Consider the following 66,029-nt stretch of genomic DNA (forward strand, 5'->3'; position numbering starts at 1 on the left):
CGGTGCGGCGCGTCCTGGCAGCGCGCCCGGCGCCCCCCGGCTCCCCGCCGCGCCCGGCCCGCGCTCCGCGCCCCCTCCCCGACGCCTCCCTAACGCAGTGTGGCGTGGCGTGGCGCGTGTCGGGGCGCCTGCGGGCCGCGCAAGGGCTCAGGTGGCGCTTTGGGGTTTGCTTGGGGGCTGTGTCTTTGGGGGGAAAGTGAAGCTATTTATTTGGATTTGGATTTGGGTTTTGGTTTTGGTCTTTGCTCTCGAGAAGGAAAATACTCGAGTTACTCTTCCTTGCTCTTGGGGATGGGGGCATTGCTCTGATAATAGAGACACGGACCATAGGGTCTAGTCGGAGAGATTAGAGTTAAATTTGGTAACTTCTTCGGAAGTGAGAGTGAACTAAGGAGGTCAGAGGTTCGTTTAAGAAGGGAAGCGGCTTTCCTCCCCCTGACACAATCCCCTCGCCCACAGGCCAGTGAAATGAAGGAATAACAACACATTTCACTCTTTCCACAAAGATGATTTGAGCACTTGCCAAACTGCTGGGCAGGAGGCACAAGTTTTTGTGTGTGTTTCCTTTCGTTTTGTTTTGCCACTTTCCCACCGTGTGACCTTGGGCAAATTACTTAACCTCTCTAAATAAAGTTGGAGATCTTTCCCAACCCAGGCACCCCTGGGGGAAGAATGGGGAATCAGAACTAAAGGTGCTGGGTGGATCCTCAGGAGGTGTTCATGAGTCATTTTGATTATTCCTTGGTGGATTAAACACCGTGGGCAGAGGCATGGTCAGCCTTGGCTGCAGGTATTGAATGATGAGAGGAAACTCTGAAGGACTCTGGCTAACTTCTGACAGGCCAACCAGGGAAGCAGGTTTATAGGCTTAGGGTAGGCTCAGCATTTAGCTGTGAAGCCTCCCATCTGGAGGGAAGGTTCAGGCTGCTGGGAACTGGAGCCTACTTTTCTGACCCCTGGGGGGAGGAGGGATGAATCTGGAAGGGGGAGAGGAGGAAAGAAAAGGCCTTTTCCTTGTTGTGAGCTTTGAGAAGCAGCAACAGCAGCCATCTTGCCCCACTGTAGCGAGAAAATGGATTTAGGGGTGAGCTTCCCCTCCCAGGAGAGCCTGCAGGGACTGTGAACTCTCTTCAAAGAAGGGGATCCTCAACTGGCTTCCTTCCTCCTCTTCCTGATGGGTTCCTTCCTAGTCCAGAACAGGAAGGCAGGTCAGCCACTTGCTCTCTGAGTCACAAGCTTTCTCAGAGCCATGTGGGACAACCCACCTGTCCTCTAGATATGAAGGCTACCAGGCTAGGACATCCATCACCCCACTAATCCCCGGGAGTAGACAGGTTTTACCTTCCTTACTGCTGCAGAAGTTCTCTTCTAAAGCAGAAGGCCAGGCAAAAGATCAGAGGCTAGGCTTCAAGGTGTGGGGTTTTCTCTGGGGACTGGATGGGCATGAGCTTGACTGTGAAATGGGCACAGCCTCCCTCACTGGAAAGGGTAATGGTTCCAGGTACCCATCTGAGCACTCACTCTACAGAATACGTTTTCCGCCCTTGCTGCTTCTGGGCCGCTCAGGGTACAGGCCTAAGTGACAGCCAAAAGGTTTATCCTGGGCTCTAGATGGCTGGTGGCAAAAGCCCAGCAGAGATTAGGCCTGGTTTAGGTGACCCTAAAATACACCCTCCCACCCGCCCACTCCCACCAATCAGGACCTGATCTCATTGCATTCTCCCTGTTTCCGGTTCTGTTATTCCAAACAGTTCTGAGAGCAAGGACTGTATCCCATCCATCTTCATATCACAAATGCCCCGATGGTGATGGTACTTGCCCACCATACATTTATTCATCAAAGACTTCTTAGACACCTGTCAAGTGCTGGGTACTGAGACTAGTGATGAGCAAGGCTCTGAGTGACAAACATGTCTTTCTTGCCTTCACGGAACTTATATTCTAGTGGGAGAATCAGACCAAAAAAATAACTTAAAAATTATGAATCATGATAAAGGATAAAAAGGCACAAGGGGGGAGCAACGGAGAAAAATGGAGTCGGATCTGCTTTAGGTAAAATAGAGGTCTCCGGTGAGGTGACGTTTAAGCTAAATCTTGTTTTTTCTTTATGAAGCTCCACCCTGCATATAAACCTCATAATGGCCTATCTTTTCTTTACGATGCACAGTTTCTATTTTTATTTTTTTTAATTCCAGTGTAGTTCACATACAGTGCTATGTTAGTTTCAGGGGTACACTATAGTGATCCAACCGTTCCATACATCACTCCATGCTCATCATGACAAGTGCACTCCTAACCCCTTCACCTGTTTCATCCACCCCCCCACCCACCTCCCCACTGGGAACCATCTGTTCTCTATAGTTAAGAGTCTGTTTGTTTGTTTGTTTGAAGATTTTACTTTTAAGTAATCTTGACACCTAATGGGGCAGAGGGTTTGTTTTTTTTTCCAACTTACAACTCCGAGCTCCAGAGTCACATGCTCCACTGGACTGAGCCAGCCGGGCACCCCGAGTCTTGTTTTTTTGGTTTGTCTCTCTCCCTTTTTTCCCCCCTTTGTTCATTTGGTTTTTGTTTTTTTGTTTTTTTGTTTGTTTGTTTGTTTCTTAAATTCCAATATGAGTGCAATCGTATGGTATTTGTGTTTTTCTGGTTTATTTCACTTAGCATTATACTCCTTAGATCCATCCATGTTGTTAACAAGTGGCAAAATTCCATTCTTTTTTAATGGCTGAATAATATTCCATTGTGTGTGTGTGTGTGTATGTTTATATATACACAGATATATACACATATATATGTATGTATGTGTATGTATATGCATGTATATGTATATATATATCTATCACATTTTCTTTATCCATTTATCTATCAATGGACACCTGGACTGTTAAGCTACATCTTTAAGGGTAAGAAGGCGTGTGCTTGGTTGAATGAATAAATGAATGAGGCAGTGACTTTGGATTAATTAGCTCACCTCTCCAGGCCAGTTTCTTCATCTGAGAAAGCTAGAGATTGGTCTGAATGATCAGGGCTCATCCTAACAGAGACAGGAAAAGGTAAAAACCTTTGGCAAAAGGGGAAGTGAGGTAGGAGAAGGAGAGAAGAGGGTGTGGTGGTCAGGCAGGAGTGGTAAACATTTCTACAGGGCATTCACAGGCCCAGCAGGAAAGGACCACAAAAGCAGGGCTGAGTCGCCCTTGCATGTTTCCTCCATGGAAACCATCAGGGAGAGCCTGTCTCCCATTCCCAGGACTCTTGCTCTGGAGAAAAACTTTGTCATTCCTGTCCCAACCTTGCCTGAAAAGAGTAGGAGGAGGTGGCATTAACAGCCGGCAAAGAGAGTGAATCAAAATAAAACCCAGATGACTCAAATAGAAGCAGGCAGGCAGGAAAATTGATTAGACACACGTGACAGACAGTGCAGGGTCTGGGTGCCACCTTAGCCCTCAGGTTCTAAACCTTAGAAAATTAGGGTTTGCTGCAGAACCATCCAGGGACTGGTCTGCCATCAAATCAGAGGTTTGGGCAGTGATGGAAAGACTCATTCCTCTGGGGGCACCTGCCTGGCTCAGTTGGAGCATGTGACTCTCGATCTCTGGGGGGTTGTGGGTTCAAGCCCCATGCTGTGGGGGGAGATTACTTTAAATTTAAAAAAGAAAAAAAAGACTCATTCCTTCAACAAATTCCCAAATTCCTGTGGCAGTAACACACGTCCTGTAATCAAATTAAGCAAGACTTGAGTGGAAATAGTTGTGTGTGTGTTGTTTTTTTTTTTTTTAATGGCTTCATATTCTCCAAGACCATGTTCATGTCTGCTCTTTCCCAGACAGAACTTTTTTAAAGAATTTTTAAAATTATTATATTGAATTTTTGAATACTTAATATTTGTCGCTATTCATTAGACCGTGAGCCCCATCAGGAGATGGGGCTCCTTATTTGCTTCCTTCACTGTTGCATCCCAGTGCCTTGAACAGTGCCTGGCACATAATAATAGCTGTTGATCAATTAACTAGTGCATGGTAAGTCACTGTGCTAAGAACTTTATATGAGCTACCTTTCACTGGGATCTCTATCTTACAAATGACAAAACTGAGGGGTGCCTGCGTGGCTTGAGCGTCCAACTTTGACTCAGGTCATGATCTTGCAGTTCGTGGGTCCCAGCCCTACGATCGGCTTGCTGCTCTTAATGTATAGTCTGCTTTGGATCTTCTGTCCCCCTTTCTGTCCCTCCCCTGCTCACACTCTCTCAAGACAAAAAAAGAAAAAGAAAAAGAAAAATGACAAAACTGAGGCTCAGGGAAGTTGAAGAATTTGCCCACGGCCATACTCAAAAGACTGTACAATATTTTGAAGGGCAAAGCTCAGAAAATAACAGGGAGAGGTTATTCATACAGAGTCATTTCTTCATTCTCTTTCCCTCAGGATGGTGACAGGCTGCCCCCTGCATCCCGAGCTCAGTCCGGGTGCCAGAGCAGAGATGTACTTTCAGCTGAGGTCCTTTGCACGTGGAGGAGAGCTCAGCTCAGGAACTTAGGGCCTAGGGACTCCTGGGAGAGGGAACAGCTCTGGCTGTGCTGCCCAGGATCAGCTGACAGCGCCCGGGTAATTCAGATGTAGGGCTTACTCAGCAGCCCTGTGGCCTTTCTGGCCACCAGGCACCTCTAACACCCTTCCCCCAACCCTGGTTCCCAAAAATCTTCTGGCTCAGTGGGAAGACGGGTAAGTACGAGGAGACGGTTCAAACTCCCAATTGGGAGGAAAGTTGATTTTAGGAGAAAATGCCACCCCTGACCCCCAAATTAAGACTTTGACCACCGTCAAAAGGTCAACAGCGCACCTCATTATTGAATCAAGGCAACGCGGCTTTGCTGTTTAATTCCAAGAACGCTTCATCCAGGGATCTCCCTGCTCGCACGGTGTAAGCTCGCTTGGAGCAGAGGCGCCACTGCACCCCACATGGTTTGCAGCCGCCCAGTGGGACAAGCACCGCCTTAGCCCACGTGACTTGCGGCAAGGTTCTTAGCCCCTCCCCTGTGCTTGTTTCTTCATCTATAAAATGGGACTAAGTTGGTACCTTGGTTACAGTGTTGATGAGGATTACTTCTACCACCCTACATGAGATGCTTATTATAAGCCTGGCACTGGGTAAGTGCATGAAACAGACACCACATAACGACTACTGACTAATCTTGTTCCCATTCCTCCAGCTAATTCAAGGCTAAGAGGCTAGCCTGAAGTCATCCAGCAAATGAGGAGGGGGAAGAACTGGGAGCCCAGGTATCCTGAGGCCCTCCTTTCTCAGGTTTCTGGATACTGCTAGGTGATGCCATTTCCGGCAACTCCCCGAACTGTACTGACAAGTATTTATTGAAGGTCCGCTATATGTCAGGCACTGCTCTAGGCTGGGGATACAGTGGTAAGGAAGATAGCCAAGGTCACTGCATCAGGGAGCTTACATTATAATCGGGAAAACCGGCAATAAAACATTTAAAATAGACTTTTAAAATAGTGCTGTGAAGGAAATGCATGGCACATTACAAATATGGACAGCACAGGGGCGCCTGGGTGGCGCAGTCGGTTAAGCGTCCGACTTCAGCCAGGTCACGATCTCGCGGTCCGTGAGTTCGAGCCCCGCGTCGGGCTCTGGGCTGATGGCTCGGAGCCTGGAGCCTATTTCCGATTCTGTGTCTCCCTCTCTCTCTGCCCCTCCCCCGTTCATGCTCTGTCTCTCTCTGTCCCAAAAATAAATAAATGTTGAAAAAAAAATTAAAAAAAATAAAAAAACAAATATGGACAGCACAGACCCTTGTTTTGTATCGCTAAGGCACTGACAGCATCTGTCTAGGGCAAATGTGAGACAAGCTTGGGTGTTGTATCTGAGACGCCTGGCTTTGAATTCGAGCTCCACGTGGTCTGATGAATGTCTTCCTGCGCCTCTTTTCTCATTAGGAAAATGAGAACAGTGATTGCTAAAGTTGGTGTGAAAATTGATACAACGGGACACATAACATTTTCTCAGTGTTTAGTGTTTTTCACCTCCGGCAGGTCGGAGCTGGAACCCTTAGTGAGGCCAGGTGGAACCGTAGCCTCGTACTGTGTGCGCTTCTTGAGTGTTTGTCGGGGAGGGGTATGTGGGAACGGGGAATTACCTGGAGAACTCCTGAAAAGGAAGAAAAAAATTCCTGGGAGAAGCAGCCCCTCCCTGCGCCACGAACCGGTATCATTCTTTTTCTCTCGGTGCATGTTCCCTGGAGAAATGTCCTTGGTTGACTGCCATTGCCCAGGATTTAATGTCTTAGAAGAATTAGAAGTTACCCTTTATAACCCAGTAATCTCCAAAGTTGGGCATAGAAATAAAATATTAGAACTTCTATTTATGTATTTTTCATATAATCGCTTTTTAATATCTATTTTTGTGTCTTATGTTACACAATATAGGGGTACAGTAGTACAGGTATATAATTTATAAACACATGGGGGTATGCATGATCAAAACTTTCTGACGGGGGTGCAATCAGAAAAGTGGAAGGCCACATGGAGGCTAAGGGAGGAAAATTATGGTCAGCCCTCAGTTCACTTGCCCAACATAAACCCAGAAAGTAGCCTGCAGGCATCACTACGCTAATAAGCAACAGTGAAGAACGTACCTAATCTCTTAAATCCCAAGTTAGTGTTCTTCCCTCTACGAATTTCGGGGGGGGGGGGGGGCGGGATGTGGAAGTAGAAATTAAATACACACTGCAAGCCATGTAAAAAGCCAATTTTGGAGGAGCCATTAAACCAACCAGATTCGCCTGAAAAATATGCACAAGACAGAGACCATCTCCTGCGGGCTCAGAAGCACTCAGAACAAAAACCTCCTCCCCACCGCTTTGTAGGCCAGTTATTTTCACTCATTTCCCATCACACTACGCAGTGTCTGTTTTTAAGACCGATGTGTCCTTCCTTTCCCCAACTCACACGCACATCACCACCACACGTTCCAGCTTCTTTCAAACCATTCATTTCGCCTCCAAGGTGACACCATGTGGAACCAAAAATGAAGCAGCAAAATGTTGAAAATAAAAATAAAGCGGACTTTATTTAGAAGATAAAGATGGTGGTATCAGTTTTGGTTAATAAAGTTGGGCTCAAGTGTTTTAACAGGTCTTTAATGCCATCACAGACTGGCATGCCAAGGGCATTCTGAATGCCAATTACAGACTGAAGTTGTTTCAAAACCGAGATGCTATCAAAAGCTGATGGAGTTGAGATTTCTCATAGAAGTCGGACTAACACACTTCTTAAATATCAGAGGGACTAGATTACTTGGTTCTGAGAGTGAAAACACTGCACTGAGCATTTCCCCTCCCTTTCTCCACAAGTCCCTAAGGCAAGATTACAGTTGCCTCTGACAGTCCGAAGTTCAACATTTCAACAGAGGGGAGCTGAGGGGAACCAGGAAAATGAAAAGCAAAATTAATAAATGTAATCGTAATTGATACAGGCAGCTGCCACTTACGGCAAACCAAAGCCTAGTCCGATGCCCATTTGCTTCACATTTGCACTGACATCTTCCCAAGCAGACGGTAACTACATTCTTGGAGGAATGTGCCAAGACTAGGGTGGGGAAGGCCCGGACAGTGAGTGGACTGAATGCACCTTGCACCCAGTTACCTTAGGTGGTACAATCGATTCAGGGTAAGAGCCCAGACTCTGGAAAACCCACTAGCCAAAAGTAACTACGAAAGAGGATTAAATGCATAACCAGTGTAGAACGCCTGCAAGGCACCAAGACCACAGTCCAACCAGCCCATTTTCCTCCTCTCCATCACTGAATGGATCTGGGAGAAAGCGTTAATAACAGCACTTGTCAACTGCTTCCCTGGAACAAAACATGACAAAACACACGGAAGGTTTTGTTTCCATTATGGTTCTCGGTGTACTTTATTCTCCTGCTGTCTAGCTAAGCAGCCCACACAGGACAGAAATGGGTAGCACTGAGGAATGATCAGATTTTTTTTTCTCCCCAACATTCCTGCCCCCTCCCTAAGCCCTGACCAACCCCTATCTATCAGGAATGGTTAGTGTATCACCCTCTCCTCAAGGGACAACTAACATTTAAACGGGATTAGAGGGTCAGGTCTCTTCTTAGTAGGGCTTAGCAGGTGGTACAAACTCTTTATTCACAACGGAGTCTTTCCTTCAAACACCTGTTTTTTGTGTTTTGTGTGTGTGTGTGTGTGTGTTTTTTTTTTTTTTTTTTTTTGTACACTGGTTCATAGATCGGCACTTGACTTTGAACCTGGCACCAAAAGGCACAATATCTGATACCCTGTACAAGAGCGATTAGAGATGCTGCCATATGGATGAGCAAAACCGAGCCAATCCCACTTATGAACGGAAGGCTTGGATGGGGAGGGGAAAATGGCAAAGAGAAAAATGTAAGCCCACATTTCTTTTGCTAGAATGGAAATAAAGTGGGAATTTAAGGTCTTGTTTTTTAATCCTCCAAACACCAGGAAGCAGTTAAAGATCTTCCTTGGTGTTTTTGAAAGCAGCATATTCAAAATGCCAGCAAAAAACTACTAGTAACTGCAAAAACCAAAAGGGGGTCAAAGCTCACCGACATCCCTCCTTATTGCTGAAAGATTCTAAACCCAAAATTCCGGGTGCCCTGTTCCCTTGTAAAAGGGAAAATAGCGAAGTCTGCTTTATGGTTCTCATAGCACATCACACTTTTAAAAAAATATTAAAGTGTGTGACCAGGGGAATGTCTGACACCATTTTATTAATCTTCAACTTCAGTGGAAAAATAAAACCTTTTTCAAGTGCCATTTTCATCACAAGAGTCCTAGTATATATATATGTATGTATATATATATACTTTTGTTTTTTAAGTTTTATTTTGTTGATTAGTTGGTTTTGAAGTGCAGCAAGAGACCAATACCGCATTGTAGTCAATCAAATAAAAGAGAACAGAAGGCCAAGCAGTTTCCAAATGGTTATTTTATCAGATTGTTTGAACATTAAATTTATCCTCATTTGCAATCCAAAATAGTTACCTGAAGTTTGCTCTGTGTGTGTGTGTGTGTGTGTGTGCGTGCGCTTGCGTTTACTTTTATTGTGTATTTGTTTTTAAACTCTTTGGCACAATTTTCTGGGGGTGTTCAGACTGCCACCATACATGTCAGGAGAGACCTTTTCTTTTGTGCTGCTACTTCTGAGCATCTAAATTTTGGTTTGTTTGGGTTGTGGCTTTCTTTTGTTTTGAAGTCTGCATTCTTTATTTGTAACAATTGTATTTTAATTTTTTCTAGATCCTCTAACTCCAGAGTTTTCTTTTTCTCCCCCCCTCCCCCCCACTTCTACATTCACAGTTGAACCATATTATTAGGAAAGGCGCCTTGATGAAAAGATCAGGATACGGGAGCTCTGACCATTCGTCAGTGTTTTCCCTAGAAGGTAATTAAAAAAAACAAAACAAAAAACAAAACCTAAAGAGCGTCTTTCCTTTTTTTTTCTTTTTTTCTTTTTTTTTTTTTTTTTTTTTTACACATCTCTTGTGCTGCATCAGTAGACAGGACTTCGGTTAGTTTTATGAAATGCAACATCTAACCCCTTTTTTTCTGGGAAAAAGAAACTGCAATGACTTGAAGTTGAGAATGTGGATACCGCCTCACTCACACACACTCATTCTCAGACCGTAAAGAATCCCTCACCCTCCTTTTAGCCGGCACGCGTACAGTACCGTGTGGCAATGGTACACCAAAGGTGGGCTTGAGACCCAGGCTCCATCTTTCTTGTCAGTAGCAAAGGCCAGACTGCCTTTTACAACAAAGCACCACAGCTGAACCCAGTCCCTCCTCCTCTCCCAAACCAGTCACTCCACTCGGCACCGGCCAAAAGACAGAAAAGCTAGTTCTAGCCTGTCCTGGGAAGAGAGAACTTCCTTTTTTTTTTTTTTTTTCCTAAGCAATTACATCCATCGTTTTTCTCTTTTCCAAGATGGCCGACGTTATGGTTTTCTACGAAGTCAGTGCTTACTTAGCTCACTAACAGCGCTGCTGTTGGCGGCTGCGGCTGCTGCTGTGGCAGAATTTTCAATGTGGTGTGTTTTCAAGCCTCACTCACTCATCCTCTCATTCCCAAACATTCAGCATCCGTGCACACTCCTCACTTCCGGGTTTTTCAAAAGATTGGAGATTTCCAGTGGGGGTCTCAGGTTATCATCCCAATGGTAACAGATCTAAAAACAGACGGAAAACAAGTCAACTTTGAGATCACATACAGTTGGAAGAGTCAAACGCTTCTGATTCCCACAATTAAGTGCTCACCAGCCTGAAATGAATTGGTCTAGTTTGTCCTAATAAAAGGACTAATTGTTTTTCTTGTCTTCCTATGTGCCAGCTACCTGCTCTCATTAGCACCTATATTAAGAGGGTAGGAGGGAAGCTAACAAGATAAAACTCAAAATAGCCAATTTTATCGAGATCTTTGGAGTAAGACAATGAGTATGTGGAGAGTTGAAAAAATAAAGACTACATCTGAAAGCAAGGGTCAGGGGTGCCTGGGTGTCTGACTCTTGATTTCAGCTCAGGTCACGATATCACAGTTAGGGAGCCCCTTCTATGCTGACAATGCGGTGCCTGCTTGGGATTCTCTCTCCCTGCCTCTCCCCTCCCCTCTCAAAAATAAATAAAAAATTAAAAAAAAAAAAACAAAAAAGCAAGCGTCACACAACTCTTGACTTTGGATATCTTCTGCAGAGCTATGCAATGTCTAAAAGCGCTGCAGTAAAAAAAAAAAGTATAGAGAGGAGGAAGGGAATAACGAAAGAAAAGAAAAATCTGGGAAAATGCCATTACCGATGACTTTATTAGGACCCAAAATCATGTGGGGCCTTCACTGAATTCCAGTTACATAAGTTCTGCTCTTCATCACCACAAGGAATCAAGTATTTGGCTCAAGGAAAGATTGAGGATGCCCGACCCTTCCACTAGTACAAGTCTGAGGAACAAAGGCTTGGCTCAAAAGCACTTATATGGGAAGGGATACAAAACAAAATGCCATGAGACAGGCAGCCCTTGTCGGAACAGTCTGAAGAAACTGTGCCTCCTCCCCAAGAGAGTAGAAGGAAGAGGGCAATGGGAGATGAGCTCTTACCAAGCTTGGTTCTTCAGTTTTCTCAGTTCTTTTGTTGCCCATGTAGCAAGGGTTTTTGCTTTGTTAGTCTTCGATCTCCGTCCTTCAGTTAACAGTTCATGGATCATTGGCCTAGCTTCTACTAATTTCAGTACGTCCTTCCCAAATGCTGTACACAAGTCCCTGTGCAGAACAAACACACCTGACAATGAGCTCCTTGGCCCGACACTGCTATCATATCATTTTGAGCCTTCCAAACCAGTGCTAAGCTAGTTGTGGGTTTCTTCATATTTACCTGCTTTTTAACGTTTATTTATTTTGAGAGAGAGAGAGTGAACGCGAGCAGGGGAGAGGCAGAGAGAGGGAGACAGAATCCCAAACAGGCTCCAAGCTGCCAGCAGAGAGCCTGACGCAGGGGTCAAACTCCCGAACCGTGAGGTCACGACCTGAGCCGAAATCAAGAGTCGGACACTCAACCAACTGAGCCTCCCAGGTGCCCCTGTATTCACTTATTTTTTAAAGCTGGAAGAAATTTTAGGGATAAGTTGAGCACCTACCCTCAACAGATGCACAAAATGAACTCTAAAGAGAGAGGATGACTACTGCAGGTTCCACAACTAACTCATGGTTCTCTCTTCTAATGATGCCTCAGAAACTCTCACCAGAGGAGGCTAAACATAGGCAATCTGTCGACCAGCCTCAGAATATGGGATGGACACAGATCTGATGCTGCTCCTATACCTCTGAGAACTCACTTCATAGTTTAGCGAAAAGAAATTAGAAACCTGGAGTCTGGAATAAGACCCAAGCTAAGGTCTGTAGTAAATTCTCACCTGTGAGAACTCCTAACAGGACACCATGGGTTCTATTAAAGAAATACCAGGACGCCTGGGTGGCTCAGTAGGTTAAGCGTCCCACTCTTGATTTCAGCTCTGATCACGATCTCCTGGTTCATGGGATTGAGCCCCATGTTGGGCTCTATGCTGACAGGGCAGCGCCTGCTCAGGACTGTTTCTCTCTGCTCCTTCTCCCTCCCTCTCAAAATAAACAGACATTAAAAAAAGAAGTATCCATGTCAAAGAAGTACACAATCACCATCCAGGCTACCCTCAAAATTCTTTACCACATGTCTTCGGATTTTCCAAAAGTTCTATTTAGCTACTGGAAATAGGATATAACCTACCCTATCAGTCCAGCAGCACAAGCTACTACTCCATCTGTATGATCCTCATCTCCAGCAATGTGGTCAATGAAAGACAGAATAAATTCTACTCTGGGTTGTACCAGCATCACATCCGCTATAAAAGAAAGAGAAAGTCTGATGAAACTGTCCCACCGTGGCAGGACTGTACCCCCCATTTCAAAGTTTCCAAATACACTATCCCCCTCACAAGGCTGGCTTCAGGTGGGAGAATTAGCTGCATATAGTTATACTGAACTGTCCTTTCGCAGATTAAGATGTCATTCTTCACATCCACACAAGAGGCAGACAGTCCTTTTATTACAAGCAGAAATAATACAGAAGAAACTAATGGGACCTTTCCTCTAAGCCCATGGTATCAAAAGAGGTAAAGGACAAATACTTCCCTAGTCAGTAACAGAAATATCAGGTGACAGAGGAAATCTGATCTCCCAGTCCTTTAATTCAATTGAACTAGGGGTGTGTGTGTGCTCACAGCTGCCACTCGGGGTTGGTGTAGATGCCAACCAGCACCACAGCCTTGCTGGATCCCATCCCTTACAATGCCCAAGAAAGGGGAGACAAAGCAGCAGAGGAAGAGGGAACAGAAATACGAAAGGCCATATTCTCTCCCAAAGCAACTCTCTTCATCAGGGCGCTTCCTTCTCCCCTTCCTTTCCATTCACAAGTTGACAGAACTAGAGGCACAGCCCCTTTGGCTAAGTGAACTCTGGACTGAGTCAAATGGGTTGTATACTCAACGGTGCACGTTCTCCTGGTCTCCCTTCAGTCCCTGGACAATTCCGGTATAGGCTTCCAAGCAGCCTTCCCTTAGCTCATTCAGGTAATCCACCATGTCATAGTCTGACTGTAAGAGACAAAACAGAACGTCCATCATTCCAAGACCCTTTAGTTGTACAACTGTCAAAAATCCCCCTCATCCAATCAGGGCTGGACTTAAAGATAGCTTTAAGCCTACCTTGTCCACCTGGGCTTGGGAGGCCTGCTGAAGAGTATTCAAGACGACCTCTAGATATTTTTTAAACTCTCCACCAATAGCAAGGGCAATATCACCAAACACTGACAGAATCTGTGGCTTCACAGACCTGTGGACATTTTCATTCTGATAGAGAAACGCAAATGAATAAAAGTCACGTGTCCCGTCCAAAGGCTGTAACAAACAACTACTAATATGATGTGTACAGACCACATAATCTCTGAAAAGAGGGATTATGTATGCCCTTTACTGGCTTCCCTGCACCACCCCCACCCCTCCCCCCATTCCATGAAGCGAGCACATGCATTCCTTTAACTTTACAACCTTACTTTATAGAATGACTTTGTGAAAACGAACAATTCCTTTCTTCATAAGCCTATAGCCAACATTCCAGCAACTTAAAGAGTTCCCTCTCACTGAGTTTTTAACCATGTTTCCAACTGATGATTTCTTCAGATGAGAGTAGACTGGCTTGTGCGTGCAGACACTCACCCCCAGGTTCTCCAGGAGGAGCTGCATCACCTCATCACAGAAAGGTAAGATGTTGGACTGCAGGGCACGGCATAAGTCTCCCACTAAGCCCACAGCTGCCAAACAAACCTGCAAAGAATCCAGGAAATGATCTTCCGAGCAGAAAAGGCCAACTGCGGTGTAAGGCATTATTTTTACTTAGCTGCTGCTCCTTTTATCACCTGAGCCTAGAGTGCAAGAAGAAAACATCCTCCCCTCTCTGCGATCAGTTCATTTTAACAACCAGTACCTCAGGAAAAAAACTAAGGCCGTCCAAGGTTATCATTAAGAAAGGACAGAAATGACAGTATTCCCCAGGAACGATGGTGGCAAGAGCCAGGTGGTTAAAAAAAAAAAGAAAAGGAAAAAACCCGGCTCTTAGGGCGTCATGCTGGTGCAGCTAAGATCTTGGTTTTTTTCACGGACTACTTATGGGGAGTTGCCCTGAGTTCAGACACTCAGGGCAACAGAATAAGTAGTTCACACCCAGGGCCAATGCACTGAGACTGTCTGGACTTTGTACCACAATGACTGTCCAGTATAAGCGAGAATATAAACGTGTTCTATTGAAAAGCATGGACTACCTGGTACTCAGCATAGTTTTTCAATCCAATGCCCAGGAAGGGTTTAAAGGCCTCCATGTACTTTAGGAACTCACCACCCAACACTGCAAAGAAGCAAACTGTTAGCACCACAGGATATCACAGAAGTGAGCAAAAATAACCATCCTGGCTCTCCCAAAATGTATTCGCTCCACACAACAGGTTGGGTGGAGCGTGCATTAATTACCAATTCTCCAATGAAGATGTTAAGGCTGTCTCAGACAAGTCAAATTCCTAAGTGCTGGAAGGGCCTAACTCTTATGCCCCAAAGATAATGCCCAATCTCCACGGAGCGGGATTTCACTTTGGCTGAAAAAAACCCAAGTGGTTTTTTGCACGGAACGTCACGGTTAATTTTGAATTGGATGAGCTAACAATGCTGCCTCTTGGCCACCTCTTCACCTGGTTATAACATGTCTTCTCTGGCAGCCAGGTTTAAAACAGGGTCCATCCCTGGGCAATCCCATCAAGGACTTATTTAACAAGCCAGTCAGGGAAAGCAGACTAGGCTTCTTTCCGAATTCACCACTCCGGGAGCCATAATGAACTGCCGGGTCCTGTCAGGGTGGTTACATGTGGCCAGATCAGTTGAACATATGCTTCTTATGCTAGAAATAGGTCTGCTCCTCGGAGAAGTAGTCCTCTGGTAATGGCCTTGGTAATACACTTTACAGGCCATCCCTGAAGAAGCATTCCAGGTTTCTGAAGTGTTCTTTAATGTGCTTTTAAATGGCCCTTCGAAGAGTCTTAAGCAGACGTGGCTCCCCCGAAGCAATTTTGTATAGTCAGACATATAACAACCAGAAAACCAATTAATTCCTAGAACTCTCAATGTTTTACTCCATCCCATACGAGGGACCATGCATGATGTGTCAACCTGGAGTCTGAAGCATTACAACTTGAACCAGAAGGTAGCAAGTTCCAGCAAAGAAAACAGAAACCTTTCCTTCCTCCATCCTTGAAAGGAACCAAACTTCAATAAAGCAAGTAGACTTTCAGGGTTAAAAGGAACCTGACGAACATGGGGTAGATGATAATAGTTTCTTCCCCAGAACAGTTGCCAATCTGAGATGCAAACTGGCCACCCATTTATTTCAGTGAGAGTGGCAAAGCAGTTATACACAAAGTTATGCTTATATTCAACCCAACTTTGCACTCCAGTCATGCCCCAGTAAATGAGAAAACAGGACTATGCTTTCTCTGGTCAAAAATTTCCCATGGCCATTGAAACTCCCATACCCTAAAGACACTCCCTGCCCAATTTTGGCTCACTGACCTTCCACCAGTGTGCTAACTGCCATTAGGGCATCCTCTTGCACTCCCCCAGACCCAGCTGTGCTTTGGAACATCCTTAACAGGGAGGCCATGACCACATCAGAGATCTGCAAAGCATCTTGATGTTGTACTTTCCGGAGAACATTCTATGAAATGAACAAGAAAGAGTTCAGGATCTGTTGATTCTAAACCTTCCAATCAGAACACTAAACATACCTTCCTAAAAAAAAAAAAATCAATTAAATCCCTTGACTTTCTAGCTTTTTTTTTGGAAATGCCAAATACACTTTTTGTAATCAAAAGCTTTCACAGTGTAAATCACCTGCAACAAAACATGCATTTTAAGATCCCTTCTATTCCCCAAATCAGAATGAACACAAGATAATCTTCCATGGTACATAAACTCATTTCTTCTGCATTTCATTTATGTCTGATAAACCCATCAGTAGCCTCCATATTCCAATCTTCCTGGAATGGCACTTGAATTTACTTCAGCTTTAAAGAAGAACAGGTTATATTATAGTTCCTACTCATCAAACAAAAAAGCAATCCTTCCTATATCCTAACCTATTTACGGATGATAGGAAAGAAATAGCTTTGATAAAATAAAGCCAACTGAATTATCCTAATTCAATATTCCTCAAACCTCCCTCCTTAGCCTTTAATTTGTTTCAACTAATGTTACCAGATCATTCCTGCATTTGTCGGATAACTAAACAAAGACCTTAACAGTCAAGCTTAAAAAAAAAAAAATTAAGTTTGGCTAAGAAAGAAAAGAGAGTTCATAGGGAAGATGACCTAGTTAGCATCACTCAATACTAAAACCTAGTACCTATGTAAGCATTAGACAATTTCCAGGGTTTTCCTACCTTTGGTTAAAAAAGGGAATAGCACCTCAGCCACTCCATGAGCCCAGTCATGAATGGGTGACGTTTGATTTAAAGATTCCTGGTCTCCCCTCAAAAGACTACTCTGAATAACAGGTACTATAAATGACATAAATTATAATAAAGCTTCCAATAGGAACTGTTGTTTCAAAAGACGATGGCAGAAAAACTCAAGGCTTCATTTTTTTAGCTGAGTGAACCACAGCTGGGAGCCAAATCTGGCTGGGCTACATTTGGACAACCCAATAAAAAACCCAAGACTGGAAGCTGCCAACACAACATAGCTGTACAACATCATAAAACGAGCAGTTTCCTCCCCTAAACTGGGCAAAAGACAAATTCTGTCTTTACGGACAGAGAAGAAAAGAGAACACTTTCTGATCGGCCTCAGAACTGGTAAGCGATAAAGCACCACTGTACCTGAAGAGTTGCGCAGAGCAAAGACTGAAGGTCATTGAACTGGATCCTATCCGATGTGCTCTGGATATGTGACTACAAAGAAAAGAAGATCATCATATTCTGAATAAACACCTTCTAAAAGAGCGCTGAACTTCCTCAATGCTTCCATTTTTGCTGGGTTTAGCAAGACCATTAAATAATCTTTACTGATTCTAACGTAGGAAATAAAAAACTCACAGATGTATATGATGTGATGTGTCTAAGTAACTGGGATGAGCAATGCAGATTTAAAGAGGCAACGTTTTTTGTATAAGCCTTACATCGTTCTGAGAAAATATATATTTACACGTAAATATAAACACCAAGAAGAGAGGACGGGGCTCCCACTTCCGACCAAGCCAGGAAAGCCCAGTCTCACCTCCATCTGGAGCACCTGCTGCAGTCGCTCCATGATAACCAGAGTAGTCTTCTGAACCGCAGGGTAACAATCCTTGGCACTGTTTTTCACAATTTCCATCAGAGATTCATATGCAGAACTCCTCAGGTTGTTCTGGTGTCCATCAGGTCTGTAAGGAAGACACAACAACAATCTTAAAGTCTCACCTGAGAAAAAGAATAGAGTTGTTATGACATAGACCTTGTTGCAAAGAAAATAAGGATCCTATGGGGCGCCTGGGGGGTGGCTCAGTCAGTTAAGCATCTGACTTCAGCTCAGGTCATGATCTCATGGTTCGTGAGTCTGAGCCCAGAGCTGTCAGCACAGAGCCTGGAGCCTGCTTCAGATTCTGTTTCCCTCTCTGCCCCTCCCCCACTTACACTGTCTCAAAAATAACGTTAAGAAAAAAACAAAAAGGGAAGAAAATAAGGATCCTAGAACTGGTACGGTTGCAAACGTGGTTTGAGTTTGACAACACAATACAACCAGGAAATAAATTTTCAACTGTGAAGCCAATGGCTATCTTCATTATGGGTCTCCAGAGCTGGTTAAACTTTAGAATAACTCTTTGGAAATGGGCTGACATTATAGGGAAACAAATTAGTTTAAAATGCTCAAGGGTGCCTGGGTGGCTCAGCCAGTTAAGCATCCAACTTTGGCTCAGGTCGTGATCTCGCCGTTTGTGGGTTTGAGCCCCGTGAGCTGTGCTGTCTGTGCTGACAGCTTAGAGCCTGGTTTAGATTCTGTGTCTCCCCCTCTCTCTCTCAAAAATAAACATTAAAAGAAAAAAAACAAGAATTTAGGTTTATGGGGGGAGGGGATAAAAATAAAATGCAGACGAAAGCATGTGGACAAATGAAGACGTTGCCTGAATAGCTAAGAAAAAGATAATTTTCTTCATTCATCTGTGAAAGATGGTATTATATATACTCTTGATCAGAGAAGTAAAGATAAACTAAGGAAGCATGGAAGAGTTTAAACCCAGCCTTCTTCCTAATGGTTTCTTTTGAGCATGGCTTTAGGTATAGCTCACATACAACCAAAATTAAAGGTCGTTCCAACTTATAACCCCTTAGAACTACATTTCACGGGCGCATGGCTGGCTCAGGTGGTGGAGCATGTCACTCTTGTTCTTGGGGTTGTTAAGTTCGAGCTGCATATTGGGGGTAGAGATTACTTAAAAACAAATCTTTATTTTTTAAAATATTTTCTTTTAATTTTTAATGTTCGTTTACTCTTGAGAGAGACAGAGCACAAGTGGGGGAGGGGCAGAGAGAGGAGACACAGAATCTGAAGCAGGCTCTGGGCTCCGAACTGTCAGCACAGAGCCTGACATGGGGCTCGAACCCATGAACCACAAGATCATGACCTGAGCTGAAGTCGGACACTTAACCGACTAAGCCACCCAGACGCCCCTAAAAATAAAGCTTTAAAAAATTTTTTTCAAAAGCTCACTTCTAAAACAACTGCATTTTAATGCCAAGTTCTTCACCGATTTTCAAAAGTAGTAATTAATGATCTGGTGTGGCGATTAAATCCATAATAAGAGCTAGGATTTCCTTTATACCATAATCAAAGACTCCTGTTACGAGTAGACACTGAAAAACGAAGGGACCTCTCTAGACCAATTCCTCTTTATATGAGACTATTTTCTGACTTCACTTGTAACCTCAACATTCTGAGGTAGACATAGTCTGTATTTTCTTCTTTTTTTAAATGTTTATTTTTGAGAGAGAGAGGGAAACAGAGTGTGAGTGGGGGAGGGGCACAGAGCCCAATGCGGGGCTCAAACCCACAAACTGTGAGATCGTGACCTGAGTCGAAGTCAGACATTTAACCGACTGAGCCACCAGGGCGCCCATGTATTTTCTTCTCTTATTTTTTAGCCCCAACATGGGGCTCAAACTCATGACCCTGAAATCAAGAGTTGCATGCTCTCACGACGGAGCCAGCCAGGTGTCCCTTTCTCTTATTTAAACAAACTGTACCAGAAGACTCTTTTAATGCTTCCTGTTACTATGTTCCCATGATTAGGTTATACAGAGGCGCCCCCCACCACACACAAGGCAAAAGGATTTGGATGCAAAGATACCACCCACTTCTGTATATATCAGTCACCTGTCTGTAGTTTCTAGAAGCTTCTGAACTATGAGTTCAAAAGAAGAAGATAAGCAATAGGTAGCTGGTTCTTCCTGATCATCAGCCACATCTGCAGCTTCATAAGCAGCTTCAGCCAGACTGGAGAAAGCCTTAAACAGAGACAGAGTCAACATTAGTCCTGAAAAGAACCCTTCCCCAGGACAACCTCATTTCTCCTTAACATACTATGGGCAGTGTTCGTTTCCAACTGACCTAAGAATAAATCAATGCTAGTGAGTCCTCAACTTTTCCTGTCAAAGTCCTAAGACAATCACTTAACAAGTGATTGTCCTTAAAATTAAATATTTATGTATTTGTTTATTTATATCGTTTGCCCCACCCCAAACTCTCTCAGCAGCAGAGTTCTTTCATCTACCACAAATACCTGCCACTACGTCATTTCTTTTTCCACTTACAGAAAGGCTTTTTAGCCCCACTCCTTCCTTGTCTGAACTTCCTCCCCCACACCCCCAAAGGTCCCTAATGAACTACCTTCAGCCTGCACTGACTCAGCAGTTGGGCCGCCTACCTTCCTTCTCTTTTGCCCCCTTCTCAGCAATGGTACTTTTTGTAGCTAGCAACTCTCTACCTTAATCAAAATTTCTTGTTCCCCAAGCAACTGAAGAAAGAAAACCAGGTCCAGATAGTTTTCCCACCGGGTTAGCATGACTGTTCTAAATGGTTTGGGAACCAGTTCACCATGAGTCAACAGCTCCCACTGGCTCATGCAATTGGCATCCCCCACATTTTAATTGAAGAAATGAGAAAGGAGATGCTATTCAGAAAAGGCCTTCCAGTGAGGTAGACCCATTTCTCTCCCACACCTCCTACCTCCTTGCCCATGGCTCAGCCCAGCTCCGTATCTCCGTGGAAAGAAGAGCCCTTACCCAGCACACATTTGAAGCCACTCTGGGTTCAGCACTGAGGCCCTCAATCAGACACTGTAGCAGGGGAGTTAAGTAGACATCATTGATGGCAGCTTCAGGGAGCAGTTCACAAATTCGGCCCACAGTCCACGCGGTTGTATCTCGAACAACTACACTGGGGTCTTTCATTAATTCTATTAGGGTGGGCATAGCCTGCAAATATAGCAATTAGCAAAGCGAAGCAAAGATTAAGATTCATGTCGACTGACACCTCAGAGGAGGGAATGCCGATGGTTGGGATTTTTCCTTAAAAATTTTTTTCAGTACTCTCTACACCCAACATGGGATTCCAACTCACGACTCCAAGACCAAGAGTCACACGGTCTTCTGACTGAGCTACCCAGTGCCCCCTGATGGTTGGGTTTTAACCCAAAGCATCAAGACAGTGTGTCATTTTAGAAGATACGTCTGTCCTGTATCCAACAGTATGATAAAAACAAAAGGAAAAGTGAAACAGTCCTCTCTTCACCAAATCCCAGCAGAGAGTTTTATTAGAAGTTTAGCAAGAAAAAGCTTCCAGCAGACTTCCGCCGAATCTCTCAGGTGGTGCACCTCCGTGCAGTGGCGATGGCGTGTGGCTCCACTGGGAGAGGCCGAGTTCCACCGCACTGCACTCCGTTCCAATGGGCTCTCGCAGTGCTTTGTAATAGTAAAATAAACACCCTGTTTCCACAAGACTTTTCGTTACACAGCTATCATTGTGTCCCAAGGACAGAATCATCACATAAAAATTACGGGGAAGGTTTATGACACAGCAGGTAAGTGAAAACACAAGTCCTGAGACTGCTGCACAAGAAGATGCCCATCCTGTCGCACACACATGTGCACACAGAAGACAGCGACACAGATCAACGCTAAGAGTTAAGAATGTTATCCTTCAGCACGTGATTAAAGGGGACTTTTTCTGCCTTTCTGTCAAGTCCTGAGTTTTGTTAACAATCCAGAAATTACCTTTGTGGAGGACTACGTACAGTTTTGTTTTTAAAATAAAGGCACACTCTCAAGTAAAAAGCTCAAGGAATAAATATCCCATTTAAAAGCCCCCAGCCTCACCTGTATAACTAGTGGTTTGAGCTGATTGGGCTCTGGTCCTTCCAAGATACAGCCAAAAGCCATTACTGCTGCATCCCGGTACCGCCAATCTGGGTTCTTGATGTGTTCTTTAATGAAGGGGAGGACATGTGGGACGATGTCATCTTCACAACAGGTGGCCAGAAGCATGAGGCACACGCCTGCTGCTTTGCAGGGGTTCCAGTCGTCGTCGTCGTCATTTTCGTCCTGATGAAGAGAATGTGGCACTAGTTCAGTTTTTGTTCAAAGAATCACTTCAACTCAAAAAAAAAAAAAAAAAAAATCACTACCTCCAAAGGTCTTCTGACTACTCCCAGATGTCACTGGAACTTAAGTTTTGCGGATGTAAATAAAATATAAAACCTTTACACGTACGAACGTATATATACGTATATACAATATTAAAGTTTACTTATTTATTCTGAGAGAGCACACAGGCACATGAGCAGGGGAGGAACAGAGCGAGAATCCCCCACAGGCTCCATGCTGTCGGCGTGGAGCCCAACGCAGAGCTCGATCTCATGAGCCAGGAGATCGTGACTGGAGCCAAAATCAAGAGTTGGACACTCAACCAACTGAGCCACCCCATTAAAACCTTTATGTTTGAATCTCTTCCATAAAGACTCATCGCAGCATAGCCTGTGATGCAGACAGAGGGAAGTCCCACTTCATACTACACAAGGACACAGACGACTCCCGCTACATGCAACAAGAAGGATGAAACTGGGACACACAGCAAGTGAAAGGCAGAGCAAGAGTATATGCCGTATTATTCTAGTTATATAAAGGCCAAAATCAGTCAAAACTAATTTACGGTAGTAAAGGTGAGGGAGTGAATGACTCGGAAGAAGCCGTGAGGCGGCTTCTGGTGTGCTAATAATTATTACAGTCCAATGAAAAGTTAAACCAAAACCAACGTCAAAACCAAGATTCCATTAGCATTTCTCCGGAAACTAGAATTCACGGTCTAGCTTCCTTACTGTGGCTACTCACACCACACAATCAATTTAAGGTAGGCTGCCTTAGGCACCTTCGGGATATTACACACCTAAAGAATGATTTGTTCCCAAATGCGAAAAACACAACAAAAATATACAAAAGCGAAGACACTAAGGTCAAAAGATAAAAAGTGGCTGTAAAACTCAAAGATGAGATGAAAATTTGAGAGAGAACCCAGTCCACTTCAAACCAAATACGTCTCTACTTATCTTTTGAGATTGTTGTATTGAAAGTCATGTACTTTCCTAAAACCAAGTAACCTCCGTTTCCAAGGAAATTCTGCAGTGCTCAAAGTGACAACAAGGTTTCCTCAGAGCACTCCCAGCCCTCTGGTAATATTTTACATGTATCAGGAGGGAGGAGATACACAATCTTTCCAAACACCACACCAAGAAAAACTGTCATGCCCCAAATCAAAAGGGAACGATGCCAAGATACACTTCTTATAAAATAAACTTCTATATATATCCATTACGCCCCCATCTTTATGAAGTCATTACTTTTCCTTTGTCCTGAATCTTATGGATGTTAACAATCATGAAGGATCAGAAATTTCTTCCACGGGTTGACGTCCTTCACCGGGATGTGAATAATTCTTATCCAACCTCACCAACATTTGAAAAGCGTACACACGTACTGTGAACTCATGAAAACAATCCAGATGTTAGCAGATAAATTAAGTGGCCTAAACTAGTACATCTCGGGGCGCCTGGGTGGCTCAGTCGGTTAAGGGGCCGACTTCGGCTCAGGTCACGATCTCACACTCTGTGAGTTCGAGCCCCGCGTCGGGCTCTGTGCTGACAGCTCAGAGCCTGGAGCCTGTTTCAGATTCTGTGTCTCCCTCTCTCTGACCCTCCCCCATTCATGCTCTGTCTCCCTCTGTCTCAAAAATAAATAAACGTTAAAAAAAAAAAAAAAACAAAAAACTAGTACATCTCTCTCGCTAACCTTCACTGCAACTTTCATAGTGTAGGTCCCCCCCGCACGCCTTTGGACAGGGCTCAAATCAGAGCGGCAGCGGATGTAGCTCGTCTGCCATCAAGACCAAAACGGTCAGACCCAGTCCTCCCTCACAAACAACTCAGAGTCCAGAGGATCTTAGAGATCTGTTTGGCTGTTCCCGAGTCAAGCGGAACAGAACACCAACCGGCTGAAGAGTTGCCGAGTTCCCTCACGGAAACTGTTCCGCAGCAAATCAATCCTCAACAAGGTTTCACGGCTTCCCCGGCTAGATCTGTGAGGTAACTCACCTGTTTGGTTAGTGTCTGTGTGAGGATGGGAACCAGGTACTGGAGTGCTCCCTTGGCATAAAACTTGCTGGTGTGCTCAGGAGGTCGTCCTTGTTCGGCTGCCTGAGGAAAAACATAAAAGCAAATTCTGGACGGCGGCAAACAGGCGGGTACTAGAGGCATACAATAAGAGGTGCCCAGGGGTCTGTACAGAAATACACCTAGCAAATGTAACATTTGCTGTGATCTCTGGAGGCGCTCACTTTTTGGTCTACTTCAATGGGATTCTTTTAGGCCATACATATAAATCCACCTTAAAGGGCCAAGGCAATCGTAAGAACTACATTCCTTTTTCACAAGCTCAATTCATATTAACAAGATGTCATCTAACTAACCTTTGGATCAAGAGATGTACTAAGTTTATGTAATGATGCCAAAAATAAAACTGTTTCTTAGTGTGCAAGACAGTGAAGGCTGGAAACAAAGCTTGAGTTCAAAGACTGCAAAGTGCAGAACTAACCCCTCTGTCTAGATCAAATTCCTTCACCAGAGTTAGTAAACTAGCAATTATGCATCCCGTGCTTGCATAAGGACTTCCAAAAGGAAATAATTCGGCGTCAGACATCACCTCATTAAATGGTGACTGCCAGCTGCCCCCTTGTGTTCACGGTACTAATACCAACATTTATAATAAATCGTGTCTGGCTGATCGGTAAAAGCATGACATGCCTCACTAAGGGTCTGTCTCCCTCCTGAGAAGCTTTGGCTAGCAGAGAAAGCAAAATCTCTACAAATGGAGACGCCCTCTAAGCCGAGTCAAAACAAGGCCTTCCCAGAGGAGACTAATGCCCATAAAGGAGCTATGTCCCAGAGCCCAAAGGGAAACAGCCCTCTCCCCCTGGCACCGACTTTCTCCCAGGCTCACCTCAGAAGCCTCAATGGCCAAGTCCATTTCCTCATCACACACATTGGACCAGAATTCTATCCCTTGTAGGGCCACCTCATCAATGTCACTTTTCATTGCTTCAATCGTGATCTTAAGAGGAAAAAAAAAAAATGACACCGCAGACCCCGATAAGTGCTAGTTCAAGTTAGACCCCTGCTTCTAACCACAGACACTAAAGTGTCAAAAACGTAGATTTATGAACGCTACGTCTGGAAGGAAAGGTAGAAACAGGAAACTGATTTAAAAATACACTCTTTACCAGCACAAAGATAGTACAAGTCTGCTTAGTACATTAGTGATGAGCGTCAACATTAACACTCAGGACTCCAGGAGTTTTCTTGATTTCAGAATATTAAGTAAAAAAATTACAGAAATAACAAGACAGCAAAAACGATGGGCTCTGCAACTAGCTACATGCTGAAATACATAGAACAGAAATACTTACAGCAAAAAGAGCAGGACCCATATACGTCTCCATGTACTGATAATATAAGGACATTATCTTTACCAGATTTTGTAAGGCAGCCACTCGTACCTTTTAAGAAGAAAAGATTACTTTGCTATTTAGCTTAACAATGTAGTCTGACAAAGATACAGAACTACTTCACACAAATGGGACAGTAACCTAAAGGGTCAGTTGAGGTACATTTGGTACCTTTGGGTAATGTCATCATTTCCCAAAAATCAATCTCTTCCCTTAGTTTTTTTCACTAGCCCTATTTATTTTTCCTCTTTCTTTCAACTTTAAAGGTGCCTGTGGAACCTATGGTGGGACTAAAGTCACAAATGCCACTGAGACTGGATGTTACTCCCACCTGTCTCGAGGGTCAAGGTTTAGGTTACAGCAACAGCAAAAGCTGTTTCAATGGCTACAATGAAAAACAATCTCTTGTGTAATTACAGCAATTAAGTAGCAAGGGGGACCAAAAACCATTTCTTCCTTAAACCTTTTATAAGACCATAGCAACTTACATTACGTTAACTTTCCAAGTACTGTTTTTCCCTCTTTTACTAAAAACAATGTTAGATGTTAGCCAAACCTTATTTCTGAAATCACCTGATTCCCAACATCTATTTATTTTTTATTTTTTAATGTTTATTCATTTATTTTGAGAGGGAGAGAGAGAGTACAAGCAGGGGAGGGGCAGAGAGAGAATCCCAAGCAGGTTCCGTGCTGTCAGCACAGAGCCTGACGTGGGGCTCAAACTCACGATCCATGAGATCATGACCTGAGCTGAAACCAAGAGTCAGACGCTTAACCAACTGAGTCACCCAGGTTCCCCTGATTCCCAACATTTCAAACTACTATGCTAGAGATGGCACTTCCTAGGAAAGATGGAAGACAGATATTATCTGACCTCATACTTACCCTTGTATCTGGACACTGTGTGGCTTCACAGACCACCTGCATAATAAAGTGCCTCTCGGACTGTAGGAAGAATAAAAAGAAGAGAATAAGATTCTTCACATATATGAAGATCCTAGACTACCTCTTCAGGGAAAACCTAGCACTCCCATAACCCTGGACCAATTGAGCAGCTTTGCCCTGACATAGTAATGGCACTGTGAAAGCTATAAAAGAGTTTGCCCCCGGTGTCTATTATATGACCTGCCCTCTAAAGAGGTCCCTAATCTTTTAATCCCCAAAATGACCTTCACTAACAAGACTCCAAGGAGGAAGTAGAAAGGAAAATGTAGGTCACAGAGTTTAAATAAAAATGGTTACAAACAGGGGCGCCTGGGTGGCGCAGTCGGTTAAGCGTCCGACTTCAGCCAGGTCACGATCTCGCAGTCCGTGAGTTCGAGCCCCGCGTCAGGCTCTGGGCTGATGGCTCAGAGCCTGGAGCCTGTTTCCGATTCTGTGTCTCCCTCTCTCTCTGCCCCTCCCCCGTTCATGCTCTGTCTCTCTCTGTCCCAAAAATAAATAAACGTTGAAAAAAAAAAATTTTAAAAATAAAAAAAAATGGTTACAAACAAAAATCCCTACATTAGGAAAATCCATTTCTTTATATTTAAAATTTGAGAATTCAAAACATCTGCTTTACTTAGGGGACAAATTTGTTTTCCGGGAGGTGGCAAATCCCCATCAAATGTGGTAAGATACCGGAGAACAGAGCAATGAACTTATTTGCTACTATGCTAAGTCTTCTGAAATGTGAAAGGAAAAAGCCTATTTTCTAAACAATTAGAATTACAATTTGCTTTGTCTTCTTGGACCTCCCTACTTTGTCCACAAGACCAAGAAATGGCAAAAAGCACAGCTGAAGTGTCAACACACACAGATACAAAAAAACTTCCAGATCATATAATCCAGCAATTCCACTTGAGTATATATGTCCCAGAGAACTGAAACCAGGGCCTCAAAGACCTAGCTGTATACCCATGCCCATAGCAGCAGTATTCACAACAGCCAGAAGATGAAAGGAAGCAACCCAAATGTCCACCGACAGATGAATAAACAAAACATGATGTATACCCACAACAGAATATTATTCAGCCTGAGAAAGGAAATTCCGACACATGCTACAACACGTATGAACCCAAGACATCATGTTAAATGAAATAAGCCGGTCACCAAAAGGCAAATCAAATACTGTATGATTGATGACACTTAAATAAGGTATCTAGTGTAATCAAATTCATAGAAACAGAAAGTGAAAGAGTGGTTGCCAGGGCCTGGGAAGGGGAAAACGGAGAGTTGTTTAATGCATACAGTTGCAGTTTTGCAAGATGAAAAAGTTCTGGAGACTGGTTGCAAAACAACGGGAATATGTTTAACACTACTGAATTGTACACTTACAATGGTTAAGATGTAAATGTTAGGTTACTATAGATTTTAACAGAACTTAAGTAATAGGGGGAAATACTTTCAGGCAAGATAAACTTTCTTTATACATTAATTTTCAAAAGCACCCTTCTAAGGAGGTGTGAAATAGTTCAACTTCTATAATTTTTTTTTCAAGTACATTCTATGGCCAACATGGGGCTCAAGCATGTGACCTCAAGATCAAGAGTTACATGCTCTACCAGCTGAGCCAGCCAGTTACCCTCCAACCCCCTGCTTTCTTTACAGAGGAAGAGAGAGAGCGAGAGAATTTTAAACAGGCTCCACGCTCAGCACAGAGACGCCGCAGGACTCTATCCTACGACCTGGGATCATGACCAGAGCTGAAATTAAGTCAGATGCTCAACCCACTGAGCCACCCAGGTGCCCCCCGCCCTTTTGAAGTAAGCTCTACAACTTCTGTCGTATTTTTAAAATCTCAGAGCACATCCACATTTTGATCTGCAGAAGGAAAAACCTAAGCTTAGAAACACTTCAGATCACATTTTCCCCAAAGCCTCATGAAAAAAGGCAAACACCTACTCCAAGACCATTTCTTACATAACACAAATCTTGAATGGAAATGAGTGCACCTAGTAGTGCACTAAATCACAAAACTTAAAACAAAATAAAACAAAACAAAACAAAAAGCCCTTTCATTTAATTGTTACTCCGCACCTTCTAAACCTTTTTGTCGAAAGAGACTCACCTCTTTGTCAAAGTTTGCTTTGGTGAACTCCAATGAGTTCAGGAGTGCATTAGTAGCCGCCAGCTTCACATTATTACTGGGCTCCTCTTTCCTCATCCCCTGGATTATGGCAGTCAGAATCTCATTGGATTTATCCTGTAGCTGCTCTGGGTCCTGAAACGAGCAGAGAAGCGCAGTGAGTAAAATAATGAGCTCATGACTAATCAGCAGTCCTTTTAACTGTGAAATCACTCGAGTGAGTATCATGACTTTCTCTGATCTCTTTCCACACATTTCCATTTAGGGACAAATCACCTGCAAAATACCCCAAGGTCTAGTGGTCCAAAATCAATCTGAAACAAGTTAAACTCATCAACTTCATCTGATTTCTTAGCACGATGACTCTGGACATGAGGTAATGCTGACTTTTTCTTCCCCCTCTTGTGAAAGGGAAATGGCAGGCTGGTGTTTTTTCTAGTCTATCTGTACTGACTGAAGTAAAGCTTCTGAGGACCAAGGATCAATACCTAGGCACACCATCTAGGCAGTCTAAGTCCAGGTAAAGTGCTGTGGACGTCTTTGCTTCATCAAGTCTGTATATGAAAACAGACACCAAGGGTGGTAACCTCAGCAGCAGCCAGAGTCCCAGGAGGGCTGCATTTCACAAACTATGCTGTGCCTATGGTGGCTAAGCCAACTACAGCAAGGGTTGGCAAACTGTTTCTGTAAAAAAAAATAAATAAATGAAGAAAAACAACAAAGCATCCTTGGTACACTGAGGATCTTGAGAAAGGGATCCAGGTCAGGGATGTTCTAAGGCAGAGAATATCCTCCTTTAAGAGTCTAGAATCTATGCCTCTCCAAGCATACAGATTTCTACTTTTGAGTTTGCGACCCTCAAGTCTCTTTACCTTAGGGCATGATTAGCAGTATGAGGATAAGCCAGCTATCCAAATATAGAAGTCTAGATTACAAAAAAGCAGTCCTACTTGCAAAAACACTCTGTAGTAGCTTGGTTTCCTCCATCGTATGATAAAGAACAATCGTAGTACCATGCATGGGACAACCAGGGGGAATCAGAGCTATGTATGTTAGATACAGAAGGCAGTACTTACTATATCTTGGCAAATGTAACCAATAGCTTCCAATGTCGACTCTTTCATGTGCTCTGTGCTGTTGGGGTTTGTGACATTGGCCACCAGCTGAGGAATGAGCTCTGGCCACTGGTTCACTGGGATCTCCGCACAAGCAATACCAGCCACACATTGTGAGGCAGAACTAGGCCGGTAAGTTTCTGTGCCCAAAGTCTGCAAAACCTGCACACACACAAAACAAGATGAAAGATATCAATTTCTAATAATATCTGAACACATTTTGCCTACCGCCAAACCTCTTATATCAGTCTCAATTTTCTGCAACATGCGAAAGTAGAAAAGGCCTAAATGGTGTAGTCAGCTGTCAAAAAACAAAAACAAAACCAGCCTCGGTACTAATACCTGCATAATCAACATTATCCTAGACCCTAGAAACAAAACTAACCGCCCCCTGCTTCTAAATGGAATTCTCCAAAGCCAGACACCTCATGTCAACGTTCAATGCAACGTAAGAAAACAGTCAGAAGGGAGACAACGTTAGAAGGCAAGGGATGACAAAATTCACCTTCCAGGCTCCTTGTTGGTGGTACAATGGGAGGATGCTCATGGCCTTATTTTGTGGACAGAAAATGGGGGGTTTTAGAATGAGGCTAACTCTGGGGCATTCAAGTGGGTCTGATTCATGGTCTAGCCTGATTCAGGGAAGAGATCTTCCCACTCATGAAACATGGAACATAGCCTCTTCCCTCTGGTCACTGGCAATTTAGCACCCGGGATGACTTTCATAGAAAGGCCTTGGTCAGGGAACATCACTAAGCGCAGACACAAAGTTAATGATGTTACCAACACCTAAGAATGAATCCTTCTTTAACTTCCAATCTAGAAGGATTTGTTTTGTTTGCCCAAGAATCAGAGAACTCTTCTCTCTGCTTTCAACAGATACCAAGAACTAGTTAGATACGCCAATTAAAAGGAGATCTGCTTGGGCGCCTGGGTGGCGCAGTCGGTTAAGCGTCCGACTTCAGCCAGGTCACGATCTCGCGGTCCGTGAGTTCGAGCCCCGCGTCAGGCTCTGGGCTGATGGCTCAGAACCTGGAGCCTGTTTCCGATTCTGTGTCTCCCTCTCTCTCTGCCCCTCCCCCGTTCATGCTCTGTCTCTCTCTGTCCCAAAAATAAATAAACGTTGAAAAAAAAAATTTTTAAAAGGAGATCTGCTTATCATTAAACTGGTCTTCTTTGAAATGATAATCATACAAGGATTTATGTAAAGGGTAAAGGCACAGGTACAGATAAAGGATGAAGCCACAACTGACCCAGAGTTAATCATTACCACAATCAGCTAATTCAGTCAATGAACTCACTAAGTATCACCAGTGCACTCAAAAGGCAAACAGTTAACTGTTCCTGGCATGAACACAGGACAAAGACTAGCTGCCAGATATTCAGGCCAGCTCTGCTGACTGGGTCAGGTCACTTAGTATCCTGCTTTGTAGCTAATAATAATGAACTCCCCATCCTTCCCCTATACAGTATATCATCCCCTATCCCCACTGCCAACAGCTCTGCCCAGTAACAAACTGTTCTGATTGATTCTAAAGGAAGGCTTTGCTCTCTAGGGTTACCAGAGCTAGAATGGTACACCGACAAACTGCACACTGAAGACATGGAGTGGGCAAGTGGGGATGAGATGACCAGTCCAAAACAGCAGGGGCCGAACAGGTATCAACCCAAGTCCGACTAAGAGTTCCAGTTCAAGGTGCCTTTCCACTATGCCACACCGTCTCCTAGTACAGATGCAGAGAACACCGAATCCCATTGTAACTTTATCTTTTCTCCTTTAAATTGCTTCTGGAAAACTCTTCATTAATATTACTTGAGGTGATTTAGGGGTCACAAATGTCTAACTCCTAAGTACAGAAAAAAATTTTTTTTTTTGACCTGGGGTAATCCTAATGATTATATTCATTATCAGAAATAAGAAGAATAATGAAGTAGCTCTCAACTGTGTCCAAGACCCACATTTCAAAAAAGAAATAACCATCAACACTGAGAAAGTACTAATTACCAGAGGTACTACGAAAGGGAAAAAAGGCCATATCAGCTGGTCTTTTTTTTCCATGCAGAAGGGTTCAACAACGCATATACAAAATTCACCCAAATTTAAAAAAGTGTTAAAAGAGTGATGTGCCAAAAAGAGTCAATTACAGTTCTAATCAGGTCTCCTCTCATTTACTACTGCGTAATTCAAGGAAGAAGAGAAACTGAATGGGCACTACACGCACCAAAATTTCCAGTGACTGATGAATGAGCTTCATTTGTATCAAATTACTGAAGGGAAGATTATAATGTTATTACATAAGCAGACCCAATGTGGATAGAAATAGCTCTACATATTCCAAAAAAGATTCAAAATAAATTGGCTTTCATAATCTAGTTCCCAGTCATAAGTACCTTCGTGTAAGACTGGAGAGGGAAGGGATATATAACTTGAAAGAGAGCTTATTGCCTCAAGGGGCACATATTTACCTAATGCTGACACCTAAAACCAGGAAACAGTAAAGATGATGTGTAGAACCATGACATGTACAAGTACACATTTAGGAATCCCGCCCCCCCCCCGCCCCCCACCGGTTTCCCCCTAAATACCAAGGACCAACTGCTTGACTTACCGTTTTTGGTGCCTTATCCACATTAAGACAGACCACTAAGAACCTCATTAAGTAGGGTGGGTGGGGAGGACATCTGGCCGTATATTTTGAATGTTTCGCTGCAGCTACCATTATGGATTTTAATTCAACAACAAAGTCACAAGAACTCCATGATGCAAGGGACATCCTACTTTCCTCAAACCTCATCAGTCCACTCTCTGAACGCCCTGATTAAAGGCCAGATGTTTCTTAAGGAAGTTTTCCTAATTTGCTAAGTAGATAAAAGCGTCATTAACATCATACTCTATTTTGCCAATTCTTTGGGCTTGAAAGACCCAGGACACCATTTAGTTCCCCTTTGAACACCACACTGTGCCATGCCTTATATCACCCAACAATGAGAATTATCTACAGCAGAACTTCAACAAGAGCAGGGGCTGGCTGTGAAAAAAAAATCATGTTGGAAGACAGGAATATTTACAAAATACTCAAGCCTAACTCCAAAACAGAATCTCTGGAGGGAGCTTGGAAATATACTACTGTTATACATTCCTAAGTGATTCGGATAGTTCAAGTTTAGGAACCAGCAATTCATATACTATGTCAATTCACAGATTCTACAAGTTGTGGCATCTAATGCAAGTTCCCCAAACCGCTACAGTTTACCTTAGTTCTGAGAAAAATTCCAATGCATTCATTAATGGGAAATCACGGCACAGTACAGACAAGCTGAACTGAGAAAGGAAATTTTAATCACATACAATTTTTATCTTTAAGTGAGGCTTAGATCTCAGAAACCAATACACTGTCAGCTCCATCCTATGTAAACGACAAAACTGATCAAGATGTTTCTTGCAGGGGGTCCAGGAGGAAAGGATGGGGTGGGGGTGAAGGGATGTTTCTTGTTCCTAAGGGCTAACACGACCAAAAGGAAATGAAGTTGCTTACGTAATTCTTGACTTCCCGTCGGGCATTAGCATCAATTGCAAGCCACCTCTGCTGATATTGTGCCTTGATATCCGGATCTTTAGATGTCAAAGAGTTCTTGATTTGTAGACCAGCTGCAACTCTGGCAACCTGACTGTTTCCTGGATTTGCCAGCACTCTGGACAGTTCCACAAGGAAAGTGGGCTATTAAGAGAAGATACATTTGTGAATGAAAATCTCTTTCAGGAATTTCACCGATTGAGGATAGCTTCCAGAGCACCACAATGCTGGGGGAAACTTAAGTTTTTCAGGACATATCACGTCTCAGAAAATGCTACAATACTACTTCAAGATTTCTATAAAAATGTTATATGGTACACAAGGAAGTCATCCATCTTCCCTTGCAGACTAAGCACTTAACAAGGAAGAGTACAGATTTTCCTACCAACATAATTCTTAGTGCCTGAATCTTCCTATTAGGTCTCCCAGAAAAAAAATAAGTTTGACAGTCTAGTAGTCAAAGGATTCTTCTAGGTAATAATGCCTGATACTCAATAAACACTTATTAAATGAACCAATATGTTAGGACAGGGTAGAAAGTAAAATTGTCTCTCTAAAAAAAAAAAATAATAAAATAAAATAAAAAATCTTAGTCCAAGATGAATATTCAGGGTGGCTTTTGATCTCACATAGGCAGGTAATCTTGTATAACAGAGGTAAATACTTAAAAACCTAAAACACAGATTTAGAAGGCTAGTCCTCTGTTTTAGCTTGAAGTGCTCAGCAAGAGGGGAACAATGAAAAAAGACAACTTGGAAAATCTCATAATATTTGGAAACAGGAGAAAACTGAAAGATAAAAATGTCAAGGCAAATTTGCCAAGAAAAATGATTTTATGTTTAAGAGTCAACAGTTAACACACGAAAGGCTCCTATATATTTTGGACTTGAGCTGTCCACCAAACAGTGCATTTCTGAAAAGCGTACTCAATCTTCTGTAACGCACAGGACCCCTAAACTACTCCCTGTTTACAAATTTTAAGACACACTCCTCTTCCCTACAGAGAGCTCTGTCCAATTGGAAAAGTTTTCCAATAGGAAAAACCAAAGCAGACAATTTCTTACCACTAACAAGTTCTGCAGTCACAGCAGAAGATAATTCTTAAAGGTTTTATTAATTATATACCACTAAAAAATATTAGGAATGTCGGAAATAAAATGTTAGGAATAAGACAAAACACATATCAATTAGCAGAGGCAGAAACAGGAACATACCCCAAATGGACGTATTATTACTGGTCTTGACCACTGAAAAAAACCCTTTCTATGAAAAATTTAAGGATAAAAAGAGTAGTAAAAACTAGCACATAAGGGGGGAGGGATTTAAGGCAGTTTGTATAAAATAAGCCTTGTCACTTTTTTTGTTTATATTTTGTCTGAACAACAAAGGAACACATTTGGTTATGGCGTTATTTAGGCTTATTTTCTATTACCTTTAAAAGATGTCAAGTATCAACTACCTTTCCACCTGCTCCCCATCCCCCCCAGTAAGAGGGACCTCAAAGAGAATCGTTACTGCCACAGAGGCTGTTTCAACCCCATCCATCACACATTTTTTATGCAGAGATCCGGTCTAGTGGACTCATCTTCATTTTTTCTATACCCCTTAAACTTGAAAATATTAAAATGAGGAACTTTCCTCTGTGATTTCATCTGGAAACAGGCCCGATCAAGGATGAGCCTCAGCCCGCTGTATGGATACAGATCAGTCTCTACCCATCGAAGTAAAACCAAAAAAAACCCAAAAACCCCAACCCCCTCCGAACCCAAAACTAAATAACCCATGGAGGAATAACCAGGCAGAAAAGGGAGAAACATTGCCGGAATGGGTTAGGAGGTATTCGGGTACCAGGCCTGGCCATGAGCACACAACCAAGGGACATAGGAAAGGATAGACTCTGGGAAGTAGGTGGAGAGAATCATAGGGGGCACGGGACTGGAAGGAGAAGCCGGCCCGGGTCAGAGCAGGGCGGGCAGCTGGGCTCCGATCTTCCACATGGCCCCTAGGCCCGGCTCCCCCACCCCCACCCTTGCTGAACACGCAGCGCCGCGCAACCTAACTTCCCTTCCCTCCCTCTTTCTCCCTCCCGCTGCACCGCCGCCCTCAGGCCGCGCGGTGATTGGGCGGCAGTCACCCCGGCGCGCCGCGCCATTGGCCAGCTGCCGGGGCCCGGGGCGGGACACACCCACCGGCTTCCCGACGGCGGGGTTAGGTTGGACGGGGGGGGGAGGGGGACGGAATGGGGCGGGGTGGGTTCCCGAGGCCTGGGCCTCCGGGAGGGCGGGAAGGCCCGCACGCAGGGGATGGGTGGACGGCGGGATGGGGGACGGCGGGGTGGCACGCACCAGGTTTTCCACAGCCGCACGCTCCAAGAACTTCTGCGCCGCTTCCAGTTCCAGCCGATCTGGGGGGGAAGGAAAGCGGGAAGGGGACAGGGTCAGAGGGGCCAGGCTTTCCCCTCCCCCCACCCGGTCACCTCAGCCCGACCCCCGGCCCCCGCGTCCTACCGGGAGACACGGTCTTCTCGAGGATGGTGATCAGCTCCATGGCGGAGGTGGTGGCGGGGATTCCTCCTAAGATGACGGTCCGGCCTCTCGGGCGGCGGCTCTAACTGGGGATGGGGGTTGGGGGTCGGGTGGGAAGGGAGGGTGGGGTGGGGGGCGGGGGTCACCACAAGCCCATTCACCGGCTCCCTCTTGGTAGTCGCCCCGGCTCCCTTTCCTTCCTCCTTTCCTTCCTTCCTCCCTCCCAATTTGCTGCTGGCGGCGGCGGCAGCTGCTTCTCTGGCGGCGGGGGAGGGACCCCGGGGGTAGCTCAGAGCGCGGCTGGTGCTCGGGTGGCGGAGGGAGAAAGAAGGAAGGGAGGCAGTAAGTGAACGGCGGCTCGCAGGGAGGGAGAGAGAGGGAGGGAGGAAGGCGGAGGGATATTCGGGCCGGACCTCTCCGCGGCGGCACCGCGCTCCATGTTGATTGGCTGCCCTCCTGGCCACGCGGAATCCCCAATTGGCCGGGCGGTCAGCGTTGAAGGGCCGCCCTGCGCCCATTCGCCTGCTGGTTTCAAGACCCGGGTTGGCTGGGCGGGCAGCGGAACGAGGCGCGCGGGTTGGCTGAAGAGAGGGGAAATTGGGGTGGGGCAGGCGAGAGCCAGCCGCTGATTGGGTTGGCCTGGTAAAGGCCTTGAGCTCAGACCGGCTGAGCGCTGGGAGGAGGGTGGACCAAAGGCGAGACTCTTGGCCCGCGTGATTGGCTGGGACACGAGACGTTGATAGGATAGGGCGCCCGGGAGAACTGGGGAGAGGAGTTAGGGGTCGGGGCCGCGGAAAGGCGGGAGGCGCCCCGCTGCTTTAGGAGCCCGGCGCGGGGCACGATGGGACGCCCCCGGGAAGGGGCGGAGCCATGTTCGGGCTGCGGTTGGGAAAGCGCCGTCACTCCAAGGGGCGTGTCGAGGAGGGTTTCGCGGGCCCTAGCGGGGGAGGCGGGGGGGACCGTTAAAGCCCTGCACCGCGCCCACAGGAAGCTGCTTCCTTGCCAGGCCTACTTGGTACCAGGCTCTCAGCTGGGAAGGACCTTGAAGACCATGCAGCTCAACTTCCAGTTTGCAGATGTGGAAACTGAAGCCCAGAGAGGGTATGCAACGTGTCCAAGATTACGCAGCCGGTTAGTGGCCTGCTTGGGGACTGACCATAAGCGCTCCTGACTGCCCTTGGCCTTACACGCAGCCTCCCCTTCCAGGAGGTGAATGCTAATCCAGTTCCCTTAGCCTTATTTATAGGTTTTGAGGCCTAACTAAGGTGGGGTGGGCATTTGGATGCCCTTATCCTTAGCTACCAGGTGTTTCAACCTGGGAAGGTACCCCTATAAACGCACACTCTTGAACCAGAAAGAATGTGTTCGCAGGCATAAAGGATTGTAGTTCTTAGCCTTTTTTAGTTCAAATCCTGCAAGAAACTAATGAAAGTCTTTCTGTAGCAAAATGCACATAAAGAAAACGTGCATACACTGACTTCCTCTTAGATTGGTACATAGGCTCCTGGTGAAGAATTTCCTGAATTACTACATTTTCACCATATTGAGTTAGGGTTCATTGGATGTAGCTAGTTTGTGGAGCTCTTTACCATATAGCTTGAGCTTGCAGAATAATTACCCTACTCTAGCCAAACTGGGAAAACCTAGGAGGAACTCCATCCTTCCTGAGAGGTTCCACTCTAGAATTAGGGAAGGTTGGTTAGCTACCTTTAATCCCTAAAAGAAGAAGAGGTCTTTCTCTGCTAGAGCTATCTTTGCAGTTCAGAAGCTGAAAGTGTGAAACCAACCAGTCACCCCATCCTGTGACTGGTTGGTTTCCTATGGCTTAGCAGCCCACCTAGCCCCAGCCTTTGCTTTATCTGTTAACTGAAGGAGAACTGTACTGTGTGTGTAACTTTATTAGGAGTCAGTGGAGGTTAAGTAAGACAACGTGCAGGAAAATCCTTTGAGTTGTCCTTATGTGGATTATCCATACTGCAAATGATCCACAGTTTTGCCTCACTCCAATCCAACTTTCTCCTGCCCTCCGGCAGTTTGCTCAATATGATAATACCAGTGAGGGCAAACACATTTTTAAAGTAGCTGGAATAAAATGCTGGGAAGTTAAACGTTTTGCCGCAGAGTTCCAGTCGTTTGGTAAGATCCTTACCAAAACCCAAGTGAAATAATTTTTTTAATTGAACTAAGGTTACTGATGGCGCTGTCTAGTCCCTATCGAAAGCACTCCACACTATCCTGCATTCAGCAAATGCTAGTGAGGCACCATAACATGAGAGTTTAGCACACAGACTCCAGAAACTTCCTGCTGCGTTCATATTCCCAGCAGTGCCACATTTTCGCCTATGTGACTTACTTTGCTTATATGTAAAATGGGGCTAATCATTGTACCTACTTCATATAGGTTTTTTGGGAGATCTTAAGTGAGTTAATACATGTGAAATGCTAGGAACACTGCTTGGCCTGTTACATATGTTATATATGCATTGGCTATTACCTATTAAGCATTATTTTGTATTAAGCAAGCAGTTCTTGGTCTTTGGCTTATTAGGAAAGAAAGACTTTAATTAATGAATCTCATAAACAAATGTAAAGTTGGAAGAGTGATCCAGTCAGAGGCTCAGGGAAAGCTTACCTGAGAAAGGGAAGAGTTATTCAGATGGAGAAGGGAGGAACAGCATGTGCAAAGGCCCTGTGAAAGGAAGGAGCACGGGCATTATAAGGAACTGAAAGAAGGCCAATACCCCCAGAGCACAGAGAGCAAGGGATTGAGATAAAGTTGGGAGTGTTGAGTAAAGGAAAAAGCATATGAGACATTGTGTGCCATGCGTATGATTTTGTCTGTATTCTAAGAGCAAAAGCAGCTGTTTTAAGGTCTTAAAATCAGTGGTTATAATGTGGACATTAGACTGGAAGGAGGGGAGAGGAGATGCAGGGAGACCAGTTAGGAGGCCATCGCCATAATCCAGATAAGAGATGATATATGTAGAAGCGAGAAAGGGAGGTTATAGTGGAAATAGGAATAGATATCAAGATTAATTGAACTTGGTAATTGATTGGAAGAAGAGGGAGGGAGCACTGGTGCCTACTTGACTTCTGGCTTACACTAGGGAATGGATGATGATGTGATGGCATCTGCAGTGTTTCCCAAGTAGGAGAAATTGGAGGCCATGTGGTCTGGTAGAATGGAGAGGTACACAGGGGCTTCAAGTTTCCTTCCTTCCTTCCTTCCTTCCTTCCTTCCTTCCTTCCTTCCTTCGTTCTTCCTTCCTTTTTAACGTTTATTTATTTTTGAGAGAGACAGAGACAGAGCATGAGTTGGGGAGGGGCAGAGGGAGACGCAGACACAGAATCCGAAGCGGGCTCTGTGTTCTGAGCTGTCAGCACAGCGCCCAGCGCAGGGCTCGAACTCACAGATTGCAAGATCGTGACCTGAGCCAAAGTCAGATGCTTAACTGACTGAGCCACCCAAGCACCCCATTCGAGTTGTATTTCTTGAGCTGTACTTGGTGTCCGCAGGTTTTAATATGTTATTCTGTGTAACTTTTTGAACGTCAGGAATATTCACGTCCGATGGACAAATTCTGAAATTAAAGAGAACTGGGTTTTCGTCTTACTCTGCCACTTCCTGCCGTGCGCTCTTGAACACGTTACTTAACCTCTTGGATCCGTGAAATGGGGGGAATCTGTGCGATTTTGAACATAAATGGGAACCTCTCCTCAAAGTGCTCGTTGCAAGTGTCTTGTGCCAGGAGACGCTCACCGGCATCTTTGAAGCAAGTGTGTTCGTGAAGGGACAGACCTGCTGGCGTGTCCCCACCCAGTCACGCAGCCCACGGTGCCTGTGGGTGAGAAGACTGGCTGCAGGGGGAGAAGCAGTCGGGCTGTGGCCTGATGCCCTTTCCTCCTGAGCAAAGCTAACTGACCTCAGAGGGGTCAAACCGTGGCTTCCTCAGCACTGAGGAAGAACGGAAGTGAATACAACCCCTGGAGAACTGAGTGCCCCCTGCTTAGTAATGGGGCAAAATGTTATTGCCATCTTCCTGACTTGCCACATCACACTTCGTCCAAGTAATTTAGAAAAGAGATCATTTGCACGGAAAAGCAGGGCAGAAATGCTATTATCATAAAACACCTCTCTTGTTCCCTGTGGCCGGGCCCTTTGCTCACTAGGCTCTAGCCTTCTTGTGGTTCTTTGGACACACCTTGATCTGTGAGTCTCAGGACCTTGGCATTTGCTGTCCCTTCTGCCTGGGTCACTCTCCCCCGGTCGTTCCTTCCTGTTCTTCTCAGTTCAGATGTCACTTCTTCAGAGAGGCGTTCCTCGATCACCCCATCTCAGGTAGTTTCCAAGATACTCGTTGTGACAGGACCCTACTTGATTATCTTCAGAACTTCTCGATACCCGGAATGATCTGTTGCTGCTATCTGACCCCACCCCCGCCAGAATGCGTGTTCCACAAGAGCAGGGATCATGTCTGTCTTGTTTGTCGCTTAAAATTGTGTCTCATGCCGTGGTAGGTGCTCAAATATTTATGAAATGGACGAAGCATAACTAAGCATGCAACATGTTCTTCTGGCCTGTGAGAAGTGACTGTCTAGTTGTGTTATAACGTGCTTTATAACTTACCTCACCCTCTTTTCCAGTGTTACTCATACTGGACCGCATGCGTTACCTTTGGTCCAATCAAGCCAACCATGTCACTGTATCCTGCAGAAGTAGCTCATCACTGTCCCAGGCCTGTCCCAGGCCTGTCCCCCACCTGGAATTCCCTCTTCGTCCCTCTCTGTCTTCAAGGTGGTACTCTTGTTAATTTGTTCATTGGACTACATTAATTTTGGGGCTCCCCTCCCCTGGGCATTTCAAGTTTAACATGGGACTATGAAAATGGCCATTAGAACCGTATGGAGCTAAAGTCTCAGAGAAGGAAGAGAGATGTGTTTCCTGGCTTAGTTATGAGAACGCTTAGTAGACAAGGGAGGATTTGAGCCAAACCTTGGAGGGTTGGAGAGGATTAGAGGGTGCAAGGAAGCCTTCCCTAGCTAAGGTTGCTCTCTCTGCTTAGTGATCTTGGGAATGTTTACTTGAGACCTCTGTGCCTCGGTCTCCTCATCTGTAAAATGGGCATAAGAGTCTTAGCCGTGGGCATGAGACCTGTACAGTCACACAGGCGCTTAGAACGTCTGGCCCCTCACTTGGTTTAATGCTCTGTTGTCACCATGTGAAATTCTTAATGATTTTTGAACAAGGGGCCCCGCGGGTTGTGTTCTGATCTTGCCTCCTAGAGTTATTGAAAAGTCCTAGGAAGTGGATACGTGTACATTTTTAGAACAGTGAGGGCCTGGCATATAAAGAGGGTTTAGTGAGTGCTAGCTGTTATTATTGTTATTGGTATATTTATTCTCAGAACTCTTATAACAGTATAGCTCACCGCGCACCTCAGGTTAGCATTTAAGCAACCAACAAATACTTTGAGTGCCTGCTCTATTAAGGTACCAGATGGGTCACCAAGATAAATAGTGCAGCACTTCCTATCCTGGTTCAAAGAACAAAACATGTATTTAAAAAAAAAATTTTTTTTCAACGTTTATTTATTTTTGGGACAGAGAGAGACAGAGCATGAACGGGGGAGGGGCAGAGAGAGAGGGAGACACAGAATCGGAAACAGGCTCCAGGCTCTGAGCCATCAGCCCAGAGCCCGACGCGGGGCTCGAACTCACGGACCGCGAGATCGTGACCTGGCTGAAGTCGGACGCTTAACCGACTGCGCCACCCAGGCGCCCCCAAAACATGTATTTTAAACATACTAGTGGGGTCCCTGGCTGGCTCAGCCAGTAGAGCGTGTGACTCTTGATCTCGGGGCCGTGGGTTTGAGCCTTATGTTGGGTGTAGAGATTACTTAAATAAACAAATATTAAAAAAAAAAAAAATAGGGGTGACTGGGTGGCTCAGTCGGTTGGTCCTCTGACTTCAGCTCAGGTCACGATCTCACAGTTTGTGAGTTCGAGCCCCGTGTCGGGCTCTGTGCTGACAGCTCAGAGCCTGGAGCCCGCCTCCAGTTCTGTGTCTCCCTCTCTCTCTGCCCCTCCACTGCTCATGTTCTGTCTCTCTCTTTCTCAAAAATAAATAAACTTAAAAAAATAAATATACTAATTAGTAATAAGTAATAAATGATATGTGTCAAATGAAGACTATAAGAATTTTTAAAAATCGAATTTGGGGGCCCTACCTTCAGATAGTATTAGTAGCTCTGGTGTGGGGCCTTAGATTCTGTTCCCCACGTGATTTTATTTTATTTTATTTTTTAACGTTTATTTATTTTTGAGACAGAGAGAGACAGAGCATGAACGGGGGAGGGTCAGAGAGAGAGAGGGAGGCACAGAATCTGAAACGGCTCAGGCCTCAGGCTCTGAGCTGTCATCACAGAGCCTGACGCGGGGCTCGAACTCACGAACTGTGAGATCATGACCTGAGCCGAAGTCGGTTGCTTAACCGACTGAGCCACCCAGGCGCCCCTCCCTAGGTGATTTTAATGAACAGGCAAGTTTTGTAACCACTGGCATGAACTCTAGGGAGGCCTTGTGGAACAGAAGTGAAAGGCTGGCAATGGAATCTATCAGACCGGGGCGGGGGAGGGGTTCAAGTCCTGCCACCTACTAGCTCTATCACGTTGTAGAAGTTCCTTCGCCTCTCAGTTGCCTCCTCTGTAAGCATTAAAACCATACTTTAAAGATTACATTTTAAAATGCTTGAAAAAGCTGAGTGTACATATACAGTGGATATTTAATTATGGGTTACTTCCTTGAGAGGGGGAGGGGAAAGATGGTATCCTAGGAAGGGGCAGTCTTAGAAGGGTTGCTGAAGAAGATAGTTCATCCCTGCAAGCATTGTATTTGGATGGGAACAGGGTTTCTGATTACACACTCCAGCAACAGTCAAGAACAGTCAAGATATTAGGTGGCCCTATTAGAAGAATGCTAAATCCCTAAGTAATTGATGGGATTTAGTGGCTTATTAGATACAGAGGAGAGGAAAGATGGAGGTTGAGTCCTATGTCTCCAGCTTGAGTGAGAGTGGGTCATTTTCAAACCAAGGTCAGGTATAGAAGCTGAGTTGGTGTAGCAAGGTGGGGTAGAGGTTGGAGCAGGGGTCGTGAGTCCAGTTTTGTTTTGTTTTTTAAACACCATTCGTTTTTAAATTTCTTTTTTAATGTTTATTTATTTTAGAGAGAGAGAGACACACACAGACAGCATGAGCGGGGGAGGGGCAGAAAGAGAGAGGGAAACACAGAATCCGAAGCAGGCTCCAGGCCCTGAGCCATCAGCACAGAGCCTGATGCGGGGCTTGAACTCACAGACCACGAGATCATGACCTGAGCCGAAGTCGGATGCTCAACTGACTGAGCCACCCAGGCGCCCCGAGTCCAGTTTTAAAAACATTTAGTATTTAACATGAGGAGATATCCAAGGGAAACTAGACATTCTTGATTGGTACTTTGGGGAAGGGCTGGTGCTTGGGGTTAGAAGTCAGTAGATCGGAAACAATCATTGAGGTCCTAAGAGTAAATTATGTCTTGAAGGACGTTGTGTAAAGACAAAAGCAAAACATTTGGGGAATGGAAATGGGGTTGCAAACTAGTAGTCACTAAAGTAAGAGGGAGAAGAAAAGGAACACCAGATGTAGGAAAAATGGGTGAGTGGACTGTTGATAGTTGTAGGAGTCTGAATAATGTTCCCCCAACGATGTCCCCATGCTAATCCCTGGAACCCGAGAATGTGTTAATTCATGTGGCAAAAGGGACCTCGTCCATGTGATTAAATGAAAGATTTTGAGATGGGGAGATTTTCCTGGATTATCTGGGTGGACCCAGTTTAATCACCAAGGTCCTTACAGGAGGGAGGCAGGAGGATGAGCCAGGCAAGGTGACGTGATGACAGAAGTAGAAGCTGGCATGATGGGCCATGAGCCAAGGAACGTTGGCAGCTTCTAGAAGCTGCAGGAGGCAAGGAGCAGCTTCTCTCCTAGAGCTTCTAGAAGAAAACAGCCCTGCTGACCCGTTTGAGACTTCTAACTTCCAGAATGGTAAGAAGATACTTTGTGTTGCTTTAAGCCACTGCTTGTAGTAATTTGTTACGGCAGCAATAGGAAACAGATACAAGAATAACAAATAGAAACAACCTACATCTCTAAGAATGATAGATGGATTAAGCAAGCTGCTATATGTTGGTATGATGACCGCTATACTGGTAGTTAGCCATTAAAAACTATGCTGTAGGGGGCGCCTGGGTGGCTCAGTCGGTTAAGCGCCCAACTTCGGCTCAGGTCATGATCTCGCAGTTTGTGAGTTTGAGGCCCGCCACGGGCTCTGTGCTGACAGCTCAGAGCCTGGAGCCTGTTTCAGATTCTGTGTCTCTCTCTCTCTCTGACCCTCCCCTGCTCATGCTCTGTCTCTCTCTGTCTCTAAAAAATAAATAAATGTTAAAAAAAATTTAATTATGCCGTAGAAGACCATCTAATCGTGTAGAAAATGTTCACAATAGATTGCCACGTACAGAAAATAAGTTATATTATAGGTATTTATATTAAAAATTCATCAAGCTGTACACTTTTAAGACTCGTGCATTTTATGCACTTGACTACAGGCATGATATATGTCAATAAACACATTGAATATTTTTTTGCACATTGAATATAGATGTCCGGTTTTGTTCAAAGAAGAGAAGCACATGTTCTGTGTATCCATGAATAGGAAAAAGACTGGGAACGTATAAACCAGATGTTAATAATGGATGTCTCTGGATGGTAGTACCAGAGATGATTTTTATGTTCTTTTTTGAGTCTTCTGTGTGTATTCCAGTTTTTCGTCAGTGAACAGATGTTACTTTTTTTTGATCAGAAAGAAAAAAAATCTTTCAAATTAGTTTTTTTTGTTTTGTTTTGTTTTTTTAAATCGAGGATAAGGGGTAGGGAGAAAGTTTGAAGGAGTAGGTGTAAGCCCATGGGCACGGCCCCTGCGGCACCTGGCATAACCAAGCCTCTATAAACAGTTTCTGAAAATAGGTGATGGTTTTTTGCGCTGCCCCCCCCCCCCCCCCGCATCCACCAAAGCAGAAAGGGACTCAGTACAGGAGACACGGAAGGAAGAAGGAGAAAAGCATGAATGTAGAGGTAGAAGCTTTGTGAACCCTGAGTCGGAAGGGCCTCAGAGAAGGGTGGAGGGGGAGTAAATTATTTAATCAGTTTTACCCCTGCCCCCTACTGTGTCTGTGGGCACGCTGGACACCCGCACCAGACAGCCTCCGCCGCTTTCCCCTTTCATTTAGTCAGTCCTCCTTTGTTCCTTCCCTTTGTTCTTTTTCTGATTACCAGAGTAATACATGCTCCTCACTAGGGAAATTTTGAAAAGCATCAAAAGATAAGCAAAAACCACCTGTAATCTCACATTCTACCCACTGCTAAAACATTGGCATATTTTCCCCGACGTAGTTCAGTTTTAATCTAGAACCAAAATATTACCATGTAACTTTTTTTTTTTTTTTTTTTTTGTCACCACCTAAAAATATACTTTCAAGATTTCTAAATTGGCTCAACTCTTTATCAGGTTGCATTAAAAAATAGTACTAGGGGACACCTGGGTGGCTCAGTCGGTTAAGCATCCTGCTTCAGCTCAGGTCATGATCTCACAGTTCCTGGGCTCCACATCGGGCTCCGCGCTGACAATGCAGAGCCTGCTTGGGATTCTCTCTCTTTCCCTCTCTCTCTCTCTCTCTGCCCCTCCCCAACTTGTGCTTTCTCTCTCTCAAAAATAAATAAACTTAAAATAGTATCAACTGCATGTATTTGGACTGGCTCTGAATGGGTTTTCACACTGATCATATAATGCAGAAGTTAATGAAGGCTTTCAACTTTTAAAAGCTTTTGACTTCAGCTTTTGAAATACCAATAGAATAAGCTAAAAATTGAAGATCATTGAAGTATGCCCACTGGGTCACAAATCCGGAAGCTCACTGAGGCTTCTCTTCCTGGCCAGGTGTTCCGGGGAATCCTGCATTCTGGGCCCAGACTCTTGTAATCTTCCTGTTCTTGTCTTTATTTGAGTACGTACTTCAATTTTGATTATCTGCTTTGTTGTTTGGGGGGAAAACCCAGCTCTTTTCTGCCTGCGTGTGTCCTTTATTCTCACATGACTGCCACACTCACAAACTTCTGACAGCAGATGTGGGCTCCCCACCCCCCCCCAAGCAATTCTCTGACACCAGCTGGGTGTCCTACACTTGAACTCCATTCTGACACTAGCTAATTGGAGACGCTGTCAGACCCCACAGGTTAAGGGCTCAGTCCCACGAGCCTGCCCCCACCCTACTTAGATGCCACTTGTAAGGATAGGTCCCCAGGTTACCCTCAACTTCTGTTTGGCTACAAATCAAAGGTTCGTTCCCACAGTCCCCTCCTCCGGTTCAATTACTTTGCAATTACAGCTCAGGGAATTGCATACATTAGCCACTTCATCAAAGGCTATGACAAAGGATACAGATGAACAGCCAGATGAAGAAATGCATAGGGCAAGGTCTGGGAGGGTCCTGAATGCAGGAGCTTCTGTCCCTGGGCATCATGGATGTGTTCACCCACGTGGAAGCTCCCTAAAGCCCCTGCTATTGGGATTTCTAGAGAGGTTTCCTCATGTAGGCATGATCAATTATTAGTTCCATTTCCAGCCCCTCTTCCCGCTAGAGAAGGGGGAGGGGGCCAAGGCTGGAAATTCCAAACTGCTTTTTATGTAAGGCTTTCTCTTTCTGGTCACCAGCTTCCATCCGTGAGCTCATCCACAGGTACTAGTGCTCCCATCACTTAGGCATTTACGAGGGTTTTGGGGGCTCTGTGTGGGGAACCAGGGGCAGATACCAACAACATGTTTTTCCCTATTGTCTCACATTTGCACATTTTGTATGCACATATCTATCTTTTTCCCCTGTTGGACCCTAACTCAGAGTTGCTCAGTTACTACTGATATTTTGAGCCTAATAATTATTTGTTGGGTGGGGGGGAACCGTCCTATGCACCGCAGGATTTTTTAGCAACATCCCTGGCTTTTACCCACTAGATGCCAGTAGCACACCCTTCTTGAGTCATGACAATCAAAAATATCTCCAGATATTTTGCTTGATGGCCTCTGGTGGCAAAAATTGCTCCTTGCTCCACCGCCCTACTCCGTCCGCACCCCCCACCCCCACCCCCCGCCCTGGCAACTGAGAAACAGTGCTATAGCTTCCTGAGGTCAGAGTGTATGTCTTATAAATTCCTGTATTCCTGGTTACCTGGGTGGCTCAGTTGGTTAAGCGTCCGACTTCAGCTCAGGTCATGATCTCATGGTTCATGAGTTCAAGCCCCACATCAGGTTCTGTGCTGACAGCTTGGAGCCTGGAGCCTGCTTCGGATGCTGTATCTCCCTCTCTCTCTCTGCCCCTCCCCTGCTCACGCGCTGTCTCTAGCTCTCTCAAAAATAAAGAAGCATTAAAAAGAAAAAAAAGAATTGGACACTCAACCGACTGAGTCACCCAGGCGTCCCAGTGCACATTTTTATTGTCCAGACAGTATCATTGTCTCATGAAAATAATAGCTAACGTTTATAAAGTCCTTACTATTTTTATTGTTCTAAGCTCTTCACCTGTATTCACTTAATCCTCATGACAATCTTAGGAGATGAGTACTATTATTATGCCCTTTCTATAGTCAAGAAACTAAGGCTCCAAGAGGTTAGAGCTCAAGGTCACCTAGGGAAGTGACACCTCAAATTTGAACCCTAACTCAGGCAACCAGGCAATCCAGTGGAGATTCTGGGTTCTAAACCATTTTTCCACTGCTTTAAAAAAAAATTTTTTTTTAATGTGTGTTTTTGAGAGAGAGAACACAAGAGGGGGAGGGGCAGAGAGAAAGGGAGACCGAAGATCTGAAGCAGGCTCTGTGCTGACAGCAGAGAGCCAATTCTGGGCTTGAACTCAGGAACCATGAGATCATGACCTGAGCTGAAGTCAGACGCTTAACCGACTGAGCCACCCACGCGCCCCTCTATCTACTGCTTTTAAATATACACACAAAAAAATCAACCCACTTAAAAAAAAAAAAAGCTGGACATTATCCATCTGCCTACAGAATTTGCATAGGCAAACACATGATAAAAATAAAATTTTCTGTTCTGCCTTTTTCACAAAAGATGATACAGCAAAGCATTTTTGCCATGTTGCTAAAATCTAAGTTGTTTGAATGGCTGTGTCATAACCAGTCCCTTCTTATTGGGCACTTTGGTTGTTTATATTTTATTTGAGACATAATTAATTTTTTACAGTATAATTTACATGTAATAAAGTACACCCATTCTAAGGGCACAGTTATCAAACTGTTCTGATAAGTGTATAAACCTATGCTCCCACCAATACAGTCACAATACAGAACTTCTTGTTTATTTTTGAGAGAGTGTGTGAGCGGCAGAGGGGCAGAGACGGGGGACAGAGGGTCTGAAGCAGGCTCTGTGCTGACAGCAGAGAGCCCAGTGCAGGGCTTGAACTCACGAACCGTGAGATCATGACCTGAGCCGAAATCAAGAGTCCAATGCTCAACCGACTGAGCCACCCAGGCGCCCCAAAAGTACATTCCTTGTCATTGTATTACATTGTATGGATATACAGCACGGCCAGAGCCTCTGTTGTGGCTGACACAGGAAGGAACAGAGGAGATAGGTCAAACGGGTTTAGGATTGGTTAGTTTAACAATTTCAGTGGGCTCTGGGTCATAGGGACTGTCTCTAATTGTCTGCTATACGGCCTCAGATGATTAGGGCAGAGGAATAGTGGCCCCTGTGGGAGCAAGGTAAAGTAGGTAGTTGAGGTAAAGGTTTTGGATTGGTTGGCTTGTAGATCAAAGGTGCACTGGCAGGAGAATAGTTTACTATGTCTAAGAATTGGCTAGCCTGGGAGGGGCAGTCTGTCCAGAATCAGCAAGGCCCCGAGACGTCAAAGCATCAGGAAATGCTTAAAACAAAACAAAACATGATGAACACACCATCTTAAAGGGTTAATCTAGAAAAACTCTGAACTCTGGGATGCTAAGCATAGCTTAGACAAAGTACTGTGCTGAAAAACAGGGAATTAGGTAAAGACGACATAGGGGATGGTGAGACCTGCCCCCCTTGTCACCTCAGCGCTAACATCCTCCTAGCCAAGCTAATACCCTACCACCAGTAGATTGGAGGATCTTTCTTTGGGAAGACTGACCAGCCCAGGAGGACATTCCTGTGGACACTATATTCGTTTCCTAGGGCTACTGTGAGCAAATTACCAAAAACGTTGTGGCTTCAAACAAAAGAAATGTATGCTTCCACGGTTTGGGAGGTCAGAAGGTTGAAAGCGAGGGATCAGCAGAGCCATGTTCCCTCTGAAGGCTCGAGGGAGCATTTCTTCCCTTGTGTCTTTGGGCTTCCGGGGTTCCAGGCGTTCCCTGGCTTGTGGATGCAACTGTCTTCACAGAACTTTCTCCTCTCCTCTCTGGGTCTCTTGCAGACACTTACTATTGTATTTAGAGCCCACCCAGATAATCCAGGATGGTTTTATCTCAAAGTCTGTAACTGACAGCGGCCAAGATTGTTTTTCCAAATAAGGTCATATTCACAGGTTGTGGGGATGAGGATGTAGACATATCTTTTTGGGGGCCCACTGTTCAACACATGACAGGTACTAAGAGCTGAGAGTCCCCAGTGAAAATTAGCCCTCTGTGGTAATGCTCACCAACTGAGAAGCCTGTTTCGTGAACTGTTTCATGAACACGGGACTTTCAGACAATTTTAGTGCCTCAGTCTTTTTTTTTTGAGAAAGAGAGCTCACAGAAGTGGGGGAGAGGGAGAGAGAATCTTAAGGAGGCTCCATGCTGAGCACGCTGAGCACAGAGCCTGATGCGGGGCTCAATCCCACAACCCTGGGATTGTGACGTGAGCCAAAATCAAGAGTCAGATGCTTAATGGACTGAGCCACCCCAGGTGCCCCTAGTGCCTCTGTCTTAATCATGAATGCACTGTCAAGGATCACTAGGTAATTGAAGAAACTCTAATGTGAAAGATAAAAACCAAACAAATAAACAAGATAAAGGGAAATCAGAGTATACAGAAATGGCACAGAGAACAGAACAAAACAAAATCTTAACGTAAAAAAAAAGATGCTGGGGGGGGCGGTGGGGGCCCAGGTGGCTCAGGCAGATAGGTGTCCGACTTTGGCTCAGGTCACGACCTCATGGCTCCTGAGTTCAAGCCCCGCATTGGACTCTGCACTGAAAGCACAGAGTCTGCTTGGGATTCTCTCTCTCTGCCCCTCCCTGACTCAAGCTTTCTCTCTCAAAATAAATAAGCTTAAAAAGAATCTTCAAAATATGAAACCAAGAACTTCAATCAAAGTGTTGGGGAAATATTGAGGAAATATCCTTTTTCAAAAAAAGCCAGAAAATAGAGGCATGAAACGATTTTTATTTTTTCAAGTGTTTGTTTATTTTTGAGAGCGAGAGTGCGCATGCACGGGGGAGGGGCAAAGAGAGAGGCAGACAGAGGATCCAAAGCAGGCTCTGTGCTGACAGCAGAGAGCCAGATGTGGGGTCAGACTCACAAACCTGTGAGATCATGACCTGAGTCGAAGTCAGACACTTAAACGACAGAGCCACCCAGGCGCCCCAACATGAAATGATTTTTAAAATTAGTAGGGCGCCTGGGTGGCGCAGTCGGTTAAGCGTCCGACTTCAGCCAGGTCACGATCTCGCGGTCCGTGAGTTCGAGCCCCGCGTCAGGCTCTGGGCTGATGGCTCGGAGCCTGGAGCCTGTTTCCGATTCTGTGTCTCCCTCTCTCTCTGCCCCTCCCCCGTTCATGCTCTGTCTCTCTCTGTCCCAAAAATAAATAAAAAACGTTGAAAAAAAAATTAAAAAAAAAAATAAAAAAAATTAGCCCAGGAGGACTAACTAATATGCAGCTCAGAAGAGTTATAGAGAACGATGGAGGGAAAGCAATCATTGAAGGAATAATTTAAGAAATCATCTATCTCAGAACTGAATGGCCTAGATCTCCAGAATAAGAGGCCCATTGAGAGCCCAACATAATGGATGAGAAAGAAGTTATGACATTTCAGATCATTGAGTAAATAGAGGAAGGTTACGAGAACCTCCCAGAGATTTAAAACAACAACAACAACAGGTCACGTTTGAAGGAACAATCATCAAAATGGCAGGCGCTGTTCATCAGCTATGCTGGAAGGCAGTGGAGGAACACCTTCCAGTTATTTATGACCTGTGGTTTTACATATTAGCCAAATTCCAAATTCAGTAACGTAAGCACCTTTTCAGACATGTGGTGAAATCTTACAACCCTTACTTCCTACCCGTGGATGCTTTCTCAGGAAACCTCTTGGAGGATGTGGTACATCAATATGAGAGAATCAACGAAGAAACACGTGATCCTGGAAACAGAATATTCGACACAGGTGAGAAGTGAAGAGAATCCCCAAGATGATGATGATGAAGGGAAATCCCAGGGTGACAGGTGGCTTGGCAACAGGCGTAGAGAGTAATCAAAGATTGGGGCAGGAAGACAGAAGGCCCCAGAAAGGATACCTCCAAGAAATGAGATGAAAAGAATAGAAGGAAAATTTACACTTTTAGTGATGGTGAAGAATGAATTTATTAGAGGGACATGGAAAATGAAACAAATAGAAATGTATTTGTTTTCATTAATAATTAACTCCAGGAAAGTTAAAAGAAAAAAAAAAAAGCCCTGAAAAAGAAACAAAGCTTAATCATAGTCGACTAAATAGCTTGGCTGTGAATAATATTTATGGAGGCATGATTGTGTAAACAGAGAGTATCGATCTCCACCAACCCCAGCATGCATGGCCTTTCTTCCTTGCAGACTGCATTCCAGCCAGCAGGAAGTCTCTTTGCTCCAGGTATCCCGGGGTTTCTTTTGGTTAAACAGGAAATGAGTTCGTTAAATTCAGTTAGTAAATTAATACATTCACAAATTAAATTGTTGAACTAAAATGGCTGTAAGAAAACTGGGTCTAAGCAAAAGGCTGTGGACGAAAGTATAGACACACACACATTTTTTTTTCTTTTTTAAGCTAAACACTTGGAAGAGATCGTCTGAAGCTTTAAATTTATATTCTGCTAACTCATTTGAGAACTTTTTTTAAATGTTTGTTTATTTATTTATTTATTTATTTATTTATTTATTGACAGAGACAGAGCATGAGTGGGGGAGGGGCAGAGAGAGAGAGGGAGACACAGAATCCAAAGCAGGCTCCACGCTCTGAGCTGTCAGCACAGAGCCCGATGCCGCCCTCGAACTCACACTGTGAGATCATGACCTGAGCCGAAGTCGGAAGCTCAACTGACTGAGCCACCTAGGCTCAGCACCCCAAGAACTTTTTTTTTTTTTTTTAAAGTAAGCTCTGCCCAAACTGGGGCTTGAACTCACCACTCTGAGATCAAGTGTCTCATGCTCTACTACTGAGCCAGCCAGGCACCCCTAATTTGAGACCTTTTGATTTACCCAAACAACATATCACTGTGTATAACCAACCTTCATCCCATTATAGGGAAGATAAGTCATATTTATTTGAATTCCACATATGTTAGACTGACCCTTAACACGTTACATTGCAAATGTTTTTCTAGTTCCATTTTTATTTTTCCACTAGACTGTGAGCAATTTTTTTTGGCTGTTCTCTATTTGTTTAATTTATTTTTTCAAATTTACATCTAAGTTAGTTAGCATATAGTGCAACAATGATTTCAGGAGTAGGTTCCTTAGTGCCCCTTACCCATTTAGCCCATGCCCCCTCCCACAACCCCTCCAGGAACCCTCTGTTTTCCATATTTAGGAGTCTCTTATGTTTTTGTCCCCCTCCCTGTTTTTATATTATTTTTGCTTCCCTTCCCTTATGTTCATCTGTTTTGTGTCTAAAAGTCCTCATATGAGTGAAGTCATGTGATATTTGTCTTTCTGTGACTAATTTTGCTTAGCTTAATAATACCCTCTAGTTTCATCCACGTAGTTGCGAATGAAAAGATTTCATCTTTTTGATTGCCGAGTAATACTCCATTGTATATATTTATACCACATTTTCTTTATCCATTCATCTACCGATGGACATTTGGGCTCTTCCCATACTTTGGCTATCGTTGATAGTGCTGCTGTAAACATTGGGGTGCATGTGCCCCTTCGAAACAGCACACCTGTATGCCTTGGATAAATACCTAGTAGTGCAATTGCTGGGTCATAGGGTAGTTCTATTTTTAATTTTTTGAGGAACCTCCATACTGTTTTCCAGAGTGGCTGCACCAGCTTGCATTCCCACCAACAATGCAAAAGAGATCCTCTTTCTCCACATCCTCGCCAACATCTGTTGTTGCCTGAGTTGTTAATGTGAGCCATTGCCATTCTGACAGGTGTGAGGTGGTATCTCATTGTGGTTTTGATTTGTGTTTCCCTGATGATGAGTGATGTTGAGCATTTTTTCATGTGTCGGTTGGCCATCTGGATGTCTTCTTTGGAGAAGTGTCTATTCATGTCTTTTGCCCATTTCTTCATTGGATTATTTGTTTTTTGGGTCTTGAGTTTGATAAGTTCTTTGTAGATTTTGGATACTAACCCTTTATCTGATATGTCGTTTGCAAATATCTTCTCCCATTCTGTCGGTTGCCTTTTAGTTTTGCTGATTGTTTCCTTCGCTGTGCAGAAGATTTTTATCTTGATGAGGTCCCAATAGTTCATTTTTGCTTTTGTTTCCCTTGCCTCTGGAGACGTGTTGAGTAAGAAGTTGCTGCGGCCAAGGCCAAAGAGGTTTTTGCCTGCTTTCTCCTCAACGATTCTGATGGCTTCCTGTCTTACATGGAGGTCTTTCATCCATTTTGAGTTTATTTTTGTGTCTGGTGTAAGAAAGTGGTCCAGGTTCATTCTTCTGCATGTCGCTGTCCAGTTTTCCCAGCACCATTTGTTGAAGAGACTGTCCTTATTCCATCGGATAGTCTTTCCTGCTTTGTCAAAGATTAGTTGGCCATACGTTTGTGGGTCCATTTCTGGGTTCTCTGTTCTGTTCCGTTGATCTGCGTGTCTGTTCTTGTGCCAGTACCATACTGTCTTGATGATTACAGCTTTGTAATACAGCTTGAAGTCCGTAGACTGTGAGCAATTTGAAGGCAGGCTCTTGTTCTTTCCTCCATAAGGTTCTGGCACCTAACACAGACCTTGGCTTTTTTTTTTAACCTAAGTTTGAGATGGTGACCATTTGTATCCAGAGTGTCCAATTACTCACACAGCACTGTCCCCTCTGTCCACCCGGCACCGAGATTGGTGTTCTTATCATTATCTCTTCCACCGTCCCATTTCGCAAAACAGGACGTGAGTTCCAGAGAGTGTCTTGCCCCGAGGTCTTCTAAGTCAGTGTTGACGCCTCTAGGAGAACCTGGGTCTCCTGACACCTCGTGATGCACTTTAAATGCTAATTAATTAATTAAAATCGATGGATTTTTGTGTATTATTTTACGTGTAAATTTTTAAAAGTTGAAGTGTAGCTGGCTGACATACAATGTCGTTTTAGTTTCAGGTGTAAAGCATCGTGATTCAAAAGTCTATATACGTTAGGTTGCGCTCACAAGGGTAGCTACCACCTGTCCCCCCACAACACTATGACAGTACCATTGACTGTATTCCCTGTGCTGTGCCTTTGATCCCCGTGACTTATTCCGTAACTGGAAGCCTGTATCTCCCACTCTCCTTCATCCGTTTTGCCCATCCTCCCAGTGATGCATTTTAAAAAAATTTAATTATGGTTTAAAAAATTATCGTCTTGGGGCATCTGTGTGGCTCAGCCAGTTGAGTGTCAGACTCTTGATTTCTGCCCAGATCATGATCTCCTCGTTTGTGAGATCATGTCAGGCTCTGAGCTGACAGTGCGGAGCCTGCCTGGGATCCTCTCTCGTTCCCTCTCTCTCCGCCCCCTCCCCAACTTGTACGTGTGCACGCTCTCAAAAGTAAACATTAAAAAAAACTTAAAAAAAAAATTTTTTTTTAATGCTGGTCATATAAGTCAGTACTCAGCTCCCGACAGTTTGCAGACAGATCTTCTGATTATTCAGATAAACTGGAAATCTGGATTTTTATGTAAAACGCTCTGATTTTTTTAAAAACTGGCGTTTACATTTCCAAAAAGATTTAACGTGTATTTATTTTTGAGGGAGTGGGGGAGGGGCAGAGAGAGACGGGAGACACAGAATCGGAAGCAGGCTCCAGGCTCGGAGCTGTCAGCACAGAGTCCAGTCCGATGCGGGGCTTGAACTCACGAACTGTGAGATCTGAAGTTGGACGCCTAACTGAGCCACCCAGGCACCCCATCAATTTTCAGAAAGATTGAAAAAGCATTTTATAGGCCAAAGAGAAAATACAAGTTTGCAACCCCTAGTGTGTAATACTGTGGAGCGCTTATGGTAGTCATTTGCCTCTGGAGAAGAATTGTGTCTGATTTGTTCCAGCAGACCTGGGAAGAGGGTTGTAGGAATGGGGCCTAAATCAAATGCCTACACCTGCAGAAGTTCTGCCCTTCTGTACTTGGGTAATAATGTGTCGCAGACAGATAGGAAGTGGCCCCCCATAAATCAACCATTGAGTCCTCCATGGCAGTATATCAATGCCGGTCACACCGGAGAGGTGAACCCCAGGTTTTGCATCCGTTCTGAGGTTTCACTGTACCTCCTTCGCAGACCCTCTGGAAGAATGAGACCTCACAGATTTGGAAAGGTGTTGAGATTTTCCTACACCGTAATGCAGGTGCAAAGTGGGGTAATTAGTTTGCCACGAACAGCTCAGAGGAGTTTAATGTTTTGGAATGATGGCAGTTTCTACAAAAGCTACCCTGGGAGATGCTGGGCCCCAGCGCTGACTGGAAGAAATCAAGAAGAAAGGACGTCTTAGTGGTGCTGCTCTGGTGGGTTTGAGGAGGCAGAATACTGATCTTTTCTGGAAGTGGTGTTGGGGAGTTGGTATGGAGTGGGGAAATACACATGGCCATAAATGGTGTGATCCTGCTCCAAACATCTGAGCTCATCCCTAGGCTTCCTGAACCTCATGCTGGAAATTTCGACCGAAATAAACTTCTGACCTTTCCATCAGTTCCCTTGAGTAAGTCAGGGTTTTATGGATTATTTCATATTCCCACTCAGAAGGAGGGCTGAACTATTAGTTATTTTACTTAGGAAGGCAGCACAGGTCATTAGTGCCACTGCTAATATTCTATCAGTAGTATTCCTAGAATGTTTTGTAACTGACAGAGACCTTTCTCATGCATTGTTCATTTTGTTCCCTGGTGACTCTATGAGGGGGTATTATTTTTCCTCATTTTACAGAGGAGGAAAGGGATGGTCTCCCATTGTATTTTACCTGAAGTATTTACCTAAATATTTTTTCTTCCTTTAAATACTCTCTACGCCCAGCGTGGGGCTCGAACTCATGACCCCAAGATGAAGAGTCCCACACTCCACTGACTGAGCTGGCTGGGTGCCCCAGTATAGGATATTTAAAAAAAAATTTTTTTTTTAAATGTTTATTTATATTTGAGAGAGCGTGAGCGGGGAGGGGCAGAGAGAGGGAGATACAGAATCTGAAGCAGGCTCCAGGCTCTGAGCTGTCAGCACAGAGCCCGACGCGGGGCTCTAACTCATGAGCCGTGAGATCATGACCTGAGCTGAAGTCGGACGTTTAACTGACTAAACCACCCAGCTGCCCCCAGTATAGTATCTTTAATGTGGCCTAAGTCTCTCCCTAGTCTGGCCCTCGCCAGCCTCTCCAGATTCCTCTTTCATACTTTCCCCAGAGTCCTCTTTGTTCCAGCTCTTCTGGATTACCTTTGGTTCCTTAGATAGGTCAGGTTCTTTTCAGCCACAGGCCCATTGCACATGCTATTCCTTCTGCTTCGAACACTTTTCCCTCTCCTCTTTGCCTGGCTACCAACTACTCATCTTCCAGGCCTGTTTAACATCATTTCTTCATGGGAGCCTTTCCTGAATTTTCGAGCTACATTGGATTCCCTAGTAATGTCCTCTTCTACCGCCCTGCACTTCCCATTCCAAAGATCCATGACACTTAGGAGTAACTCGTTCGCTATTTCTTGTTCTTGCTAGATTGTAAACTCTATGAGGCAGAGACCAAATCTGCCTTATTTAATTCCGTAGCCTCAGTGCCCAGTACAATATCCTTTTATACTGAAAACTTCTGTAACCATTGCCCGATATCTGGACTCCATAGGAAATAATGCATCAGAATCTTTCCTTGAGGGGCACCTGGGTGGCTCAGTCGGTTAAGCGGCCGACTTGGGCTCAGGTCATGATCTCACGGTTCCTGAGTTCAAGACTCGAGTCAGGGTCTGTGCTATCAGTGCAGCTTGGGAGTTTCTCTTTCTGCCCCTCCCCCACCCCCTCTCTCTCATTCTGTAAATAAAAAAAAAAGAATCTTGCCTTGAATTCTGCCCTTAAGTTCAGTTCTGTCAGGCTTTCCTGATAAGCTTCTTCTGATATTTCCAAAAACAATTTCACTAATACTTCAGGGTATTTCATTGACCCTTTGATTCGTGATCAAAACACACATGTCCCGCATCACATGGCAGGTCGTGAGGTTAGCACACAGTGTCACTGTATTATTTGATGGTTACCGGGAAAGGCTGGTGCTCTTGTCACCTGCCGTGTTGTTTCTGTGATGCTCAAACACCAACGAGAACCTGTGTCCACCACCCTGGGTGGGGTGGTCGAGCGGGGATCACAGAAGATAATATGGATATTCAAAAGCGCCCAGACTCTTCCTGTCTCAGGTCTCCCCTTCGTTTGGCGCACACTCGGGTCGTCTGCAGATGGACGGCACGTTTATTTACTGGAAGCAGTGAGGTATGGTCAAATTAACGGTGAGAGTGGAAGAGTAGGAGGTTAACAGCGCTGCGCGGGCTCACGCGGCAGGCACTCGACAGGTAAGCAGGGCCCAGTGGGAGGCACGGCCTCATTTCGACAACTGCCGCAAGCTGAAGTCCCTGCAGGTTGCAGTCTAGGAGAAGGGCATTTCTTTTCTTCTTTTCTCACCCTAATCCAGCTAGATCTCTCCCCATCAAAGTGAAATCCGTCACCACAGAACTTCCTAAATCCACCTAAGAGTGGTAACAACCAAAATCTGTCACTAAACACCCAGGCAGCAGTGCATAGGGTTGCAAATGTTAGTTCCAAACATAGTGCCAGTTCACATCTCCAGTGAGGAAAGAACACCGAGTGAATTCATTACACGAACCACTTAAACTAATCGAGCCAGGAGCTTAAAGCCACATTCTTCAAATGTGTGCACTCTACAAAACTGGCATTTAACATCAGGCAGTCAGGCTGGAAGACACTCCTGAGCCAGTGAATCTAAACAAGGAAGAAATGCTGCTCAAGGTATGCACTTGCCAACCGTTAATTTGTGCTCGAGTGACTTCTAGTGATTAGCCTCATGACTTAGAGCATGACATCAGGGGTCACAGGTCTGAGCCGAGCACACTTAGCTTCCCTAAGGCAAAGACGGAAAAAGCTGGGCACGGGTCACAAAGGGGAACAACAAAAGGGGCATGGCCTGTCTTTGTTACTAAAAATAATTTAAATGTATACGGTAGGGGGACGCCTGGGTGGCTCAGTCGGCTAAGCGTCCGACTCTGGATTTCAGCTCAGGTCACAGTCTCGCGGTTCGCGGGTTTGAGCCCCGTGGCAAGCTCTGTGCTGACAGTGCTGAGCCTGCTTGGGATCCTCTCCCTTCTCCGACTCATGTCCTCTCTCTCCCAACAATAAATAAATAAACATTAAAAAAAAATGCATACACTAGAGTGTAAAAACATAGCTGGAAGAAGACCTCCCAAACGCATCTGTAATCATGACGGTCTCTGGGAGGCAGGTTTTTAAGAAGAGATGGTCACTTTTTTTTTTTCTTTTTAAATTTTTTTAACGTTTATTTATTTTTGAGACAGAAGAGAGACAGAGCATGAACCGGGGAGGGTCAGAGAGAGGGAGAGACAGAATCCGAAACAGGCTCCAGGCTCTGAGCTGTCAGCACAGAGCCCGACGCGGGGCTCGAACTCACAGACTGTGAGATCGTGACCTGAGCCAAAGTCGGCCGCTTAACCGACTGAGCCACCCAGGCGCCCCTTCTTTTTCTTTTTAAAATATAATTTAGTATCAAATTGGTTTCCATATAACACCCAGTGCTCGTTCTTCTTTTTTTTTCTTCAAATTTTAGAAAACAAGTATGTATCACATTCGTAAACAGAAATAAAATTTAAAGTGGATAGGGGTTGGTGATACAATGTTCTTAGATGAGTAGCAATGTTACAAGAGGTTGGTAAAGAAGAACATATTATGTAACTATTTGCTACCTTAAATAAAAAATGCACTTGCACATACTCCATGTAGAACAGGGGGTCCAGCAGAACTTTCAATGATGGAATATGATGTAGACACCTGTGCTGCCCAATACAGCAGCCACTAGCCATATGTGGCTAATGAACACTTGAAACGTGGAACTTAATTTTTAATTTATTTCAATTTTTTTAAAATGTCTATTTATTTTGAGAAAGAGAGTGTGAGTCGGAAAGAGGCAGAGAGAGAGACACAGAATCTGAAATAGGCTCTAGGCTCTGAGCTGTCAGCACAGAGCCCGATGGAGGGCTTGAACCCACGAACCGCGAGATCATGACCTGAGCTGAAGTCCGACGCTTAACCGACTGAGCCACCCAGATGCCCCTACTTTAATTTAATCTTAAATAGCTGCATATGGTTAGAGGCTAGTGTATTTGGACACACAGCTCTAGAACCTTCCATCTGCTGGAAAGAAGAGTGTCAGCGGGGCAGGGAGAGTAGACCAGATTTGGTAGGCAAAAGACCTTGTAAGTCATGTACTGTTTTGTTATCTTTCCAGTTAGAGATCATCCGTGTACTCTATTAGTAGATGAGGGAAGTGAGAAACCCTTGAATGGCCACAGCAATCTCAAGAAAGAACAACACTGGATGCATCCCCCTCCCTGGTTTCAAACTATATTACAAAGCTATGATAATTAAAACAATATGGTATTGGCATAAAAACAGACACGTAGATCAATGAAACAGAATAGACAGCCCAGAAATAAACCCATAGGTGTATGGCCAATTAATTTATGACAAAGGAGCTTAGAATATACAACAGGGAAAGGACAGTCTGTTCAATAAATGGTGCTGGGAAGACTGGTGAGCCACACGCAAAAGAATGGGACTTGACCACCATCTTTCACCATACACAAAAATGAACTCAAAGTGGATTAAAGAATGTAACACCTGAAACCATAAAACGCCTAGAAGAAAATATAGTTGGTAAGCTCCTTGACATAAGTCCTGGCAATGTTTTGTCTTGTTTGTTTTTAGCCTGACACCAAAAGCAAAAATAAGTGCGACTACATAATATTAAAAAGGTTCCTCACACCAAAGGAAACCACTAACGAAACAAGAAGGCAAACTTTACTGAAAGGGAAAAAATATTTGCAAGTCATATATAAGGGGCTAGCACCCGAGATCTCTGCAGAACTCCTACAACTCCATAGCAAAAAGCACCCCGCAAATAATTCAGGTAAAAATGGGCACACGACCCAAACAGAGCTTTTCCCAAAGACGGGTGGCCAACAGGCATATGAAATGATGCCCAGCATCCTTAACCATCAGGGAAATGCGTATCAAAAGCATAACGAGCTATCACCTTACACCTGCCAGAATGGCCAGAATCAGACAAGAAATAACAAGTGTTGGGGCACCTGGGTGGCGCAGTCGGTTAAGCGTCCAACTTCAGCCAGGTCACGATCTCGCGGTCCGTGAGTTCGAGCCCCGCGTCGGGCTCTGGGCTGATGGCTCGGAGCCTGGAGCCTGTTTCCGATTCTGTGTCTCCCTCTCTCTCTGCCCCTCCCCCGTTCATGCTCTGTCTCTCTCTGTCCCCAAAATAAATAAACGTTGAAAAAAAAAAAAAGTAACAAGTGTTGGTGAGGATATGGAGAAAAGCGAACCTTCACGCGCTGTTGGTGAGAATGTAAATGAGTGCAGATGCATATTGGAAGACAGTAGGGAGGCCCTTCAAAAAATTAGAAATAGAAATACCATATGACCTAGCAAGTCCTCTTTTGGGTATTTATCTGAAGAGAATGAAAATACTAACTCAAAAAAGATACGCACCCCCACATTCATTGTAGCATTACTTACAATAGCCACGATATGTAAACAGCCCCGTGTCCACCAACGGATGGATGAATAAAGAAACTGTAGCATGGACACATGTACACACACACATCACATGTGCACACACGCTAGAATATTATTCAGCCATAAAAAGAATGAAGCCTTGTCATTTGCGCCAACACGAATGGACCTCAGGGGCATTATGCGAAGTGAAGTCAGTCAGATTGAGAAAGACAAAATACCAAGTGATGTCTCTCAAGTGTGAAATGCTAAAAAAAACAAGAACAAAAAACCAAGCTCAGAGATACAGAGATCAGATTGGTGGTTGCCAGAGGCCCCGGAAAGTGGTGGTGAAGGGGGCAGAGAAAAAGAACCAAGTGAGAGAAGGCACTTCTTCACACTCTAAAAGGCCACAGCATTATGTTCATCCTACCACACCCCTTCACATGTCCAACTTTCAAGTGCTCTATTCCTAGAAGCGGAAACTGACCTATCAAGAAAGCAACAATCATGTCATCCATCCTCACTCATGTCAAACGTTTTAAATATTTTGCACTTTTTCTTATAAATTGGTTCTCCATCTCTCCTTCATTATCTTGTATTGTTTTCTTGAGACTTCTATTAAACCATTAGCCATTCAGTATGTGGCTTTCTTCATCTTAACTGCCTTAGTAGAAGTCTAAATAGTAAGCATTAAGAAGAGAGTATCTGTGGGGCGCCTGGGTGGCTCAGTTGGTGGGCATCCACCTCAGCTCAGGTCGTGATCTCGCTGTTGGTGAGTTCGAGCCCCGCATCAGGCTCTGTGCTGACAGGCCTGGAGCCTGCTTCGGATTCTGTATCTCCCTCTCTCTCTCTGCCCCTTCCCCGCTCGCACTCGGTCTCTCAACGATAAATTTTTAAAAATTAAAAAAAGAGAGAATATCCATAAGATTAGCATATACAATACAAAGTAGATAATCAGCCGCCTAATAGAGTGGGCTGAAATTAAAGTGCAATGTTACATACCTGCACCACTTGTCCAACTGATGAAAATGGTTCAAGTTGGCTGGGGGTATGGGGAGGGGCAGATGGCTCAGACGGCCATGCTGGCATGGTCAGCCAAACTATGGCAAGATTTAATTAGATTTTTCTTCGGTTGTCATCTTAATTGGTACACAGTATGTCTCCTGTCAGCTGCTGGCAACTTCCCCGAGAAAGCGTAGATCGATAGCTATGTTTCTGTCGTTAACTCTACCCCAGTGTTGGAACCAGAAGTTCAGTGCTGAAAGCAACACCTACCAGATACCAGCAGCGGAACTGCAGGACCGAGCAGACTTTTTTTTTTTTTTCTTTTTACAAGTGGCACGAACAGCCCAATAAACCTTCCCTCCTCTGACCCTGCCGTCTATCCCATTTGCCATCAAATGTCCTGGTACAGCAACCAATCCTCTGATTTGGTTTCCCAGGGAAGGCAGTTGTTTGGCCCAACATTTTATTACCATCAGGGTCTCCTGTCTCTTGTGCTTGTGTTGGAAACCAAGCACCTTGAGCAGTCTGTGCCCGCTGGGGGCGGTGCAAGAAGGCACGGTCCACCTTGGGTGAATTTCTGCATTATCTCAAAGGAGAAGACAGTCTTATAAAAAAATAAAAATAAAAAAATTTTTTAGTGTTTATTTTTGACAGAGAGACCATGAGTGGGGAGGGGCAGAGAGAGAGGGAGACACAGAATCCGAAGCAGGCTCCAGGCTCTGAGGTGTCAGCACAGAGCCCGACGCGGGGCTCAAACTCATGGACCGCAAGATCATGACCTGGGCCGAAGTCGGACGCTCAACTGACTGAGCCATCCAGGCGCTTCAGTCTTATAAAAAATTTAAAACCACACACACACACACACACACACACACACACACACACACGCATGTGCGCGCGCGCGCGCGCGTGTGCCTGGGTGGCTCAGTTGGCTGAGCTTCCAACTTTGGCTCAAGTCATGATCTCGCGGTCTGTGAGTTCGAGCCCCGCCTTGGGCTCTGTGCTAACAGCTCAGAGCCTGGAGCCTGTTTCGGATTCTGTTGTCTCCCTCTCTCTCTGCCCCGCCCCCACTTGCGCTCTGTCTCTCCCTTTCTCTCAAAAATGAATGAACGTTAAAAAAAAAAAAAAACCACACACACACACACACACCAAAAACCTGGAGAGCCTAAAATCAGTATGTAGTAAGAAGAGATTAATTTCTCATCAAGTAATTTATTCAGTAAAAAATGAGGCTATCTCTTAAGTGTAGATTCAGTGCCGTAAGTAGATTACCAAAAGCTTGTTTATTTTCTGCCCTGCTAAAAAAAATAATCACTAACCGTACAAATGTGGCTCCAAGTCTTTCTGATCACATTCTAGGACCTGTTTGGGTAACAGAATTGAAAGAATCTTTTCAAAGCTCCAGAACTCCACTCATACCCCCTAAATCGCACACTACAGAGATCTATTCTTTACCAATACTTTCGAGGGGCTCCTTGCTCCCTGAAACCCATCCTTAGAAACTGTAAATTTAAGAATTCATGCAGCACCATGTAGTATTCCAAAATGGTTTACTGCTTCCCGTTAATAAAAGATAATGTCAAATTCCCTATAGGAAGTAACACATTCATCTTTTTTTTGAAAAAAAAAATTTTTTTTAACGTTTTATTTATTTTTGAGACAGGGAGAGACAGAGCATGAACAGGGGAGGGTCAGAGAGAGGGCGACACAGAATCCGAAACAGGCTCCAGGCTCCGAGCTGTCAGCACAGAGCCCGACGCGGGGCTCGAACTCACGGACCGCGAGATCATGACCTGAGCCGAAGTCGGCCGCTTAACCGACTGAGCCACCCAGGCGCCCCTGAAAAAAAATTTTTAATTAGCTCTATGTGGGGCTTGAACTCGTGGCCCCAAGATCAAGAGTTGCATGCTCTACTGAGCCAGCCAGGTACCCCACATTCATCTTTCTTTCCAACCTTCTGATTTCCACTAAAATCTTTAACCAAGGAAAAATCATTAAAAATCTTTAAAGCTGTTGCCTGGATCCAGTCTGACTGTATGACCCTTTATTTATTTATTTTTTTTTTAAATTTTTTTTCAACGTTTTTTATTTATTTTTGGGACAGAGAGAGACAGGGCATGAACGGGGGAGGGGCAGAGAGAGAGGGAGACACAGAATCGGAAACAGGCTCCAGGCTCCGAGCCATCAGCCCAGAGCCTGACGTGGGGCTCGAACTCACGGACCGCGAGATCGTGACCTGGCTGAAGTCGGACGCTTAACCGACTGCGCCACGCAGGCGCCCCCTGTATGACCTTTTAAATGTGAAGACATGACAATTAGTGAGAAGAAAACAGGTTTTAGAGGCTGGTGATCTTGGGCTGACCACTGGTTCTAAGTTGTTTTTTTCTTTTTCTTTTTTTTTTTCAAGTTTAAGAGGGAGGGAGGGAGAGAGAGAATGAGATCACGACCTAAGCCAAAACCAAGAGTTGGATGCTTAATCAACTGAGCCACTCAGGTGCCCCCTAAGTTATTTGTTGTGTAACTTTACCCAGTTTTTCTGAGCCTGCTTTCTCACCTGTAAAATGAATATATTACCCGATAGGGAGCTACTTGGAAGACAAGCAGTAAATCTAACACCAAAAAGGCTGAATTAACACCTTTAGAGACCCGTTGTCATCAGGACTCTGGTGCCAGAATCAGTCAGGATATTAGTAGAGAACAGAGAACACACTTGAACTAGGTAACTTGACGAAGGTTTAATAAAGGGACTATTTATAAAGACATGAGCAAAGTTCAGGGGAACCAACAAGGAATAATGGAATGATCCAGAACTAGTAAGGGAATAATCCTTTCCCTAGATTTGAAGGGGCAAAGTGACGGAGCTAGAAGCTAGAGAGGGCTTCTGAACAGGAGTCGTGGCCTTTGGTAGAGGGTCACAGACGATCCATGTGACCTGGGGATGAGGAAGCCTGGTGAATAAATACCCTGACCGTCCTCTCCTCATGCCTTTTGATCTTGAAGGTATTACAAATTGGATCAACACAACCTGAAGTCAGAGGGCAAAGGACCCTGTCAGTGCAGTCCGTGTGGGCCAAGCCCTCCCGGGGCACAGAATAGGATGGGAGAGGCTCTGAAGGGGATTCAGAAGACACCCTCCACCACCTGTGCCGCAGCATAATTCAAGCCAATTAACTATTATACACAAAACTTGTATATATGCTGAAAATGAAATTACTTCTTTCTAGAATTTCTAATTGTAAAATGAGAATACTAAGCAGATTTCTTCTCAGTCTTTTTGGTGTCCCTACTTTGCTGGTGCCTTAAGCACATGCCTAGATGGCCTCATGGCCGCCCTGCGTGTGGCACCTGGACAAGAGAGCCTCAAGAAACGGGAACTGGCAAGTGTCAGGTTAACTCCTGAATGCTGACTGATCCAGAATGAATTTAGAAGGACTCAGGATTTTTCTGTTTAGGTCTCAGTCATTAAGGAATTCAGAAACTGGATTTTCTTAGACTCAAAAAAATCCCATGATAGCAAAACTTCTTATAATCCTAGTGAATGATAGGAAACGTTTATAATTTCTTATTGAAGAGAATAAAAGAAATCAGGACATCAATTTCACATTGACATTTTTATTAACGCCAACTGTTTTTTAATTATTATTTTTTTAAAACAATAGCACAAAAATGTTTCAAGGAAGCAGTCTCACAATCTGATGACCTTCTGAAATACAGTTAAGCCACACCAAATATGAATTCCTGTTAATAACACAAAAAAATATTTTTAAAAAGAAAAATAAAAAGAAAAGGAAAAAGGGAAGAAAAGAAAAAAGGTAGGGCCAGAGAAAAGGAAAGAGGTTTAGAGTTAAAACTCGCTGGATTAGTTAGGTGAGGCTTGTTAGTAGGATACACTGTTAAAGCGAAGAGTGGCACACAGGCTTACAGCTTTTGTTTGAACCAGTTACCACTAATATGCGGCCCCTGCAGCAGTTACCACGGACTTCTTACGTGTCCAGAATGAACCAGGAGAAGCCAGTGTTGACACTGTTGGAAAGAGGCTTAACAGTTGGCCTGTCAGACAACTAAGACCGCTGTTAGCAGAGTAACTCCTTCAGGATGGCCTGGCTGAAAACCCTTTCATCTCTATGTCTCACCTATATGCATTTCAGGGTTCTTAAAAGTTATCTTAAAAAAGAAAGAAAAATAATGTATATCAGTTTCTCTTATTTAATGTGGCTATAAAAGATGTTTCCTTATTATTTCTTTATCTCTAAGAAGGACA

General features: G+C 44.4%; 1 protein-coding gene across 1 annotated transcript; it reads right to left on the bottom strand.

Moving 5' to 3' along the window:
* Positions 1 to 7,055: 7,055 nt before the first annotated feature.
* KPNB1 (karyopherin subunit beta 1) lies at positions 7,056 to 35,854 on the bottom strand. The gene is made up of 22 exons (XM_040497322.1): positions 35,469 to 35,854; positions 35,307 to 35,365; positions 32,923 to 33,105; positions 29,348 to 29,548; positions 28,254 to 28,406; positions 26,090 to 26,149; positions 25,166 to 25,255; positions 24,700 to 24,810; positions 23,796 to 23,897; positions 21,529 to 21,753; positions 20,437 to 20,628; positions 19,529 to 19,659; positions 17,393 to 17,540; positions 16,996 to 17,067; positions 15,690 to 15,834; positions 14,396 to 14,478; positions 13,794 to 13,901; positions 13,284 to 13,427; positions 13,067 to 13,172; positions 12,308 to 12,422; positions 11,146 to 11,307; positions 7,056 to 10,228 (listed from the first exon to the last, which is right to left on the bottom strand). Coding segments are annotated over exons 1-22 (2,631 nt in total). The 5' UTR covers positions 35,509 to 35,854; the 3' UTR covers positions 7,056 to 10,227.
* Between the last annotated feature and the right edge of the window lie 30,175 nt (positions 35,855 to 66,029).

This window comes from Herpailurus yagouaroundi, unplaced genomic scaffold (assembly GCF_014898765.1).
Source record: "Herpailurus yagouaroundi ecotype Mexico unplaced genomic scaffold, PumYag 189, whole genome shotgun sequence".
NCBI classification, from domain to species: Eukaryota; Metazoa; Chordata; class Mammalia; order Carnivora; family Felidae; genus Herpailurus; species Herpailurus yagouaroundi.

Coding starts and splice junctions, on each gene's coding strand:
- KPNB1 (XM_040497322.1), bottom strand. CDS start 35,508: ATGGAGCTGATCACCATCCTCGAGAAGACCGTGTCTCCCG. Junction 35,366..35,468: donor CGAGAAGACCGTGTCTCCCG/GTAGGACGCGGG, acceptor CTTCCCCCCCAG/ATCGGCTGGAACTGGAAGCG. Junction 25,256..26,089: donor CACAGTGTCCAGATACAAGG/GTAAGTATGAGG, acceptor TCTTCTTAAAAG/GTACGAGTGGCTGCCTTACA.